This window comes from Rhododendron vialii, chromosome 8a, assembly GCF_030253575.1.
Source record: "Rhododendron vialii isolate Sample 1 chromosome 8a, ASM3025357v1".
Lineage (NCBI taxonomy): Eukaryota > Viridiplantae > Streptophyta > Magnoliopsida > Ericales > Ericaceae > Rhododendron > Rhododendron vialii.
In genome coordinates, this window is record NC_080564.1 from 15297313 (window position 1) to 15369401 (window position 72089).

Sequence of the window (72089 nt, forward strand, 5' to 3'; positions counted from 1 at the left end):
TGTTGGGCTTTGAGCATTCAAAGTTTTGGACATTCAGAGTTTTAGATTCAAGTATTCAAAGTGTTATGCTTTGAGCATTCAAAGTTCTAGTCGTTAAGTATTGAAGCATCTGGGCCTAAGGATATGAGTGAGGGGCTCGAGAACATAGATTGAACTTCGAGCTCAAGAGTACTCTGCTGTACTCTTTGACAAGGGCATCGAATTTGCTGGCCGTAACCTTGAGGAGATCTATTTGAAAGATGAGAGGGGAACGGGCTTTGTGCTGCAACACTTTGAGGATAGACCTTCGAGCTTGAGATCATGAGTACAAGGCTTGTAGATTGAGTCACTAAGGATCCTTGGATTTTTCAGACAATGAGCACATAGCTCTGGGTTCATGAAATTTCCATGAAGCGCACTGGGCTATTATGAACGTATGTAGAAGGTTTTCATCTCGGGGATGGCCACAAGGCTCACAACAGTTTTCCAAGGAAGTTGCTTCACCGATCTTGAAGTGACGAGGCTACTTACATTTAAGATGAGAGCCTAGAGCAGCCGATGATGTAAGCACTACGCAGTTGAGATATGAACACGGAACTGCAGAAGATGTGAGCGCTGAGCTATGAATACGGCAAAGCATAAGTATAGAGTAGCTCAAGATGTGAGTAGCGTGGAGCTATTAGGGACATGTGAGTGCAAAGCCATTGTAGATGTTAGCTTAGAGTCGGTTAAGATGCGAACGCTGATATGAGCATGGTGCTGATGTGAGCGTCGAGCTAAAGATTTATTGGCTATGAGTCTAGCACCACTGAAATATTGATGTACATTTGCTATTAAGCTTGTTGTGATAAGCTTGTTGGAACCAAGGTGCTAAAGTATTGGGCTTATTCGAATCAAATCACTGAGCTCGCTTGCTGAGGATAAGAACATTCTATTGAGAACAAACTCCTATTTCGCTTAGGGACGAAAATGTTTTGCTAGAACCACAATGATGTGAACATGGCCCTCACTAAGTATTCAAGGGATTTTCTGCTCGGGACTAGCTACGAGGCTCATTTCTATCTTGTTTGACTTGGTTCCATTGGTCATAGGCTCAAGGCTTGGTGTACTCAATAGTTCACACTTTTTGGTCATGATAACACACTGGAGCGATTACGAGAACTGAGAGCCTGCTTAGTAGTTCGATGTGGAAAATGTTAGTAACTACCTATAATTCACATTTGAATTATTTAAAAACAATAACTACCTACAATTCACATTTGAAAACAATCATGAGTAAGAAAACAACATGCAACGAGTGTGGAGTTTTCCATAGGCCAAAGATCCTTTTATGTTGACTGCTAGGGGCAAGACCATCATACTTTAAGAACTCTAGTTTAAATGTTGAACTATTTTGGGTGACATAATTTGCAACTTGACACGTTGAATTGAAGATTTAGAAAGAAACAAGAGCCCCTTGCTAGTGATAGCAATACCCTTGCTGGTGACAATAACACTCTTGTTTGAGAATAAGAATGTGGGCTCCCCGATTGGCGCGCTTCGAGAGTCGCCACCCAGATTTTTGAGATGGATGATCCGAGAAACCGATGGTTTGGTTTGAAAAGAAGAATTTTGGACTAGCGAAGATGTTGAGATTTTGGGGCCGGGAGCCGTGTTATGAATGAAGAAGGTTTTGTTGAAAAAATACCTCGTTCGCCCGGTAAAACCGATCTCTAATAAGCATTTGCAAAGGGGGAAACTTTAATATCTTTTGGAGGATTAAACTTTTAGAAAACAAGTACGGGAGAGGGACATGGGATTGAATATACCACTTTAGTGTGCTCATGGTGCTCATTGTACGGTAGATGACAAATGAATAATGTGCAGAGATGAAATAACAGTACAACAACAATTTGTCCCAGTCATATACAACACCGCACGGTGTAATAAAATACCTCGCACGGTGTTTTAGTACATCGTGCGGTGTACCTTTTTACCAACAGCCTACTAATATTACGTAGAACCTCGCACGGTATACTGACTACATCGCACGGTATACTGACTACATCATACGTTGTTTCTAAAAACACCGTACTGTCACACTCTCAATTTTCAACATAATAAATAGTTCATTTCAATAAATAATCTTTGCATAATATAGATATTACCCAAAAGAGAGTTCCCAAATGATCACTTACAAAACCAAGTCCCCAAGTTTTAAGATTTACAATAGTGGCACTACGGCCCAAATTCCATAGTTAGACAAAGACATTAAATTTAAAGGTTACATGATATCTAAAGTTAAAATAGTTCAAATAAATTTATGATTACATCTCTTCAAAAGATCATACAAAGGATGATGGAACCACTTCTCAATGATGGCTTTCAAAAGATATGAAGTCAAGCATGCACATGATGCACTCCGCATCAAGATCCTTGAGATGTACCTGAAATTGATGATAAGTTGAGCTAAACTAGCCCAGTAGAGAATTCTATACTCAAGCTATATGCAAATGCGATAAAACATGCAATAAGAGTGAATGATTTCCAATAAACGGACATGAGATACAAAGGGGCACCACAATGAACCAATGGACTACGACTACGACATCCTATATGTCTTAAGGATATCCCTAACCATTTGTACATCAAATTAGGGGCAACATTAAACACACGCCAATTAAAATAACTCACGACAGTTTCTCAAACCATTTTAAGACTACTCAATGGATACCACAATTTGCTTCCTCATTTCCTACCATTCATCATTAAGCCTCTTTTCATAAAAACGTTCCTTTTTGGTTGCCAAAATAATTTTGAGAAAGCTCTCGACCTTTACGAGTCAAACTCCGTTGATTCGAGCTTGAATACTGGAATCCGTTCATTTGCGCCCAAATACCGGAACCGTTGATTTGCTTAAGAATACTGGAGGATTTTTCATAAAATTCCTTTTTTCAAAACCAAATTCCTTTCTTTTCAAAAACTTCAATATAATCAATGTAGACACTTCCCAAACGGGGCATCGCCAGTGATCATTGTTTGGTTATTTGCTTCATAAACCAAGATCGTGGATATCCCCATGGCTAGGAACATCGCAACACGATAGCGGTTATCATCAAAACAGAGTCGCCACCCAATTTATAAAACTTGGAAAAATAAGTAGAGATTCTAGGTACGGGAGTTAAGAGTACAATAAGGGGAAGGTGTTAGACACCCCTCTTTGCCTAGTCGTAAGACTGGCCCATAATCGTTCAACATATGATTAGTGCTTGCTTTATTTAATTTTAAACACGAAAATCAATTTTTGCCTTTAACAGTTGATAAGGTGAGCCAAAACGATAATTGAAGCATGCATCAAAATAAACAGAAAGAATAAATTGTTCCAGGAAAATAGATCCCTCGGCCGGTGAATAGATGTAACGACCGAGGAATCCCACTGGGTCGATGTATCGGCCAAAGGATTGATCCCCCCAGCCGATGTTCTTCCTTACACCAGATTAAATGATTAGCAGAAAATTAAGACGCTACGATTATTGTATAAAGACAAGAAATAAACCAAACCATAGGCCCCTAGGTCTCACCACCTTGATCCCTCAGTTGCTTGATTGCTTCGAATTGGGGGTGATTAACTGATTTCGCTTCTTAAAAAACCTAGGGTTAAGGTTTGTACTTCGGGGTTTGATCGTCGGATTGCGGCTGCTTTCAAAAAGTTAGGGCTTTTATAGAGGGAGTATGAGAGAGTATTTGTGTAGAATTTTATGGCTAGAGATGGTGATTATCTGTGTGTTTTATTTCGGAGCCAAAGGCTCCTTTATATAGGCATGGAGGTGATTCACTCCAACCAATCGTAATGCACGATTCTAATGGGAAGTATATATGTGAAATATCTTTTTTTCATAATCTCCTTATGTAGCCCGAACGCATCAAAATTTGGCTACTAGGGTTTTGTGAACGGATCAAACGATTGACAAAACATTCCAGAATTTGGAAAATAGACGATCTGGAGGCCGAGCAAAAGATCTGGCGGCTGAAGGATAGATTGGGCGGTCGAAGAATCGATCTGGCTGCCGAGGAATCAATCTCTCAGGAAGATTTTCAAGCAACATGTTTCACGGGTGAAAGAATGAAGTTGAGGCCATGAGATCAATGTTACAGCCGAAAGATAGATTTTCCTAGGATGCTGTATTTCTGTCTGAAAGGCTATTTGGCTCTGGATTGGGTCCTCTAAGTGGCTAAAAATACTCACCAAAAGTCCACGGGTTCACGAGAAGTCAATTAGTAATTAGTGTATCCATTCATCATCAGGATGGTCCCAAGGTGGGACTTGAAATAATCGTTAGGCCAAATTGGGGTGTCTACAGATGCCCCTCTTTGACTGAATTTAGACGGATCGCGAGCTATGTTTAAGTAAGAGTCAAAGCCGTAAAACAACTTCAATTTGATCGAACCACTATTCCAAAGGTTTTAGTTATGGTCAGGCTGGGAGGCTGCCTATGTATTCCACGAGGGAAATTCAGACCAATCGTAGTTCGAGGGGCAATAAAGAAAAATAAAGGTACAAGTACCTTAAAAAGTAGGTACCGGTACCAATGAATTACAACGGGCGATTGTAGAAAATCAAGAATGAGCACAAATTTGAACTCAACGAACTAAAGCATGATTTAGGCACATAATCATCTCATAAACGCATAACAAGAGTAAGAAATCCCTACCTCGATTACCAAAGCCGAACCCAAAGAGATTGATTAAGCCCTAGAACTCCAAAGTTGAAACCTAGCAAGAAAACTCCTCTCTGAGCTAAAGCCAACGAGATACGAGCTCCAATATGCGTGAAGGTGAAAGGTTGAAGGTTGTTTTATGTGGATTTTGAGTGATTGGGTGGGATTTTGGGTGTTGGAGGAAGAGAGAGAGAGTGCCAAGAGGAAGAGAGAGATCGGGAGATTGAGAGAGTGAGATGGGTGAAATTATTCCTCTATACACACACCCACCCATACTTATATACTAGCACCCACACAAATCACACTTGCACTCCCTCAAATAGCAATTTTAACACATTAACCCCAAATCAAATAAACTCAATAAATTTCACATTTTCCTCAATTTCTAACATTTATAAAACTTTTAAATAATATTTGAAAAATACGGGTTCTTACATCTCAAGACAAGGTGTGACTCACCCCACAAACCTTATACGGGTACAATCAACATACACTAACATGCTCATTAATAGCTAAAACAACAATAGCATGATACACAACCAACATGTTAACATCTTATTGAAGATATAACATATCAAACACACTCACCTGTGAGTCGACCGAAGTATGCCAAACTACGGTTTCGGCACCTCCCGATTACTCAGCTCGTTACCTAGCCACACACTTAATTGTATTAGTAATGAGTTCAACGAACGATCAACACAAAAATATAAAGCTAATAAGAAACTAAATGTTGCCCAAAGAATGCAAGTATATCCATCTCAGAGGCCTAGAAGTATACCAAAACACACATGAAGTTCAAACACAACAAAAACCCCAAAACAATAAGACATCCCACAACCAGCCTATCTTTAAATGACTGTAGCATTTTATAGGATCAGAATTGGGCCTTGAAACTACCACCATTAGAAAGTAGACTTCCAGTACACCAATATCGATATAAAGTTTGTCCCAAATAGATTCCGGATGACAAAGTTATGACCGTTCGAAGTTGCACAATTAGAAACACAATTCTGCAGTCTTTGCAGATCAGCCAACTTCGAACCAAAAATTGTGTTTACCTATGAAATGTTAAAGTACAAACCCTACATGTTCTGAAAGGTATAAGAGTCTAGTTTTCAAATCAAAATCGGTTCGCAAACCGACACATGTGCTAAGAGATATGTCTGTGTTTTCTAAGATATGTTGATGCAGCAAATACGAAATTCAGCAGAATAGTCTGTGATCGAAAAATCATTAAAAATCGTACACTTAATATTTTTTGATGATTCTTGCGCCAAAATATCACAAACTCAACAATCTTTAAGACCCATAAGGACCCATAACCAATTAACTTGTTTAACTATAATGAATTGGATGAAAAATGCAGCTCTGAATGCTGTCCAGATTTTTAGAATTCACAGGACATCAAAGCAACTAAAGCCATATCAATTCATCTCCAAAACATGAGATATAAACCTTAGAACATGGAATTCAAGACAAAGGCATGGAATCAAGTGCAAGAACATAAGAATTATCAAAATCAAACCTCAATTCATGCAAAGAGATACAATCCTTAGCCTTTTCCCCTATTCTCCTTTTCTTTCTCCTTCTTGTCATCTCTCTCTACGTGTATAGATGAGTTCTAGGGGAAGAACACGTACTAGATCTCTGTTGATAACCTTAAAAGTAAATTATCATGTGTATGCTAGCCCATAAGCTAGTATACTCTCATTCACAAATCACACACAAGCCCCCACGCTTCTAATGTATGCAATTTAACCCCGAGACGTATAATTCAATTAAATACGTGAATTAAAATACTAAATATCTGGGATGGGTGCGACAATTGTGGTTGACTTCTCATAAGTCCGAAGAACTTTGAGTGTTTTTGTAGCCCATTAAAGAGCTTGATAAAGAGCCAGAAAAACCCAAAAGCCTAAAATCCGGTCTCCAAGGCAAATCTTTGTGCCGATCGACAGTTCAATCTTTTTCTAGTTCAATCTTTTCGATCAAAACCTCCCAATGAGATTAATCCCTTAGCACCTCAGCTAACACTTCTTTCCACCGGCCGACACTTCAATTTCCCTAGAATTCTGAAACATTTTGTATGTGTTTGATCCGAACTCAAACATTTTGTATTGATCGGCCAACTTGGTGGGCACGATCCCCTTATGCGTAAAAATACAGGGGGATGTAAGTGCAAATTTCCCTTCTTTCACTTCAAAGCACAGAGGTGTATGCACTTAAAATTTGAAGTAAGAGAGGTGTATCTTTTCGAATTGGTGATAGCACAATGGGCCTAAGTGCAAATTAACCATTAATTAATTTCAACTCCTATTAATTTCCGTACATGTAAAATAAAACCCTTGCCCTTTCCTTTCATCTGCTTTAAGTCGGTTCCGCACCAGGCAGCTTCGACAGGGATATATGTATTCAGCATGAAAATTACTACTGTCTAGACTATATGCGTCAAGGTGGTTTCTGCGCACATCCCACGTTTGGAGTTTTTCAGGTTTTGGTTTATTTGACGAATTAAACTCCGGCGACAGATTTGTTTGGCGGGGGTAGTGAGGGCTCTTCGTTTTAATTTTCCGACAACGACAGCAATTAACATGGCTGGAAGAGAAGTTCGAGAGTACACCAATCTCACTGATCCTAAAGGTATAGTTGCGTAAACATCTATCTATATTTGTGCATATAAATACATTCATACGTTCACGTACATACGAACGCGTAAATACTTATCCTTCCTTCAAGTGAGTATATTTCTATTTGTTGATAGATTTGTTTTGGAGTTGTATTTACAGATAGGAAATTGGGGAAGGGGAAGGATAAGATAGATGAAGAAGACATCACATTCCAACGCATGGTTGCCAAGGTCAGTCTTATGACTCTTTCTCTCGTTAACGTCTTGCTGCTGCTACTTCATTAGGTATTGGAAATTTAGTCCAAAGCAGTTTTTCGGAATCTAATTATGAATTTTGTGGGTTTGAAGAAACAAAAGAAATACTCTCACCCCCTTTGGATGGAAGGGTTTCGTGAGAAAAGAAAGGGAAATGTTATGGTTTCTTGTGAAATCACTCATTTGGACTGAGCATTTTGGTAAGAAATGGAGAGAAGAGTACAATTCTTTTTTTTTTTTGATTTCCATTCTCACCATCCAAAAGGGCTATCATTTACAAAGAGAGTTCAACATGGTGAAAGGAGCTCACTTGTAGCAGAAAATTGTAGGGGAAGAAAATGGGGAAATGTTCCACTTCGAGGGGGTAGGATCTCCAATTAGAAGAGAACTGGAGCTCATTGCTTTTTTTTGGAGGCCTCTTCTTCATCCAATGTCGTCCTTCATAGATACACAAACAATGATTAGATAAATACCTACTTACCCATAACCCTGCAACACGGGGAACTAACCTACCCCATTAACTAACCCCACCATCCAGTACCTAAATAATTTATAGTTCTTGATATACCAAATACAATAATTACATGAATGAAATAAAGCACGTGACTATAGTACTATTTCTATTCCCTTCCGATAAACCCCTGCCCTCAAGGTTGATATAGAGAAGCACTATATCTATGTGTTGTCGATTGAGTCAGACAAGTGTTATCATTGTTGACGGCTTGGCGCTAGGTACCCCAACGTAGTTAAGTAGCCTGCATCAACCACATAACTTTTACCTAATTTATTTCAGGGAAAGCAGTCAGTAAAAGGCTAATAGCTATTTGCAACTTCTATAGATGAAACTTAACGTTCCAATAGTGACTTGGAGGTGGGTGCGGAAACGCATGTGCAGAATTTTGTGAGCCCTGTTCACTAGCCTCCTAACCGGCATTTACAAATGTAAAAAATTCTTGTCAAATGAACACGCAAAGATCACGTTCGGCAGAAGATTGACTTTTTGACCATGATCTGCTGTTTGGTTTGCCACTTCTGCCCGTGTATCAATGTGGCACCTATACAATCCTACATATTTTTTTTTGATAGGCTACAGTCCTACATTATTACACATGAATTAGGAGAACATGAATAACTTTCTTCTTTGTAACACATATTGGTTAATGTAAAATCATAGGCAATAGCTTCTTGTAAATGAGATTGAAGTGTGTGAACCTTAAATGAGGGGTAGTATCTGCCCTTGTAGACCATTTCAGGAGGGGTAATATGTTCAGTTTTGGTGGTCGGATTATGAATGGTGCAAGATTTACAAGTCCAAGTCTCATTTGGGAGAAGTATCGGTGTATGGTGTCTGTCGAATGCTGAAACCTATCTGTGGCTTTTCTTTTAATCGGAATTTTCCCACAAATGTATAAGAAGTTGGCCAACGACTCTTTGATGGATAACGTCGTTGGATCCCATTGAAGTAGGTTTCTATCAACTAAGTCAGTAACCAATGCCCTAAATGTGGGCACAGCCATAAACAATTGATTTAGCATAGTATCTGGATTGCCGTTTCGTATTAAAAATAGTGTATACAGTATACTCATGGCATGTGAACGAAGTTTGTGATGTGGCCATCTCGTAATGTTGTTCAAATGCTGATATGCGACTAGTTATAGAAGTCATCATTGTCACTGGAAGGTCTATAAGGTGGGGGGCCCTGCAACAAAGTAAGGGTGCTCGATCGTATTACGAGGGTCGGAAGTAGATCTAATAGGCAAATGGATAACTACTATCCGGAGTAGACTTAGGCATTTACTTATAGATATACCAATCAATCTATGGCAAGGGAATGAATCACATCACTTCTACATACAAAGTTTAGTAAATATCGAAATCAGTCACATTACATAGGAACATTGGCATTGCACTAAATAAAAAATATATTCATGTTGCATTTGAGCATTCTAGTTAGTAGTTACTAGTACTTCATTTCGTTCCAATCAACCAAATTTACAAGAGAGATTGTTGAACAAAATGAAAGCATGTTAACTATCTACTATTTCTACTCCCTTCTTATTAACCTTGCCCTCAAGGTTGATATAAATAGCACTATATCAAAGTCGTCCTCTATTGAAACCAGATAAGAGAGATCGTCGTTGTCGGTATGGCACTAGCTACCCTAGCATAGTTAAGTAGCTGGCATTTTCCACATAATTTTTACCTGATTTATTTAAGTAAAGAATTCAGTAACAGCCTATTTGCAACTTCTATAGATGAAACTTAACGTTCCAATAGTTACTTAGGGGCAGGTGCGGAAACTGGAATCCTTGATTTGTTAGCGCGTGCAGAATTTTGTGAGTCCTGGTCACTAGCCTCCTAACCGGCACTCACAAATGTGAAATTCTTGTCAAATGAACAAGTAAAACTAAACCAAACCAAACTGAGCCTTATGTCTCAATCACTTGGGGTCGGCTACATGAATCCTTTTCCTCCATTGAGCTCTGTCAAGAGCCACTTGTTCACACAAACCCATTATACTCATATCTTTGCACACAATGACATCTAATGTCAATTTAGGTCTACCCCTCCCCGTAGCATTGCTACCCAAAGCTATCTTATCCGCTCTCTTAACTACTGCATCCCCTAGTCTACGGGACATGCCCAAACCACCTTAGCCTATTTTCCCTCAACTTCTCCTCTATAGGTGCTACACCTACCATCTCACGAACCGTTTCAAATGAACACGTGGAGATCATGTTCTGCAAAAGTTTGACTTTTCGACCACAATTTGCTGTTTGGTTTTGCCGCTTCGCCCATGCATCAATGTGGGTTCCATCTATGGCACCTATGCAGTTCTGCATAATTACACATAAAGTAGGAGAACCTGAATAACTTTCTCCTTTGTAACACATTGGTTAATATAAAATCATTGGCAGTATCTTCTTGTCAATAAAACGGAGAAGTGTGTAAACCTTTAATGAGGGGTAGTATCTGCCATTGTTGACAATTTCAAGAGGGGTAATATGTTCATTTTTGGTGGTCAGATTATTATCAGTGCAAGTTTTGCAAGTGCAGGTCTCATTTGGTAGAAGTTTCGTGTATTGTCTATACTCTGTCGAATATTGGAACCTACCTGTGGCTTTTCTTTTCTTCGAATTTTCCCCACAAATGTATAAGAAGATGGCCAACAACTCTTCTACAGATAGTTTTCTATCAACTAGGTCAGTTACCAATGCCCTTAACGTGGGCGCCAATTGATTTAGTATGGTGTGTCGATTGCCCTTTTTGTAAAAATAGTGTATACTTATGGCCTGTGAACGAAGCTTTGTGCTGTGGCCGTTTCATAATTTTGTTGTTCAAATGCTGATACACGAATAGTCATAGAAGTCATCATTGTCACTGGAAGGTCCTGAATGTGGGGCCCAATGTGACAAAATAAGGGTGCGAAGGAGTGCGCAACCATTGTACGAGGATGGGAAGTAGATCTAACCGGCAAAAGGATTACTACTATCCGAACTAGACTCACCAAGGCATTTACCTATCTATCTATGACAAGGAGAGCAACCAGTTCACTTCTACGAAAAAGGGTTGGTAAATAGTGTAATCAATCACATGTCATAGGAACATTGGCATGGCACCAAAAAAAAAAATATGAACACAGACACGCGCGCACACACATATTATACCTCTTCAGGTCAGGGATCCAGCATTTTTCTTACGGTCCGGATCTCGTGCGAAAGTCCATTTTCCCGATCAAATTTCGATGATCCGAACCATTCAATGTGTTTAAAACGTGTTTTTAAGTGTACCCGCGAGAAATCGGCAAAAAATATGTCTGGAAAGGGCTTGATCTATGCAGTTTTTCATAAAAACGCATTTTATGAAAAACTGTTCAGATCAAGCCCTTCCTGGTCATATTTTTTGCCGATTTCCGGTAGGTATCCTTAAAAACACGTTTTAAACACATTGAATGGTTCAAATCATTGAAATTCGATCGGGAACAATGAGGTCTGGACTGTAAGAAAATCCATGATCCTTGACTTGAAATTTTATATATATATATGTGTGTGTGTGTGTGTGTGTGTGTGTGTGTGTGTGTGTGATGCATTTGAGCATACTGGTTAGTATTTACTAGTACTCTCTTTCCTTCCAATCAACCAATTTTACAAGCTGCGATCACCTTTTAATTTAACCGTCCTCATCATTTAGATGCTTGGGTTGCATTTAATTCTCCGATGTTCCTATATTTGTTTTTTATTTACTCATTCAAAGAGTAGAGTTCATTATAGGAATTAAAATTAGATTCCCAGATGCATTAACAGGTTTGGACCTTTATATGGGTGCAAATAAAATGGAGAAGGGATTTGTTTGATGTCTCATTAGGCCTCCCATTCTAACACCCCAACCAGCACTGTTGTGAGTTGGTCGGTTCCAACTCAACACTATGTGAGCATCTCAGTCCCTTGTGTCACTGAGTGAATGTGAGAAGGCTTTTACTACTAAATTAAAAAAATCATCTAATTTTATGTAAGTGGACCTCCATATTAAATAAAACTATAGCACGACACACGTGTCCATATAACAGAGACAGGTACAAAGCTCCATCAACAGAAATAGAGAGATTAAAGGAATGGAGTAGAGGTCCTTTGAATGACTAGTCACTGATTCTGCTTGGTTTTGGTTCCCTTAGTGTGCAAGTCATGCGTTTAACTGTTCTCTTAGTGTGCAAGTCATGCTTTTAACTGTTTTAAGTAACAAGTCCGTGCATCGAAGGCCATTTTAGCCAACTTGATAGAATCCTCAGTTCCAGTGCTATTTGACTTTGTTTTACAAAGGCTGCTTGGCCTAGCCACATCACGCGACCTTGGTCCCTGCCTTGAATCAGACATTCTTTGCTCCATTCCAAAATCCTCTTCAGGGTTGGGAGCTCCTTGGGTGGAAAGCTCGGGCAAATGTTCCAGTGGCAAAAGCTGGCAGCAAACAGTTCAGCTAGCTCAAAATGGTCATGGCCTTTGTTGATGAATTGCTTGGCATTGTGGTGTGCCTAGAAGTTGTGGAGAAGAAGTAAATAGACCAAACAAGTCGATGGAAAATGGATTTGCTTAGGGTAAGAGGTATCATATAGTAACCTAAAGGTAATATTGCCAAACATCATCAGAACCTATGACGTTCAAATTGATTGGGTCCCAGCCCAATCTTGTGTTGTTTAATTGCAACGGAATCCATATAGACTATAGTCACTTTTCAAGCGGGTGAAATTGCCCTTCAGATTCTTTTCACCGTAATTGTGTCCTGCCCTCTTCCTCATCTCCTCATTAAATGTTAATGACTGCATTGTAGTAAAACTTCTTTCCCTCCGGGTCATAGATCCACTTCCTTCCTGACCTCCTCCAGCATGATGAATATATTATGTGGGTTTCCTTGTACTTATGTCGTATGTAATGCAAATCAAATGATTGCATATGGTTCTTGAACCATTGGAGTATTGACAGTATGGTTTTGAACCTTTTGATAGCTAGGCCTATCTATCAAATTGAAGATTGTAATGGCTTTTGATAGAGAACTCAGCTTGACACTGGAGGATCCCCATTGTTTTCTAATCGATTTTAATAGCTTAGCCATATGAGGCCATTATTAGTTTCATGAACCATTCTCAAAACATATATTAATATTGGTCAGTGGCGATGAGTGTGTGGTGATATTGATACAGCTGTCCACATGAAAACAAAAACATGTATACATTCAAGATATATTTGTACATTCTTTGAGTAAGAAGAAGACGAGGGTTATTAGTTTACATGTACAATAAACAGAAGTTAGCATTGCGCTTTAGTCAATAAACGCCAGGGGTAAGGCAGGGCGGTTCTCCGGATGTGGCCCAAATCACAAGGGAAAAAGTGAAGTATACCCTCCTTGATACTCCGTCCATTCCATAATTCCATGCCATTTTAAGTTCTCAAAGAGATCTTTTGAATGTGAATGGACAATGGTTGAAAAAACTTCAAACTATATTTCTGGAAATTCATGTTTTTTAGTTTTAGATAGATGGCATGGAATCCCAGGCAGAACAAAAACTATGGGACGGAGGGAGTAAGTTTCGCATGTGCGGTAATATCTAAATATTAGTGAAGGAATAGAGTATGAAACCACTTGCCTTGGCCTCTTAGTCCTTGTATCGCCTTAGTTCCGTGATTCCTTTAGCTAAAAAGCTGCATGAGCAGTCTAGAAGATCATGAATTCAATAACAGATGTGGGATTTATGTTTGTGCAAGAGCCAAGTCATCCAATATGAATATGTAGTAAAAAAGGATTCTTTAAAGTTGAATGAATTCATTCCAAAAAACACCGGATGTCTGCCTTTGTGATGCTGGAGGTCTGGAATGGAGATCTAGAGAGCAAGTTGACCAAGACATCAATGTCCTCTTCTAAGGACCAGACATTTGCAAACCGATTCTGGGTTGAGGAGGTCTTGACCTGAACTCTGAACTGATGTATCTCAGTTCAATACCCAATTTAAGTCCAAATGCTCTGACCTAATTTCAAGTGTTTTCCCTCTCAGGCCCTCGTTATAGTTTTTTTATTGGGGTCTCGAGAGATGAGGATGGAAGAAAAGAATACATGTTAACAACTTAACATGGAGGATGTTGTCCTCACCTTACTTCAACTGTTATTTGAATCTCTTTTAACTTATTCTTCCTCTTCTTGTTCCTTCTCCGCTCTCTCTCGGTCTCAATGGTCAATCACATGCAGGGAATGAGCACTGATATTTCACACAGGAAACTCCTAAGACATAAGGTGTCAATTACAGACGGGGTGATGTGTTTAGATGCGAAGTTGTGAACTAATATCCCCACTAAGGTTCAAGTTATGGTAACGTCAAACTCACCCACTAGACATGATTAATCAAAGTTACAGGCCACAAAGGGTTTTGCAAGCACTTATTTTTCCTTTGTAAAATTTGGCCACCCAAATGCCGTCATGACATTTTAACGTCCTTCCCCCCTAAATTGCCCTTTAATCGTGTTGGGCACACTGGGCCCATTGGACATTAGCTTTCCATGCCGTACATTGAAATTCGATTAAAACTTGCGTCAACTCTTGAACTACAGCTTATCTAGCATGCTGTTGCACATTTAAAGCATGTTATCACGATTCACAAACGGTGGGTGCTACACGTACCTTAGTGGATTTTGTGTTTCAACAAATAAATATCAACGCTGATAATGTATTCAAATTATCATAGATGAGCTCGCTTTCAATGTGGTTGGCCAAGTTCAAACTGGCTGTTGGGCACATACATTGGCTGACAAGATCCTAGACTTAACCTCATTATGAGCTAAATATCCTTTCTTTCTTCGACCCAAAAGCCTAATTCTGTTGTTTCATTTATGGATTTACGGTACCATGGACCATTGTATTGTCCTTGCAAGCAAAGGCAGTTCTTGTCGCCTATCATCATGCGACAAGACCTACTAAAATGTTTTCTTCTGTGTATGTTGTTTTTGAACTTCCATGTATTTTAATTTATAGCGCCCGTCTCCTTATTCCATCACTGTTGTACTTGTTCAAGAGATGAAAGGTTCAATGGGTTCCATTAACTGATAAGGTAGTGTATTTGATACTAGGCTAACCTACTTGTTTCCTTGTTATTTTGATGTGAAAATGGTGGAGTTTCCTGATGACATGCCCCGACAGGGATATTGGCTCCTTCTGGGTGGTTGATTTACACAGATGCAAGAGGTTGCAGGAGAACGTGGAGGCTACCTTCATGGACGAGGCGGTATAAAGATCTTCCCATGACTTCTTGTACTTGTTTGTTTCGTTACGTAGATAAACATGGAGATACTTTAATATGGTTCCTATGGTGGGTTGAGTTTGAACATGCAGCATTGGACAGTGATGATCTGCTCTATCTGAAAGAGCAAATGGAGGCCGAGGAGGATGCAGAACGCCTTCTGCGACGCACTGAGAAACGTGCATTTGCTGCTTTTAAAATATCCTTTTGCTTGTATTAATCGTAAAATTTGTGAGTGCATGATTCATGTGAAGAATGGAGATAGGGCTGAAGCATGGAAATGCCAAAAGTGCTGTTGCTGCATTGAAGGACACGTCATACACATGTTGGAGATGGCTAGACATGTGTCAGACAAGCCATGTTGTGGTGTCCTAATTTTAATTATTCTATCCGGACACTTAAAAGACACCGGAAGCTGTAGACACCCCAATTTGGACCATCTATGATTTATAATGCAGTATTCTGACCTAAAGAAAGCTCTGGATTAAACTATCCACTCTTGCCCTTCAAAAAAAAAAAAAAAAACTATCCACTCTTTATAATCCAAAGAATATTTTTTCAGAAAAACCTATAGTGAACAAAGGGGTCACACATGATATTTGACCTTTGCCAAACATCGTGCAGGCAAAGTGCATAGTGGTGTATGCAAACATCACACAATTCTAACCTACCGTATGTAAAGACAAACTACACAAGGTGGTCACTTTCACTCACCAGAACACAGAAGGGGCAGCATATCCTTGGTCTGTCTCTCAGCTGAGACCTCTGAACCTATGGGGAACATCCCATTTGCCTGAAAATTGACCCCTTGACCATTGGTTAGGGGTTGAACTTAGAGAGAGATATTCTTGGTCCTAGAAAAGGCTTTTGTATAGAGAACTCTTAAGAATTCTTAACAGTTCAAACACTTAATCACCATACGCTCATCCTTGCTTGGAGCTCGGAAAATAAGTTGTTGATTCAAAACAAAGAGAAGGTAAAAAATGGCTTAGGCCCTTAAAAATTGGTATTTGAGGGGAGCTTTTAGGTAGAAACAGTTTTCCATGCAGTTTTTCTTAGCCTGGATAGCCTTTGAAACCAGAAGGAAAATAAAACGTGGAGGTTGAGTAGAAATTAGACCCTTCGTACGCAAGTTTGCATATGCGAGGTCTTAATTGGCATACACGTACTTCAACTTAGATATTATCAAGTAGCCTTGGATAGCCTCTGTTTCTGCTCTGGTTTACATTTATCTTCTATTTCCTTATTGATGTCATTTAAGCACCAATAGGCAATATGGTCCTTTATGTCTTAACATTTGTATAGTATAAACAAGAAAACTGTGTATGCAAGGTTGATACTTGCATAAACAATGTCTAACCTTGCGCACACACATTGATCCTAGCATACGCTAAGTTGTGAAACAGTTTCTGTTCTCTGTTTATGCAGTTGTCTTGTTCATTTATTGTTTACTTTTCATGTTTATTGATCCTGTTCTAGAGAATATACAAACATAGACTCGACGTATGCAAGCTTGAGACTTGCGCACACAACATTGATAGTTGTGTAAGCAAGGTAGGTTCTGTCACAGTTTATGTTATCTCTTTGTTCTGCTATTCTGTTCATTTACAGCCTAATTTCCATTATGTTCCTGTTTAGTATCAGAAAAGCATGCTTAATTGATTATCGCTTTCGAATCCCCTTTGTATATCCCCTCTCTCCCTAGTTGTTTGGTTAAAGAATAAAATTTAATTTCCTAAGGCCCGTTCAATTACCAGGAAAGTTAGCAGGAAAAATATGGGACCTATGTCTCCAACTTTTCTAGTGGGTTTAGTTTTTCCTCAAATCCTGTCTTGTAATAAATACAAGATTTTGCAAGAATCTTATTTTTACACTAGTTTCCTACCCAAGTAAACTACTGTTTTTCAACTTCCACGCTAACTTCTTTTATACCAAATAAACACATAAAGCAAAATGCATTTCTTTTTCCTTTAGTGCACTAAAATTTTCTCTGAAAAAATTTGCTGCACCAATTTCTTGACGAATGAACAGAGCCTAAGTGATTTTTAGAGGCTAACCGTAAGGTTGGGCGAGATGGGTGTCGAACAGTTTCCTATCTGGTAACATAGAACTAAGAAATCTTGGTAACAACATACTAGTAGTCTGTGCTTGATTCTGATTAATCGGATGTAGCCTTGAAAACGAGTTGCCATGTCAGAAATATTCTGGGAAATTGGCTGGTCCCGTGTCCGTGTCTGAGTCATTTCGTGTATTCATTCTGATTCGTTTCTTGTATTCGTTTTTTTAAGGAGATGAACATCTATCCATCCAATTTGGATTTCCCAATATTTTTCTTTAACATATTGGTGACATCATTGTTTCCTCTCCCTCTCCCTCCCTCCCTCCATTCCTTAAGCCTTCGTGTAAACGGTTTCCGCTTCTGCATGCCGAGTAGTTCTGCTAGTTCTTCAGAATATTGATGTTTCAGTTAATTTTGTGCTAATGCAGTCGTGGATGTTACTTCACTTCAACTGTGAATGAAGGCATCTGGTAGTTTAATTTTCCATTATCTGCAGTTTACATCCGCAGAATCCTTTTTTTTTTTCTTCTTCCTGTAAGTCTGTCCCAATTACTGAGTATGGGTACATGCATCTTCTGGTAGCTCTGCAATTTGGCTCTCTTTTCCTTTACAAATTGACACAAAGCTGCAAGTTTAGCGGATTCTTCACCTGCATCAGTTCCCTTGGCTCTACGTGTGGAGTCAAAGCCAAAGAGTGGAATAAGGTATAGTTCTCTCTCTCTCTCTCTCTCTCTCTCTCTCTCTTGTTTTTTTATTTCCTTGTTGATGGATAGATCTCTGTACTTGCATGACTTGATTTCTCCTATTTCTCAAAAACATGACACAATTGATGGGATTTGACATGATACATATGGAATCAATGAATTCAATGAGAATCTAGGAAGTATGGGTACTTCAAAAATCCTGTGGTTCTCGTACGCATAATGTTCCGGTACCTGGTATTTTGCATGGTACTTCTAAATACGTAACAGAGTTCGCAAAAAACGCACAAAATTTTTTCTCTTTAGTGTTAGTCGCCCTCCAGAAGTACGCAAGCATATATATATCCAAGCTGTACACATCAGAAAGATGAAGCTACGTTGATGAGACCTTTTTTTTGGGTTCATGCTTAGCATAATTACTGAATAAAGATTTTAGTGTGTATGTTTTTTAGTGCAATGACATTAGACTTTGATCTGTGCCTTAACTTTGATGTTAAGTTTTTATTTCGTGTTGTATTCTCAATCGCCCAAGTCATGTAATTATATTCTTTAGTTAAGTGCAATTATGTGTACCCCATCCTTATCCGTATGTGTACCATTTTTCTCTAAGGTTATCCCATATTGGCATACCTGTATCGGAACAGTACCCGCACACGTTCTTCTTAGATCAGAATGGTATTCAGAATCATATTCCACTTTTTGATTTTCAAAGGTATTGATTGAACCCGTAAGTGGGAAGCTCATCACCAGTCTGGCTGCTGATGCCAAAATCCCATATTTTGACTCATACTTCCTCTCTCCCCCTATTTTGTATGTGAGAGAGAGAGAGAGAGAGAGAGAGAGAGAGAGTTCTACCGCCTGTAACCATGAACTAGCTAAACGTCCCAACAGTACTACCACCTGTATACTGGCAAAAGCTTTCTCACTATTCATCATCTGCTTCAGCAACAAAGACTTCTCATACTACTGACACAATTAGCGTACTTTGCAGTTTTCTGAGTTTGTGATTGTAGAAGTGTGGGCAGTTTGTAGAAAACTCTGCAGTTTTTAATTGTAATTAACTGAATTTCAGACAGCAAGATTTGCTGAAGAAGGTGGTGGAAGTCAAACCCAAGCGGCACAGAGTTTCAAGCCTGTCTGATTCCCATCAGACTGCACCAAATTCAACAGCTTGTATTCTAGCAAGTCAACCGGAGTTTGAAACGAACCAGGATGAGAAGCAAGCATGCCCACCATCTCCAGTAGAGAAAAAAGCTACCCAAATGGAGAACCCTGTTAAAAGCTTACTAGCAGCATATGAGAGTTCTGAGGACGAGGACAATTGATATAAGATGCATTGATATGTGGTCTAGGAAAGTAACTGCATATATCTGTTTGTTTAGCGATAATTCAGCCATTGGTTTGTCATTGAGTCTTACCCATAGCCAGGCAAAGATCTTGGAGCTCATGTTGTTTATTGGTTAACCATATCTTAACTTCTGCATGGTGCTTGCTATTTGTTAACTGTGTTGATCACATTGCATTATGTTTACTTCAATTTTTTCTTTTTCTCCCTAGTTGTACTCAGCATTGAGATCACTCCATCTCACGACTGTGCCAATGACCTTGCTGAAATTGCATTGCTGTCTGGAACATTGGAACATGGAAAGTAACTGCATATATCTGTTTGTTTAGCGATAATTCAGCCATTGGTTTGTCATTGAGTCTTACCCATAGCCAGGCAAAGATCTTGGAGCTCATGTTGTTTATTGGTTAACCATAGCTTAACTTCTGCATGGGGCTTGCTATTTGTTAACTGTGTTGATCACATTGCATTATGTTTACTTCAATTTTTTCTTTTTCTCCCTAGTTGTACTCAGCATTGGGATCATTCCATCTCACGACTGTGCCAATGACCTTGCTGAAATTGCATTGCTGTCTGGAACGTTGGAACATTTTGTGTGTCAGCGCATGAACCGAAGCATGATATTTATTTGGAGCAATGCTACAGAAAAAAAAAAAAAAAATTGCAAAGAGACAACATTATGCCCATTATGCTAATGTGGCACTGCCTGTCGTACAACTGAGAAATTATTAATCTGTCCAATTGCCAAGGCAATAGTGTCATGTGCATTGTTGTGTTTTTTGTAGGCATAAACCCCAGCTACGCATCCGTATATTAAAAATGCAGTGAAAAAAAAATCATGCGTTGGTTCCAATCTGAGGATTACCGTCAGAGATGATAATTAAGTTTTTGACTAGATAGAGAAAAGAACTCGATCGATTCATCCTGGATCTCTAAACGAATCCTAATCCATACATACCAGTCGTAGTTCGTCAATTGCAATTGAGTTATATAGTTAGGAGTTTGATTGGGGAAACACTAAACATAAAAGAAAGAACATAAAGAAAGGGTACATAAATTTCGAAGATCAACTGGAAATAAAACACGTATTAATTTCTTCCAAATCCCAATTATCTAGTCGCCGCAATCGGCTATCTGGAAAATTGCATTTCAATCACGACAAATACTTCAGATACTGATTTACCTCTCTGCATTACTCCGTCAGCGTCGGCGATTTAACTGGGCTGATTCATGCAAAATTAGTTAGATGAATTACAAACCGCTAGATGTCCAAAGGATATACATACTATGTACACAACGTAACATACATATGCATACATCTATCTATCTATATTATATACTAAGCAAATGTGTTGGGGTCTTCCAAGCTTCCGAATCTAATTTCCTGTGTTTTCCAATTATATTAAATATGTGGAATAATCACTTGGTTGCTTGTCACACTACTGAAATACAGAAAACTAATGAACAGTAATCCGAAAAACGTGGCACCCTCTTGCTACTCTCAACATGCCAACTACTGCCCCACTATCTAAAAATTTGCCCCACATTCATGGTAGTTACCTTTTCCCTCAACCCAAATATCAAAATGTGAGGCTTCCTTTTCACATAATTTACTCTATATTTCACGCCATTGACGGCCTCGATTTTCGAGGAAAAAAGTGAACCCAAACATTAGACTACATTTGTTTGCCAACCAGAAGGGACACAAGAGAAGTGTTGCCAAAATGTGTACAACCACCATGATATAAGTCAATCTATACAGACCTAAGTGGTAAGAAATTATGAACATCATCGGTTGCCATGTTTGTACGTACATAGGCACATGTTATTTGGTGTTGTCCTTTTACATGTCTAAGGAAAATAACGGGTGAACTATCTCTTTGCAATTTTTAATTTTTCAACTTGGCAAGAGCAATATTTGCATGAATGTGTAAATTAAACACAAAAATGTAATGTTTCAATAGTTTGTATATAGTAATACTTTGGCGGAGATATTTTGGTACGAATTCTACCAACTAATTGATGAATTTCAAGTTTCCGTTTTCATCTTTAATAATGGTTACTTGATAATTGCTTTTACTCTTTTTTCCATTGTGATTGCTTTTGTCTTCCGTTACTTCATGTTTGAATTTTAATTTCTTCCTACTATTACTCCATCAAGCTGATTGATAAAATAAAATAAAAAACCCGTTGCAACATCTGCATCTGGGGTTGGGTGTTTTCTGTGTTCCCGTGCATAGAACGGGCTCAACGCTTGTATATACTATATGTATGTATATGATGATCCCTTATTTTATTAAAATGTGGACTTTCCATTTCCGAGGCATATTATGATGATCCAAACCGTTAAACTTGTTTAGAACATGTTTTTAAGAATACCCACGAGAAATCAGCTCAAAATTTGACCGGGATGTGCTTGATCCAAATATTTTTTTCATAAAGCTTTGACTGGAACTATTCTATGTAAAAAAATGTTTGGATTAAGCACTTCCTAGTTACATTTTGAGCTAATTTATCGCGAGTACCCTTAAAAATATGTTTTAAACAAGTTGAAAGATTTGGATCATCATAATATAAACTGGAAGGCTCCAAACTATGAGGTCCGCATTTAAGGTCCTTATTATTATTATTATTATTATTATGGATAGGCAACACAAGTTTATTAGAATGTCCTTATTTAAAATCTTTATTAGAAGCTCACTGTATATATGGGGTAAATTTCGTGTACAAAAATGCTATAACCACACCCAAATGTGTGATTTGGGTGTGGTCGTAGACTTATTATCTCTCATATATCCCGTACACTTTCACTCGAATTCCACTTTAGTCCTTATAGTTCTAATTTGAACAATTCTAACCTACTTAATGGATGTGTGTGTGTGTGTTGGAATGTACCTCCTCTGTTTCATTCCGTTCAAATTGTGGACAGAAACGCCAATGTGCCATCCACCTGAGGTATATATGACAGGGGTCTTTAGGATATTGCAATCTTGTGTAATTTTGTTATTGTTTGTCATTTTATTTTGTTCGTAAAATTCGTAAGGATACTCATCCTTGATTTTCGCTTTAGGTCCTTAAAAAAATTAAACCGGCCTTGTATTTTAGAGTGGGTCTCCTTCTCCTTTAACACACCTTTGTAGCTATTCGAAAGGAGCATTCATATATTTTTTTTTCACGCAGACATACTTGACACATAAAATTGAGTCCAACTTTTTATAGTAGTGTATTTTTTTTCTCATAAACACACCACAGGGAGTTGCAAGGAGATGATTTTCACGTGCATGAGAGTTATCGACTAGTTGAGGACTTCGATTGCTTCAGACTAGTTGAGGAGTAGATTTTCAATGCTAAGCGGGTACCATGTGGTGGCCGCTCGGCGCATCGATCTGAGCCGTTCAATATACTTTGGGATGGCTCGGATGTGTTGCTCGGACATCACGTCGGCCGGGTGACATGGTACCCAACTGGCACCAAAAAATTTCTCCTAGTTGAGACACGATCAAAGAATGCATTGTATGTCAAAGGACTAGAATTAGGCCTCATTCGGCTAAATAAGTCATTTGGATTTTTTTTTTTGTCCTTATTCAAATTTTTTTTTGCATTTGTTAGTTTTTCGTCGATTTTTTGAGGATTATTATTTTGTCATGACGAGAGTAATTTAAAAAGTAAAAATTACGATCAAAATCTAATTTTTTTAATAAAGATGAAAATAATTAAGCCAATAAGTCAATTTTTTCGTATTTATTTAAAAAATGGATTCAATCGTAATTTTTTACCTTTTAGATTCCCTCGTCATGACGAAGCAATAATCTTAAAAAAAATTGACGAAAAATTAACAAATGCAAAAAAAAATAAAAATCAAATGACTTATTTAACCGAATGAGCCCTTACTAGCTAGCCAAGCCAAGGGCACGTTCAATTTAATTTAGAGGCTAGGTACGTACGTAAGAGGATAGAAACGGGGATGTAGCGGGCAGAAGGTGCATGTGTTGAAGATGAATGAAGAGGCAACACATATCTTCATTACGTGTCGTAATTCCTGTACTCCTCCTCCCAAGTGTCCACAAACACTTCCAAATCCCAATTTTGTCTAATTTCGAATATGCATGCATTCAAAACTAAAGCTAACCTAGCCAGCTACCGCACCCCTTCACCATCTTCCTGATCTCTCTCTTATCCTTTCCCCCGCCCCCCCACATATATCTACCGACCTGCCTCCTCTTCCCTATTTCTTCATTTCATTTGCTCTTATCTTCACACTTACAGAAAAACCAAAAGAAGAAGAACCAAAACTTAATTATAATTTAGCAGCTGCAACCGATACTAGCTTTATTTAATTTATTATAGGGAATCGGCATCAGCAGGAAGGAAGAGAAGCGAGAGTACCTACAGGGAGAACAACTGATACCTAAACATACTGTTGTTGGTGGCCGGGCAGCTTACAGACCTTGAAAGAAATCAGGAGAGAAGTTATATAGTAAAGTTGGGTTGGTTTGTGAATTTGAGATCGAATTGGGAGCCATGCAGCCACGGAGATACGCTTTTGGGAGGGCGGAAGAGGCCACCCACCCGGACTCCATGCGAGCCGCCTTGTCCGAGTTCCTTTCCACTTTTATCTTTGTATTTGCTGGCGAAGGCTCTATCCTCGCTCTCGGTAACACTACGCTACACACACACCCCCCTAATTACCTGAAACCAAGAAAAAAGAGTACTGTAATACTAGCTAGTATTTCATGATGTCATTATTTAGATAGAATCTACGACACCAAAGAAAATATATGCTTTGTCTGGCTTGAATTTTGCGAAACTAATCACTTGCTCTTCTTAGCATATTACTGCTTGTTAATTTTGTCCCCTCTAGCATGTGTTAATAGGCACATGCATGTTATCTTCATCATTAATTATGTGGTTAATTTTGCAGATAAGATGTACAGAGATAGAGCTCTAGGGGCATCATCCCTGGTGGTGATTGCCCTAGCTCACGGCTTAGCCCTATTTGCAGCAGTGGCATCCAGCATGAACGTATCTGGTGGGCATGTCAACCCTGCCGTCACCTTTGGGGCTCTGGTGGGAGGGAGGATCTCCCTCCTCCGCGCCCTCTTCTACTGGGTCGCTCAGCTTTTGGGCGCCGTTTTTGCCTCTCTCCTCCTCAAGCTTGCCACAGACGGCATGGTAAAAGAAAGTTTGATATATATATATATAGTACTAATTAACAGTGCTAATTTTGTTGTTTTTTATTTTGTAACAGAAAGATCCTAGCTTGAAAATGGTGTCTCACATGCATTAAAATTTATGTGTTCTTTTATTCCGTCTGAGTATTGATTAAATTGGTTTTGAGTGCATGCAGAGACCGGTTGGGTTTGGGGTGGCCAGTGGAGTTGGAGAGTTGAATGCGCTGGTGATGGAGATAGTGCTGACGTTTGGGCTGGTGTACACAGTGTATGCGACTGCTATCGACCCAAAGAGGGGAAGTTTGGGGACAATTGCACCTCTGGCCATTGCCTTCATTGTTGGAGCAAATATACTGGTGGGAGGGCCTTTTGATGGAGCTTCCATGAACCCGGCAAGGGCCTTTGGGCCTGCCCTGGTGGGCTGGAGGTGGAGGAATCACTGGATCTACTGGGTTGGTCCTTTTGTCGGAGCCGGCATCGCAGGCCTCCTCTATGAGTATGCAGTCATACAACCCGAGACCCCACACCACCCTCACCACCACCAGCCTTTGGCTCCGGAAGATTACTAAATAAGAAACTGCGGCTGGTGGGCTTTACTACGTACTTAGCAGCTACCAAGCGATTGAGGGAACTACTTGGCCCATCATCTTCCTCATAATCATCATTTCCTGAGCCTCACCATCATTATCATGATCATCAACATCATCAGCCGTTGATAAGAAGATACAAAAGTTTGCCTGTTGTTTTGTTTGCTTTCTTTGTCCTTTTTTTGTGTGTGTCTCTTCGTGGGTGGTTGGGTGGATGTCTATGTTTGTCCTTTTCTCGAGATATATATGTATCTAAGACTTCGATAATAAAATGTCATTGTATGGCAATCGTAAATGAAAAATAAAACCATTTTCTTTCCTTTCTCAGTTTCAGAGTATTTTTTGACATATATATAGGTGGAAAGTGTTGAATTTGTTGAACACAAATTTCGAGTCTGTGAAAAAGACGGAAAATGGTTGAACAATAGTCAATTTTATTGATGTATGAAATTAGGATTTACAATCTCTGAGGTATTTTCTAATCAAAGAAAATAAAGTCTTCTGATTCTTTTCTTCAGTTGTTGAAACGAGGGCTTGATGTTTGATCTCGAATCAAACGTCAAAATTTTCTCCGAGATTTGTGGAGAAGTTGGGAGAAGTTCTTTGAGGTTTTGAAGTTTTGATTCGAAGAACTTCTTGGTGGATGCAAACTTGAAGAATTATGAAGGGTTTGAGAGTTTTGATCTTCAGAACTCAAGAGCTTGTATCCTTCAATGTGCAGATGAGAAAAAATATGAGAGGGAGCACCTCTATTTATAAGGATATGAGATGGAGACTCCAACTCTAACCTTCCATATTGATTTCTTCAATTGTTTTTTTATTAAATTTAAAAAGAATAATAATTATTTGATAATTACCTTTCCTTTTTATTTTAAAAAAAGGTAATTATATATAAAGAGATATATTATGGGTAGTGATAATGCCAAAACTGTTTTTGTTAGTGCCAAAACTCCAGTGCATAAATGCCTTGTACACTGTACATGGTACAAACACGTTGTGCACTAGAGTTTTGACACTAACAAAAACAATTTTGGCATTATCATTTTCCTATTTTATTATTCACCAATTAGCCTAATTTGATTAGCCGGACTTAATAAAACAATAATTATTTGATAATTACCTTTCCTTTCTTTTTATTTTAAAAAAAGGTAATTATATATAAAGAGATATATTATGGGTAGTGATAATGCCAAAACTGTTTTTGTTAGTGCCAAAACTCCAGTGCATAAATGCCTTGTACACTGTACATGGTACAAGCACGTTGTGCACTAGAGTTTTGGCACTAACAAAAACAGTTTTGGCATTATCATTTCCCTATTTTATTATTCACCAATTAGCCTAATTTGATTAGCCGGACTTGATAAAACAATAACTGTGTCATTTTGACACGTGACACCATTTGATTGGTCTATTTACATGTTTCTGATTTTTGATCACAGATACTTGGCATCATTTGATTGACCCATCCATGAAATTTTGACTCTGACTTATAGACACTTGGCGACATTTGATTGCCCAATTTGTATGCCCTAGCAACACGTGGCGATTTGTCATAGGCTAGAATTTTTACATGCTTACAGATACCCCCTCAAGACTTGCTCATGCACGAAAGTGAGTCTCGGAATGTCGACTTGACTTAATTTGATGCCGAAAATTTGTGTATTCGGCGATAAAGTTTTGCTTGACATTTGATATCAAGTTGATTTTCAAAATTTTAACTCATCGACCGAGCTAAAATTTATCAATTCACACACTGATTTTTTTTTCGTATACAGAGGCGACAAAATTTGATAAACTCAACTTATGTGTAAGTTCAGGTTTGATCCATCAAGGAATATTTTAGCCTACCAAATTGAAGTTTGATAGCCTGATTAACTTAAGCACGGACTTGTCTCGCAATAGTACGTCAGACTCTTGATCACCCAAAATGTATAATGAATTTAGGGCCCGTCCATGCATTTGCCTGCCGCCCTAATTCTTTTGTTTGGAGAACAATTAATTCGAATTAAGGAACTTGTGAATTTTGACAAGAGCTTAATTTCCTTTTGTGTGCTTGAACTGGCCCTATAAATTAAGGAGAATAATACCACCGAATCCCCACAACTGAGTGCATAATTCAAGGAGTTTCTAAGTCGACACGGTAAGCCTTCTTCCTCTGTCTTTGGCTTATTGTCTCTTTCTTTATTGTCATGAGCATGGCTTTGCTCTGCACTTTTTCAGCACATCAGTTTTGATGGGGTCTTGAGTCTTGAAGTCTTGACAAAATTTCTTTTGTCTTTTATATGAATGTCTTCTTGTTCCATATCCTGCTCTACTATAAAATTTTGCATCACCGAGTTACTTGTGAATTACAAACTAATAGCTCTTTGAGCATGATAAGGCACTATAGACCACATCACTTTTGTTTTGCACACCTTTTTGTAGCGTACGGCCCATTTATTGTTTTGCAAAATAATTGGACTTCATGACTTTTCAATGCAAAAATATGCAACTCCTTTATTTGTCTTGTTGACAGAAGCTTCAAGCCACAAAGCTTAATGGCGTAGGAGATAGCAACAATCCCAAAATTTTCCTCATGATACTAAGCAAAGAATTATTTTAGTACCAAAATTTTTCATGTGAGACCACACCCTTGCACATGCAACAGAGAGCTTTTCCTTCATCTTTTGATGATGACCAGTTCAAACTAGGCATGTACTTGTGCAACTCATAACTTTGCGAGAGCAGTAGGACAGTCTCCGACCATTGAGTTCCCCAGCCTTTGGTTTTGCAGGGTTTCGCTTGCACTGTGGGTTTTTTAGCACATGATATCACGACTTCATCCGTTTTATGATTTTCTGGGCCATTAACATTATTTTTGCCGCCTTCTATTTTGTAGGTACCAAAATCTTTGGATTGCAAGTTCTTTTGTAAACATTCAGAGTGCGACTTGGTCCCATTAGAAGGTACCAGTCCCTTTTTTTCGAAAGGACCAGAATAGAGAACATCAGGCACATGCATAGTTGTCCCATTTTAATCGCTTGTGTGTCTAGATTTTGCGCACTTGACTAAAAATTATTTTGACCTCCTAACTGTAGACACCCCAATTTGGCCTAACAATTATTTCAAGTCCCACCTTAGGGACCATCCCGATGATGATATGCATACAGTGATTGTTGATTGACTTCTCATGAACCTGTGAACTTATGGTGAGAACTTTTAGCCACTTAGAAGACCCAATCAAGAGCCATATAACCTTTTAGACAGAAATACAGTATCCTAGGAAAATTTGTCTTTCGGCCGTAACATCGATCTCACGGCATCAACATCATTTCTTCACCCGTGAAACTTGTTGCTTGAAAATCTCCTTGAGAGATTGATCTTTCAGCCGCTAGGTCCATCCTTCGGCTGCTTAATCGTTCACTCGGCCGCCAGATCTATTGTACGGCTGCCAGATCATCTATTTTCAGATTTTGGAATGTTCTGTCAATCGTTTGATCTGTTCACAAAACCCTAGTAGCCAAATCCTGATGCGTTCGGGCTACGTAAGGAGATTACCATGAAGAGTTTGTGTTGTCTTATAACTCCAATTCAATCGATCAATTTTGATTGGTTGAGGTGTGTCATCCCTATGCCTATATAAAGGAGCCATTGGGTTTCGAAATTAATATACCAACACACCCTTTCCAGCCACAAAACTCTGCATAATTACTCTCTGAAATCTCCTCTACAAAAGCCTTAACCTCTTGAAGGCAGCCGCTAATCCGACGATCAAACCCCAAAGTTCAAACCCTAACCCTAGTGTTTTCGAGAAGCAAATCAGTCTATCCCATCTAATCCGAAGCAATCAAGCCATTGATGGATCAAGTTGGTGAGGCCCAGAGGCCTCTGGTTCAATTTATTTTCTGTTTTTATGCTTAATTATAGCTTTTTGATCTTCTATTAGTCGTAAAGTCTGGTGTGAGGAAGAACATCGGCTGGGTCTTCGATCCATCGGTCGATATATCAAACCAGGAGGATCTCTCGGCCGTGACATCCATTCATCGGCCGTGAGATCTATCTCCCTGGGACAGTTTGTTTTATCTGCTTTCTGATGAATGATTTGCTTATCGTACTGGCTCACCATTAACTGTTTAAAGGCTAATAAACAAACTATGTGTTGGAATTAAATAGTGCATGTACTAATCTTATGTTGAATAACTATGGGCCAGTCTCACGATTGCGCAGAAAGGGGTGCCTAACACCTTCCCCTCATTGTACCTTTGGCTCCCATACCCAGAATCTCTATCTATTTTTTCCTAATTAATTTTTATAAACTAGGTGGCGACTCTGTTTTGATGATAACCGCTATCGTATGATGATGTTCCTAGCCATGAGAATATCCACGATCTTGGTTTATGAAGCAAGCAACCAAACAAGCAATGATCAATCTGTATGGCGATGCCCCGCATTCGGGAGGCGTCTACAATTTTTGGTGACTCTGCTGGGGAATTGAGAGCCATAACTAGAAAGTTCGACATAAGACTAACACATGCTTTATTTAATTCATTTATCATATGCGTCGAGCGGGCAACCTCGTTGAGTTCACCTAATACCCCGGCATGTCACGGGCTATGTTAGGGGTTCCAACAAACTCCACAATCACTTGTACCTAGTTGTATATGAAAAAGAAAACCGTCCAATTGTCGCCTATGATGGACTGGCAAAAGGATTAATGCCCTTTGACATCGGAGCACCCTTAAGACTACCCAAACCTTACATGTGTTAGAGAGCCATAGAACTTATCAAAATAAGATAGGAACCCACAGGTTAAGGAATTTCTCCTGCATTTTCTTCTGAAGTTCTTCCTCACACCCTGTAACATTTGTAACATCTCTTTCTGTGCAGAAGGGTTAGGATTTTCAACCCAAATCCTAACCCTGTACAACCAAGTACTGACTTTCCAAGTATTCTACTTTTCAAAAGCAGGCACAATAGGTAAAACAAAGAAGCAACCACATCCAGTTTTATACTCTTACAACACCCGAAGCCACGCCAAACAGAGGTCTTTGCAGCCGTCTCGTCTGTCACCTTCGCGTGTCAAAACACCTTCACCGCAACGGTCCCAATCACTTCCAAGGACTTCGCGGTCATCTTCTCAGCAAAGCTGATCGTCTACCAAATCCCAAGCTTCACCAAACAATCCTCCCATTCCCACCCCAGAAATGGCAGACAACGACGCAATTATTGCCGATCTTCAAGCTCAAATCGCTACTTTGCTAGCAGAGAAAGCAGCAAGAGATGCTGAAGATGAAGAAAAGTCGATAGAAAATGAGAATCCCCAAAAAGTGGTATTGGCAAAAAATCCCGAATTAACCAAGCAAGTCAAAGAGATCAGACATGCTCTGGCTCGTTCACAAGGAGACCAAATTCTGGACTTTGAGGGACTTTGCAACTTCCCAGATTCACAATTACCTGAAAGATTCAAGATGCCAAACATTGAGAAGTTTAATGGAACTGGTAACCCTACCAGCCATGTCTATCATGTTATCAACACCCTGAAGCCAATGGGTATGAATGACGAGCTCATTGCTCAACTATTCCAATGAACTCTCACAGGAAGCGCCCTTGATTGGTTCCTCACTTTGGAATTTGAGCATTACCACACTTGGCCTGAAATTGCCAATGCTTTTGTAAAGCAATATGCATACAATGTCTAAATTGAGCTGGCCACTCGAGATTTGGAGATGACCAAGTAAGAGTCAACCGAAGACTTCGTTACCTTTGTGGCTAGATGGAGAGAAAAGGCTGCCAAGATGAAGAACCGCCTTTCCGAGGAAGATCAAGTCAAAATAGTTGCCAAGAATCTGCAACCTAAGTATTTGAAACACATCTACACTCAGGCTATAACTAACTTCAAGTGCCTGCATGCTACTGGGTTACAAATTGAAGAAGGGATCAAACTGGGACTCACTGGGAAAGAAGAAGTTTTTCCATCCAAGAAAACCTTCCCAACTCGCGCATCTCATGCCTCCGTAAACACCCTTGGCCCGGCCTTGCCGTAAGACCCTTTCCAAGCCAGCCCTTCCCGAAACTCAAATTGACCTCGCCTCAACTTTAATCCTCTCTATATGACTCTCTCCCAACCTTAACCATTCTAAGCCGTCAAAGGCATTTCAAACCCTTGAACAAGCCACCTTATGGCCCAAACCATGACCCCAACAAGCAGTGCGCATACCACCAACATTCTGGGCATGAGACAGACAACTGCATGTGCCTTCACCATGACATTCAAGATCTCATTGATAGTCAAGCCATAAAACCTCCACAACCCGATGCACAAACCAAAGCACCTCACAATACTGAACCAACCTGAACATAAGCCTCTCTCACAAACCCACATACAATCTTGGCCAATACATTGTCCAAAGCACCCAAGCCAAGCCAACCTTGACCTTTCCACAGGAGAATGGGTGTTTCATGATGGAGGAAGAAGAAAACAATGAGTTCAATCAATCGAAAGTGATTGATCCCGACATATCTGACAGGAGTGACGAAGAAGAACAAGCAAAGGAAGAAGAGCTAAGGAAATGGAAAGAGCATTCCAGGGCAAAACACAATTTGAAGGACCACGACATTCCATTCGTGGAGGATGATGATTGGTTGAGTATCTGGTTTGAAAGCAAGAAGAAGGAAAATGAGAGAGTCATCATGATGAGAAGGCATGCCCGCTTCGAACCTGCCCAAATAGTGGTGCCCATCAATCGCCCAAGAATCTCAACACCTCCAGTTGTCTGGGAAACAATCAACCTTATAGAAGAAGTGGAGGAGTTCCAAATGCAGTCATGGGTCAATCCATATGAAGAGTGCGACTATAGTCAATGGGTAGAAGAAGAAGAAGATCTAGACTTCATATGCACAAATCCATACAAAACAGAAGAAGATAGCTTTGACGAAATGGAAGGAGAATATGACAATCCGCTTGATGGGATCTTTTTAGCGTCACTATTTGATCAAATGGAAGTAGTTAATGACTACGCAACCAACAGAGAAGTAACCCGGGTAGACATTTCCATCTGGGGACTACTCATGTCTCAAAGAGGTAGCCACCATGCAAACTCCAAAGAAAAATCCAGTACAAAGGCTCTGTTTGGCAAAGAAGATGGTGGAAAAGAGTATAAAGTTACAAAAGGCAAAGGAAAAGGCCCCAAAATGCTGCAGTAGCTGAGAAGTCATAACATGGCAAAGAACATTAAACATTGCTTTTTGTCTTCTAAGTCAAACGAGGACATGTTTTGGGCCCCTGTTTGGGCATTTTATTTCTGCCAAGCGAATTCCTATTTCATCTTCTAAACTATGCTTATTCAAATAATCTAATTACAATTGCTATGCACTACAGTCTCTTTGCCAAATAAGAGAAGCTTCAAGGAATCAAGTTCTTTGTGTCACCAACAAAAGGAAAGAAAGGATGAACTTTAGTTGCTTAAGAAACTAGGTTTTTGTCAAAACTTAGAAAGAAGGCACTATCTCCGTGAGAACATTTAGGGTTAGCTTACCCATCATGAAAGTACAAACGCAATAGGAGATTCGAAAAAATATCTCCGTCAAATTCCTCCCCAAAGCATGGAAAACCTCTTGTGAGAAATGCTCGTTGGGTAACCTAAGCGCCCAAGCAAAAGCAAGAGCAGAGCCTGCTAGGACAAGAAACTGCAAAAGCATAGCCTAGGCAAAAGTTAAGGCATTCAAAGAAAAGCTCGCTAGGGACTCAACCTCCATCAGGTAACGTAGGCAAAATTTAGAGCATGTAAGAAGAAAAACCAATAGTGGAAACCCAACGTCAAAGGTGGTGATTTTGGAACTACGCAAAAGGCCTGATTCCCTGATTGGGATACGTAGGCAATCTCACATTGAGATACAGCCCGAACATTTGGAGAGAAGGAAAAACATCAACAGATTTGTACTCAATGATAGGCATAGCTAACCTTGCGTATTGAGCTCGCAAAAGATGAGTATGCTTTTCTCAAGGAATTGGCAACAACAAAAGACACAAGAATTATTGTTCATCCCCTCTAACCTGAAGGTCATTAACATAATGAGCAGGATACCTTGAAAACTCTTGAGTTTGGCAATCAGACTATGGAACATGGCAAAAGCAAAAGGCAAAAAATCAAAACCAAGCATAAGAAGGAAGAGAAAAGAGGATGCCACTAAGGCCAAAACAAAATCTACCTTCCTTTGGAAAATAGAAGTAACGGCCGAAGAATTGATACATCGGCCGCAACATCAATTCCTCAGCCGAGTAATCAATTCTTCGGCCAGTATTTCATTTCACACAAATTATTGTCTATCAGCAAATATTTGTTCAAAAGCCATGTTCTGACTTTCACATGCATATCTCAAAACATTTAGGAGCACAAAAAGCGTTTCTCATTTTATGAACAAAGGCTTGATTACAAAGTCATTGATGTGGTTGCTTTCACTATACAAATACAATCTCTGCTTGTCTTTGTGCTAACTATGAATAGGAAAGGAAGGAGCTAGTCATGATGGCATCTCCGAGACAATCTCTGAGATGAAGACAAGGACTGCTCACTAGTCCCTACATCCTCCCTGCTGGCAGCAGGAGCTCGTTCAGCCTCAAGTTGCGAAGAAAAGAATATGAACACTCAGATTTGAGAAAAGACGCAAAGCAAAAGGAGTACATGGGAAAAATCGTACCTCAAGGATCCGACGGTGCTGCCTTCGAACCAAAGCCTTTGCACTTTGATAAGCATAGAGCCATTCCTGCACTATCTCAGTAGGTACCTGTGAAGTAACCAAACATTACAAGCAACTAAGCATGGGATACAATACAAAGTAGCAAAAGATAGAATGGAAAGCTAAAGATACCTGTGAAGCCCCGGCTAGCAGTGTATAAAGCTGAGTCGAACAAGGAGTAAGCGCCAAACGCATATCCTCTCCATCATCAGAATGGAAGGAGATGAAGGAAGGGGCCCGTGGCCAAACGGTAGCAACCGGAGGAGCAGCAGGCGGAGTTAAGAAGAGGCGGCAATACTCCATGTAATCACCCGCCTGAAGGAGCAAACCCGCCCAGTCTCTAATCCGAGTGTTCCTCAAGTCTTCCTTAGACATTGAGGAAGTGGATCTCATTGACAGTGGAGGTGGATGAGGGATGAACTGAAGAGCCTCAGCACGTAGGTGCCATTGGCTAGCCACCCAATCGCCCAAATACCAAGCTCGGCAAAAGGGGCCCTCAAGTAAGCTACGTGTAAGATCTAGAACTGTGGAATGCGTAAGAACGACATCTTCTGGTGCGCCACTCCAAGGGTCAAAATGCACCTGCAGCCAGGGTTAAATCAGCTACACCAGAGGAAGATGGAGACCTAAAAGACAAAAAACAAAATAGAAGTACCTGGTCGACCGTCAACTGGTCCAAAACTCGCTGCCACAGGCTCAAAACTTGCAACCGCGGCTTCTGTTGGCCCGCCAACCATCGCTCGTAGCGAGGAACACAATGCGCATCCTCATGCTTGGTGTCAGGAGGAAATTGGAGGAGATGCTTGAAAGCCCAAAGCTGAAAAATTGGATAAACAAACAGGTTCAATACTAGGAGTAACCGAAACAAGAAAGGAGAAAGGGAAAGAAGAATATACCTCGAGCACTCTGTAGTGACCACCAAGAATGAAACTCTTGTCCCGTGAACAAGCTCTAGGGTTGCCATACAAGTGGCCAAAGTGGATGCCCCCCAATCAAACTCCCAAACGGCCTCCAAATGTTACAAAGGGGCCAAGAACTACGTATGAACTGAACCATCCTTGTTGACAAATAACGTTTGCCCGAGGAGGTAGAGGAGAAAGGCCCGCGTTAGTTGCTCGATGCTCACCTGAGTAAGGATGTTAGCCTTTATGAAGGTCTTACTCAGCCAGGATACGTCAAGGTGGCCCCGTGAGTGAAGGGGAGGCATCTTGCCTAAAAACCACTCCAAAGCTCCCTCTCGCTGCTAAAGCTGAGGTTCAATCCGAAAAGGGGTCCCACCTACCCGCAAACCAGTCAGAAGGGAGAAGTCACCCGGCGTGATCATCATCTCACTAGCAGAAGGGAAGTGGAACGTGTTGGTGGTATCCCACCACCTTTCAACCAGTGAGGTCATCAACGACCAATCCATCTTCGAAAGATTGAGGCCCAAAATGAACGCCTCGAAACCAGCAGCATGTACTAACTCCCAAGCTCGCTCCGACAATGTCACAAACCATTTGTGCACTTCCTTGCCTCCACCACGAGAAAGTTAAGGGCATCAAATTATACCGTTAAAAGCATGCATTGCCTAAATAGGGGGCACGATTATCTTAACCTCTCCAAAAATAAGTTCGACCTAATCACGGATCTTTCTCATTCATACCCCTAGCTAAAATGGATTTTATCCCGAGAATAAAAATTCATTTTTGGTCATTAAACTCCGAATTAAAAAAAACCTTTTACTTTTCAGGAAGCTTACCAGAACATTGAGAACGCTCAGGTGTTGCACAGGCTCTCTGCGAACTACCTCGGTCTTTGGGCCACTAGCAGGAGGGTGGTACTGTAGAAAACAGCCAGAACCCAACCTACGCGAAGGAAGAACATAGGTAATAGCAACAAACGGACTAAGCTCCCCAGCCGCCTCCTCGTCGGAAGAAGCCATGATGGACGGTGCACAAATGGTGGAAGCCGCAATGGATGGTGGAACGTCGGTAGATGAAGATGGCGGCAATTCGGTGGAAGCCATGATGACCAAAAAGAAGAAAGCAAGCGGCAACGGCGGTCGGAGACGGCGGCAGCCAAAGAACCACAATGGTGGAAAGGAACGGCGGCGAACGGCGATGGTCACTTGAGTCAACGAGGGGAGTGGAGGAGAAGTGAGGAAGAAGGTAAAAAGATTATATGAACCGTGAGATCGATTAAACCAAACTTAAATCGATTTCCTGACTGTTGGCTTTCTCACGGCCGAGTCATCAATTACTCGGCTGATACATTGATCCTTCGGCCACTGGATCAATCTCCTGGCCCTCTAATCTATCCTCCACAGCAGCATCAGATTTTGCTCAGTACACCAACTCAAGCAATCATGGAATTCTGGGACCATGACCAACAAAACCAATGATTGAATCAGCCTTGAGGACATCCCTGAGCAAATGCAGTTTGATTAGAACTAGCCTTGGGGGCATGCCCGAGCGTGAAAGATGTCAAAGCCTACACAAGTTCTCTTTCCATATCAATAAGCTCACTAGATGCTAGTTATTTGATCATAAAGTCACTCAACAGCTCTAAGCTAACTATTTCAGCAGCTCTATGCTCGCCATCCTCGCAGCTCTATGGTCGCTCCATACATACCACCTCAAGCTCTACAAACACCATAGCCCCGTGGTCATTATCTCCATATTCGCCATCTCAGCGGCTCTACGCCCGTACTCACTATCGCTCAGCAGCTCTAAGTTTGCCTAGCAACCCCGAGTTCATATCTCAGCAGCTCTAAGTTCAGCCCTATACTCGCTATCTCAGCAGCTCCGTGCTCGCCATTATCTCAGCGGTTTCACACCCGTATTCATTGCTCAGCGGCTCCAAGCCCACTATCTCAGCGGCTCCAAGCCAATGACTCAGTGGCTCTACGCCCATTACACAGCGGCTCTACGCTCACTATCTCAACTGGCTCTACACCATAACAATTCTCAACAGGCTCTACGCCGCAACCATTAACAAGATATCATCTGTTCTCAAGCTCTATACTTGAGTGCTCAAAATTCAACATTTTGAATGCTCGAATCTCTTCAAATGCTCAACCACTGTGTACTGGATGCTCAAGTTCTACGCTTGAATGCTCAAGCTCTACGCTTGAATGCCCAACCACTGCGTACTGGATGCTTAAAGCCTGTACTTTGAATGCTAGGATTCTACCCTCCGAATGCTCGAGCTCTATGCTCTGAATGCTCAAGTCCAAAACTTGAAAGAAGCTCTATGCTTAAATCAAACACACACACACGGGCCCGTTCACAAAAGCATCAATTGCATCACCATTATCACATCGAGTCAACATCATCATATCTGTTTACATTTAACTATCATCACCACCATATACATATTCTGCATTTCATTCATGAAACGGGTCAATCTTTCAATCAACCGGCTCTATGCCTCAATTTTATTGATCAGTCCAGCGCCTTGATCCTTTGGCTCTACGCCAAAAATTTATGATGGGAAAGCTCCGTGCACAGACCTTCAGAATGCAACCGACTCTACGCCTCAGTTCAATCACATCAAGCTTTAAGCTTTGACTCCTCAGGTATAGACCTTCAGAATGCAACCGACTCTACACCTCGGTTCAATCACGTTAAGCTCTAAGCTCTGACTCCTCAGGCATAGACCTTCAGCATGTAACTGGCTCTATGCCTCGGTTCAATCACGTCAAGCTCTAAGCTCTGACTCCTCAGGCTCTCGCCTTATGAATGCAACCGGCTCTACGCCTTAGTTCTATCACTTCAAGGTCAAAAGCTCCAACATTTCAGGCTCTCGCCTCATGACTGCAGCCGGCCCCGCGCCTCAGTTCCCTCATCTAAATGCTCCGTGCTCCAGTTACTGGCCCTGTGCCCCCATATCTAAAAAATGGCGTCTGATTCATCCCCAGTAGATGGTTTGGATTCCACCCAATTACATCTATTCCATCAAGCTCATTCGCAAGGATAGGCTACTCTATCGAGCTCCCTTCAATCAAAGTAAGGATGATTATGAAAAGCAAATGACTCACCCGCTATGTATTGATCTACCCCAAAATACTAAGGACGCTCTCCGTAAAAATTTCCTCGGCAGCCTCGCGCTCCTACAACTACTCCCGCCAAAATCCTGGCATTGCCCAGGTATGTTGCACTACCGCTTTTAATGCCCGAAGGTACGTCTTCTGTTTCTAACCCTCCAAACTTTTTATTTTTCTTTATTGCCTCTGAACTACGGTTGATCTGAATTTCCCTTGTGAAATATGTAAGCAGCCTCCTGGCCCGACCATAACTAAAACCTTTTTAAAAAAACTGTTGGAATAGTGGTTGGACCAAATTGAGTTGATTTTTACAGCTTTGACTCTTACTTAAACATGTCTCGCGATCCGTCTAAGTTCAGTCAAAGAGGGGCATCTGTAGACACCCCAATTAGTCCTAACGATTATTTCAAGTCCCACCTTGGGGACCATCCTGATGATGATATGGATACAGTGATTACTGATTGACTTCTCGTGAACCCGTGAACTTATGGTGAGAACTTTTAGTCACTTAGAGGACCCAATCCAGAGCCATATAGCCTTTCAGAAAGAAATACAATATCCTAGGAAAATCCATCTCTCTGCTGTAACATCGATCTCACGGCCTCAACATTATTTCTTCACCCGTGAAACTTGTTGCTTGAAAATCTCCTTGAGAGATTGATCTTTCAGCCGCCAGGTCCATCCTTCGGCAGCTTAATCGTTCACTTGGCCGCCAGATCATCTATTTTCCAGATTCTGGAATATTCTGTCAATTATTTGATCTGTTCATAAAATCCTAGCAGCCAAATCCCGATTCGTTCGGGCTACGTAAGGAGATTAGCATGAGGAGTTCGTGTTGCCTTATAACTCCAATTCAATCGATCGATTTTGATTGGTTGAGGTGTGTCATCCCTCTGCCTATATAAAGGAGCCCTTGGGTTCAGAAATTAATATACCAACACACCCTCTCCAGCCACAAAACTCTGCATAATTACTCTCCGAAATCTCCTCTACAAAAGCCCTAACCTCCCGAAGGCAGCCGCTAATCCGACGATCAAACCCCGAAGTTCAAACCCTAACCCTAAGGTTTTCGAGAAGCGAATCAGTCTATCCCATCTAATCTGAAGCAATCAAGCCATTGATGGATCAAGGTGGTGAGGCCCAGGGGCCTCTGGTTCAATTTATTTTCTGTTTTAATGCTTAATTATAGCTTTCTGATCTTCTGTTAGTCGTAAAGTCTGGTGTGAGGAAGAATATTGGCTGAGTCTTCGATCCATCGGTCGGTATATCAAATCAGGAGGATCTTGGCCGTGACATCCAATCACTGGCCGCGAGATCTATCTCCTTGGGACAGTTTGTTTTATCTACTTTCTGATGCATGATTTGCTTATTGTACTGGCTCACCATTAACTGTTTAAAGGCTAATAAACAAACTATGTGTTGGAATTAAATAGTGCATGTACTAATCTTATGTCGAACAACTATGGGTCAGTCTCACGATTGGGCAGCAAGGGGTGCCTAACACCTTCCCCTCATTGTACCTTTGGCTCCGATATCCAAAATCTCTATCTATTTTTTCTAGTTTTTATACACTAGGTGGCGACTCTGTTTTGATGATAACCGCTATCATGTGGTGATGTTCCTAGCCATGGGAATATCCACGATCTTGGTTTATGAAGTAAGCAACCAAACAAACAAACAATGATCAATCTGTATGGCGATGCCTCGCATTCGGGAGGTGTCTACACTAACTGTGACTAGTCAAGAATACTAGACACGTACTTGTGTAGCTAATAGTTTTGCAAATACAATAGGACAATTGGCAACTATTTTCTCTGCTTTGTCTTTGGCTTTGACTTGCTGGGTATCACTGAATGTTTGGCAAAACAAAAAAAAAAAACCCTGTTTTCTTATCATGGCATGCACTGGTCTTTTAACTTTTGGTCAATACCAATTTTGTTTCTTCCAAATTGGTCACTTTTAGGCATGAGCCTCTAACTCCTTTTGGACTGATTAAACAAAATTTAATTGAGTAGAAAGAAATCAGCGGAACCATTAAATTCAGAACAAATCCCTTTTTGTTGTCATGAAACAGAGAACTAAAAGCAATTGTAGATTTAGAACTCTTGTGTGGTAGTCTCCCGATTTTGACAACCAATTGTTGGCTCTTTATTCTCCTTTTTCAACAAAATAATTATATTGGCTCACCAAGGAAACTTGCCACTAGGTAACTTTTAGATTTTGTAAAGACTGACTTCAATTTGAGAAGAAATTTTCTTTTAGGTTTTGAAAATCCTGACGTATTGAACGGTTTGGGCCGCCGCGTTTCAAACCTTGCAGGCACTCTTGGTACTTTTGATTGTTCACCCGACATGAAATTTGCACACTACTATTTTCTTTGAACACTGCTTTGACTTTTAACAATGTTTTGAACTTCTCGTGTGTCTCTCTTTTGCAGATTTGGTGGTTTGCAGTTGCTTCTTCGAGCTTCAAGCTCCGTGGCCGCTACCTTTTTGAGTTTTAAACTCCGCAGCCATTGCCTCTTCAAGCTTTAAGACTCCGTTGCTGTTATTTCTTCGAGCTATGCTCTGCAGCTTCTTCGAGCTCTACTCTGCCGTTTCTTCGAGCTCTGCTCCGCAACATCTTCGAGCTCTGTTCCACAAAGAGATGGCATTATTCAACGATGGCATGATAGATGGTTATCAAATTTTATCCATCGGTTATAAAGGCGATGGGCCAGCAACACGAGTCGACATATGGGTTCATGATCCGGCAATTGGGGCTCTTGCACAAGATTGGAATCTTTCTCCTGATTCACGCCACCTCTCAACATGGTATAATAAATCAACTCGAGAATTATTTGATCATGAGAAGTCTATTGTTGTCTCTACCGACGCACTATTACTATGATCCTATCTACACAAGAAGGACGACAGTCCCGAGCGCTTCCTTTTGTTAGGCAATCGAATCATTGACGGAGATGCTAAATAGGGAAACTCGACTCCTAAATTTGGGGAAATTCGTTTCATCGACGGATATTGGGAGTGGTTAGAAGATGTGCTCGCACGGAAGAAAGACATGCTAACTACTGCGAAGATATATGACGCCGTCTTTGCATCTTTATTCATTTATGATCACAACACAAACTTTATTCGCTCACTTTGTGAGCTTTGGTGTCCCTGAACAAATAGTCTTCACATACCAATTGGAGAAGTGTCTATTTCCCTATGCATGGGACCTACGTCTTATTGGGGGTCTTTCAATTGACGGAATCTTCTATGACGAGGTTGTGCCTTCTGCCAGAGAACTCATTGTGTTGACGAAAGGGATGTGCCACTTCTTCCTCCAAGTTGCAAGTACTCATTTTTGGCGTACCGCAAAATTTGTTGTGCAAGCGAGACTTCAAATGTTACTATCCATGACTGGGTAAAGTTCTGGTTTAAAGAGGAACCCCGTTACAAACAGTCGCCTACTAGAGTTCAAAAGAAAAGGTTGGGCAAGCCCAGGACATCCAGCAATCCAACTGGCTTTATTGGAGAGAAAAAGCCGCGCTCTAAAAATACAGAAAAGGGCTTTTACGACTTAGGTGTGGAGAAAGACATGGAAGAAGAAACCAATTTGGCTGCTCTTCTATCTTGTTGGCTATGTGCGTTTATGTTGCCTAACAAGGAAGTGGATCAGATTCGTCCAAGCGTCTTTAAAGCAGCAAGTATGATGGCTCGAGGAGAGAAGTTTTCTTTAGCAGTACCCGTTCTTGCAAGCATATACCATGGAGATTACGTCTGCACCTAATCTAAGCAAATGTGGCGCACGTTTCTCATCCATTATGTTTATGGGTGGCTCGGCCGTTATTATGATAATTTCTTCTTGTGTGCTTCCACAAAATTTCATTTTAGTGCCTAGAGGGTGAGACTCGCCGGGGAAAAGAAGGCTATACACTTTCGTTCTCAAGAAGCTTGCGATCTTTTGAAAAGCATCACGCCATCGACTCTGTCGCTTTTAGCCTTGAGTAGACCGAAACAGGAAGTTATTACCGATGATGGAAAGTATTTAGACTCTTGGAATGATTACTTCATCAGTCTTAGATCAAGCTACTTGACTTTTCACTGTGGCAATGAACATATTGTTGAGCCATATAGTCCTCACCGATTTGCTAGACAATTTCAATTTTGTCAATACATTCTTGGAAAGCTAAAGGAAGAGCTCTCGACAGGCACTTTGGAATAGATATTCCAACCTTGGGAGTCTTGCACGAGGTTAAACACGAGGGCTGAATTTATGATTCCATCGCATTCATGTGAAGGTCCTGTCACCAAGCAATATGTTGAGTGGTGGGAAGAATATTCGAGTGACTTTTGCAAAGATAAGCTTGCACGTGAGAAGCCAAAGTCACCTTGCACATGCGAAGCCAAAGTCACCTTTTGCCGCTCCAAAAGGGAATAATGTCATTACATTACGTACAACGAAGTCAAAGTTGGCTACATAAGTTACTCCACCTCCTTCAAAATCTAAAGAAAATGAAGTGACCAAAGCAATAACCAAGGAAAGTAAGAAGGCCATAGTAGTCAAGCCAAAGACTCCTTTGAGTATTCCAGCGTCTAAACCAAAGCCTATTGTTAGCAAGGCTTCAGAACCAATGGGTGAAAACAAGAAGAGGACCACCGTAGTTCTTTCAGAAGGAAATAGTTCCAACAAAGGTGAGAGCCATTGGAAGCGTTTGAAAAGGAAAACAACAGATTCTGATTTGCGATCGAGAGAGAAAGTGACAGTTTCTGATTTAGCAAAATTGAATTTCAATGTGGATGGCATCCTTGATGATTTATCGGACACTTCAAACCATCTTGAGGTGTTGGGAAAACGAGTATGCTTTAACCACTGCCTTCTTTTGTTCTTTACTTTATTTACTTTTTGAAGAAGTTTGGAATTTTTTTCATCAAATTTCTTCATGAGTTATTTCCTTCTGCAATTGGGAAACCAGTTTGCATCAGATGAGCGTGAAGGTTCTGTTGATGGTCCAGACCCTTTTGATCTTGCATTGCGACAACAAAAGAATTATGTATTTAGGGCAAAGGAAACCCATCCTCCATCTTCTTCCAAGCCTCCTATGTTGGGTCAAGTGGTGCCGTCAACTGCTACCTTATTTGATACAGGGAGTACTATCCATTTTGCACATCTCGCGGCCGCGAAGATTTTTGATAGCCACATCAAAAGTATCTTCATAAAGACTCCCATTGAGAAGTTAACATCCTTAAGACCAAGGCTGCAAGTGATTTATGATGAGTTTTCAAAGCTTGAATTGAATTACCCCCCCCTCCAAACTCAGATAGAAATATATACACAATACCACCAACTATGTTTCCATGAAGTCGGGTTTTGCTAGTTGCATGACTTCAGAGGCGAAGGCGCAAAGATTGGCGGATGTTGATACCAAAAGAGATTAGCTGATGGAGGAGCTAGAGTTGTTGGACTTGGAGGCAAAAAAGCTCAAAGAATCAATTGAAAGGATCGATGCAAAAAGAGCTCAGAAGCAGCACGTTGTCTCAACTTTGCAAGCAGAGTGGGCTACCATAAAGGCGACTGAGGTGGTAGAGCCGATGGACATGGAAGTGGCTAACAATTTGGAGCAACTTCTGAAGTCTGAGCAAGATGAGATCCAAAATTTGACTTGGCTAGATTTGTGCTTATTCTTCTTTCCTTTGTCGTATTTCTTTTATTTAGGCTTGTTTAGTTTACTGAATGGATGTTCCATTTTTCTGCAGCAAACTATGCCTTTGCATTTATGATGTTTAGTATAAGACAATCACTTTATTATTCAAACAAAGTTTTTTTCATACTTTTAGTCATTCACAGTTTATTCTCTTGTGAACCATGAGTAGCTTAGTTGTGGTTGGATATATATATTTTTTGATGGATTGACTGAACTTAAGAAAAATTCTCAAGTTGCCTACGTACCTTTGGAAGGGATCAAGTCAAAACGTAGTTCAAAGGTAAGACAGATCTTCTTTTTTTTTTTGAATGACTGAGCTCGAAATTCAAGCTGCCTACGTACCCAAAATGGGATCAAGTCAAACGTAGTTCACATATTTATGGGCTGTGTACAGTTTTAGCTCATGCGGGCCAGGAGCAACATGCAGTTTAGGCTAATGCGTCATGGAGTAACACATGCTCTTCATGGGTAGTAGCACTTCAAGAATTTTCCGTTTATGAGGCCAACTATTAAGCCATCTCCAGCAACCAATTTGGAGGCGCCACTTGAGTAAACTTCTTGCACCATATATGGTCCATCCCACTTAGAAATGAATTTGCCACCGATTTTATGGGTGGTATTAATGGGCATTTTTACAGTAAGAACCAAGTCCCATTTCTAAAAAGAACGAAGACGAACCTTCTTGTTGAATGATTTTGACATGCGGGCTTGATAACACTCAAGATGTTGTTGTGCCTCAAGTCTCTTTTCATCAAGTGCTTCTAGTTCTTCACGGCACAAGGGAGCGTTGTCTTCATGAGTGAGACCTTCTTGAACGGCCATCCTTAAAGATCGAATTTGACGTTTGAGCGGCAAAACAGCTTCCACGCAGTACACTAGTGCGTAAGGAGTGGCTTGTGTAGGTGTTTGATATGTGGTCCGATATGCCCAAAGAGCTTCTTCCATTCTCTCAGGCCAATCCCTATTTGCTTTGGCAACCACTTTCTTCAATAAGTTCCCAAGAGTCTTGTTAAATGCTTCCGCAAGACCATTTACAGACGAGTTGTGCTTGAAGCCAAATTTCTAGCAAAGTCTGGTCATGACACTATTGTAGATTCTTTCCGTTGTTTATGATAATGCAACGCGGTACGCCATATCTAAAGATGAAGGGAGTACGGATGAAGTTGATGACATTTTCCTTCTTTACCTCTTTTAGTGCGATTGCCTCTGCCCATTTGGAGAAGTAGTAAGTTGCAGCCAAGATGTACAAGTGACCGACTTCGGCAAGGGCCCCACAACATCTAGCCCCCATGCATCAAAAAGCCATGAAGCGACAGTTGGGTGGAGTAGTTCTGGCGGTTAATGTATAAAATTGGCGTGGATTTGGCAAGCATGGCATCTCTTGGTGTACTCCATGAAATCTTTGACCATGGTTAGCCAGTAGTAGCCCATTCTTTTGATTAAAAAATGAAGTTTGAGGCCAAATTGATGAGCGCCGCATATTCCAGAATGAGCTTCTTTCAAAGCTTGCTTTGCTTCATTTTCTCCAAGGCAACGGAGGAATAACCCTTCAAAAGATCGGTGGTAGAGTGTGTCTTTATAGTAAATGAATTGAGGGGCTCGACACTTCACATCCGCTCTCCTATGTGGATCATCAGGCAGTTTCCCATGTTGCAGATAATTGAGAAGGAGTTGGTGCCAATCCTTTATTTCAATTTCAAACACTGAGACGACATTTACTTTCCTTTCGCCATTGTCCTCATCGTCAAAGATTGGAGGTATGACCCAACTTCAGCATATTGGAACGTGCGTCTCTTCGTCAGGGAAAGCAAATGTAGAAGCAAGCTTTGTAAGTGCATCTACCTGCCTATTTTCACCTCACAGTACATGCTCCAGAGTGACACCACAAAGCCATGCGATCAAGCGACGTGAGTAGTTGTTGAAAGGCATGAGTTCAGGCTTCCTCACTTTGTAGATGTCGAGGAGTTGGTTGATGATCAACATTGAATCTTTATATACCTTGAGTTGCAAATGCTGTGCTTCAACTGCCATCTCCAATCCGAGAATGAGAGCTTGGTACTGTGGGTAGCATGCCCTTTGGAAATTTTCGGATTCCAAAAATGCAAGGGCCCAGAATCGAGGAAGCACGAGCGGAGGCAGCACGTGCTCAAAAATACAGAGTCGCCACTCGGGTTTTGAAGGTTCGACACCTAAGGAACCGTATTTTGAAACGCTCGCTGCGCTGTTTGATTTGAAAATGTGAAAGCACCAGTCCGTCATAACCATATCTGGGTTCGGGAGCCAAGTTACGAGAGGGAAAGGGTTTTAAGGTACCCCTCTCGCCTAATCCGGAGATCGGTCTCTACTTAGGCATTTGTGAAAACGTTTACGATTCTGTTTGATTAATCAATTATTTAGCCAATTAGGGGCGGGGAACAGTTTAATGGGGATTAAAGCTGTAACATGTTTGTAGGATGTGAATGATAGCATGGATGAGCAGTTAGTATAGGATGAGAACAGACTGCTGTGGGAGTTTAAACAAACTGGGAAGCCCCTGTTTTGGAGTGACGTGCGCAGGAAGAAACCAGCATGCACTGAACAAGTCACCGCATGTTGTTCACCCCTGCGCGCGACACTACAATACAAGCGCTCGATAGTGAGCTCAAACCCACAATTCTTATTCTCAAACCCTTTGGGCTCTGGAAGGATCAGTACACACCCAAGACAAACCAAGCAGTTATAAGCATTTGATAAGCATTTCTAAGCAGTTTAAAGGTTGAAAGAGCCCTCCAAATTAACAAAACACCTCATAAACAATGTGGGGACAAAATGATGACCCAAAGTCAAGCTACCCATGCAAGGCCAACCACTGGTCAGAGGCACTCTGGCGCGCGAGTGTGGCGCTCCAGCGCACAATGGAGCCAGTCCGGCACGAGATTGTCGCGCCCTGGCGCAACTAGACCAGTGCTTGGTTTGCATGTTTCTGGGTTTTGGGATAGGTCCAGAATGATCCCAGGGGTACTCAATAACAGCAGAAATGTAAATTAACTACAAACTAGTAGTTTCTAACAAAGGAAAGTAGTAAACTGGTTTTTAACATGCTTAACAGTGATCTATACGTAAATATGTAAATAAACACAAAAACAGCAAGACACCAATCCCCACGAGGACCGTCGCGCGCTGATTGGGACAATCGCGCGCGTGAGTGGCTCCATCGCGCGCAGGTTCTTGCCTCGACGGTTTTTGAAACCTTGCCAGCTTTAGGACCAGGACTGGTATTGATTACCAGCCTTGGCCCTGCCAGCCCCCCTCAGGGATCAGAACAACAAGTAGAACAAAGGTAAGCTATACCTTTGGTTTTTGAGTTTGAATGGTGGTTGAGCTTTGAGGTTGAAAATAGGATTTGAAGTGTTTATTTGAGTGGTTGATGCAAAGAACAAGGTAGCTTGTTGCTTGGTTGAGGTGTGAAAATGATAGTGGGATGTTGTAACCAATAATTTTTGAACCCTTTAAAAGATTAACAAAGGGGGGTATTTATAGGGAGGGATGGTGCTAAATCTCGTTAGTGCAAGGAGAGGAGCTCAGCCAGTCCATGAGGCTGGCTGAGGTTTACTTGGTGGCTAAGCTTCCCAGCTGATAAAGGTGATGGGGATAGTTTGGACCATCGCGTAAGGGAGTCAGTCCGGCGCGCGATGGTCAATGGTCAAGCTTTGACTGTTAACCACCACCTGGCAGTTTGAACGTCGCGCGCGGGAGTCAGGCCGTCGCGCGATGGTGCGTCTCGGCGCGGGATGGTTGCGTCCTGGTGCGAGATGGTTGCGCCTTGGCGTGCGTGTATCACCTACTCACGCGTTGGTCAATGGTCAAGCTTTAACCGTTGATCTACGCGCGCAGGCTTCAAATCAGCGCGCGTCAGTAGGGTTTTTGGCTTTTTTGAAGTGGTTTAGGCTAGGTTAGGTTTAAAGGCTTTGGAAACACTCAAAGCTCAAACACGCCATCATTCCCGGGGTGTTCTTGATCCATTTCATCATTGGGGAATCAAATACCGTAAGTAAACTAATCTGGAAGCCCAGATTGGGGTGTCTACAGTAGCCCCTCTTTGACAGCACTTGAAGCACCATCGACTTGGTACAAGTAACGTCAAAGATTTCTAGACACCCCTCAAGGCAATCCAGAACAGAGCATACTGGCAAAGTAGACTTGTAAACTTAAGGAACCTGATTGGTGGAATGGATGGGCGGTCCATTGCCGAGAATGGAAGAAGAAGTGGACGAGTGAATCGCCGCTTGTTGATCGAATTTGGATAGGACAGGTTGTCGCTACAGATTTAGACGGGACAGGCCGTCGTTGCTGGGGATTAAGCTATCCTTGGCACAAAGCATTCCAACAAACACGGGTAGGTCGTGTCAGGTAGGTTGAATTCCATCTGTTGGGAATCAGAGCCAATCTCTTTATCAAAGACCATCCGAGACAGAGCAATAAGTGTAACAACTCCGATTTTCATCGAATAAAAATCTCGTTGTTATTTCAAATTACTTATTTTCTCTTGAGTGACTATATGATTTCTTGTTTATTTTCGTTATAGTTAGATTTGGTCATTTGTTAACTATCGACTAGAAACCCTACTTGAACAATTTAGTTAGTTTCTAACCAACTAGTTGATGGAACCAAACTAACCTAGTTACTAGATGAACCTTTTGAACCTCTTGAACCATTTTACCATTACCCATTGGTCAATAGAAGTTAGGGTAATCTTTGTCCATTGGACAATAGGCCTCCTATTAAAATATGTGGATTAGTACATGAATATAATACTATATATGTTTTAAACACATGTGCAAGTACATTTATTCCCTGTGGAAGCTACCCGACCAGATCCCCGTCCCCGAGAAGAGATGGTGAGGAGGGAGCTGAGGTTTAAAGGCTGACGTGTCATGGTGCTTGAGTTAGGAGAAGATTGAGAGTAACCTGAAGAGGACGATTAGCTGGTGTCAAGATTCAATACTGGCTGTTCGGATTGAAGAGGAATGACCTGTCTCCGAGAGGATCTTCGAACTCTAACTCGAGGTAACGGAACTCCTTCAGAAATAGGGATTTCACCCAGTTGACCAGCTACAGTTACTCCAGCGTTAGCCCTTGTGCTCCTAGGCTGAGGAGCAGTTGATGTAGAGGCGGCACTGGTGCTGGGGTGAGCAAGCCTCCTGTCAATGACACCTCTGTACGCGGGGTTATATCCCAGAAGTACGTTAGCGTCACGACCCCGACCAGGACTTTGTTAATATCCTCTGTTCGGATATTGCTCGGTACACGTCTGGGACGATGGTTAGCGCTTTCAGCTGCGAGATCCGAATTGAAAAACCAAAGTTAGACATATAGAAAAGCTATGAGAAAGCAGTAAATGAAGAAATTACAAAAGATAAAAGCAAGAGCATACGTGGATAGCCCCATATGTGGGGGCAATGGAGCCCCAGCACTTGGCCATCTTCCCCTAAAGGCTCGAATGCTCCAGTCACATAGAGGAAGTCGATCTCGTGGTCACGAACAGAATCTGGCAGATTGAGCACGAAGCGCTTCTCTGCCCTCCTAACTTTGAAGTAGTAAGTATTGTACTCGGGGTTTAGTACTATACTATACCACCACTGGATGTCCCAGATTCCTAAATTGGTCTCTAGAATCCCATTTAGGGCTATAGTCCCCATTATCAGTCTGAAAACATTGGTTGAAACTTGCATGGGTGTAAGACGGTACCAGCTTAAAATCTGACGAAGTAGTGGGTGGAGGGGAAAACGAACCCCACCTTCGACAATGGCTACAATTGGGATACACATCCTATCCCATGAACCGCCATCCCTGTCTGCACCTAAAGGGGCGAGTTCAAAACCTACATTCTCAGGGACGTTATATTTTTCTCTAAATGCCGCCATGGCAGCAGGGGTATCACAAAGCTTCCTAAACTTACTGGGTCTAGGAGGGTTGTCATCCGCCATGAGTATATTCAGAAAGGAAGAAAAGCTGGAAATGGGTACGAATTGAAACCCTAAAAATGACCCACAAATCTGAGAATGAGATCTCAGATGAAAACCTAAGAAGAAGAAAGGGAGTGAGAACGAGAATCTTACGAGAATACTGTGACGATTCCCTGGAATGCAATCGAATTTGCAGACGGCGGCGATGGCGGATGGCGGGATGTTTTTACCTAGTTTCTAGAGAGAGAAGGAGCGAGTTTGAAGTTTTGGGTGAGAAACCCAAAATGAGCCCTTTTTTGGGGTTTAAGGGTGAGAAACGGAGACGAAATGTCTCCTCTTACGCCGTTACAGGATAAAGTAACGGAAAGCAGAGTTCGTTCTGACGTCGTTTCATAGAACGTCAATTCGAAATTAATGATAGGCATACGATACGTGCCACGTGGAGTCGTTACCTCGAAATGGTATAATAACAAAGGCGCCAAAAGGCATCAATGACATATTGAAATTATGACTGAACGGGATCAGAAGAGTCTGGTCTAAATAAAATTATGTTTCTAAAGCATCATATATTGCCCCCGAACAATGGTAAATAGATGAAGCTGGGGAGCAATTGTAGGGAGGTATTCCCGAGCACATACATTTAGTTGCCGAACACGTGATGTTTGGGAGCACGTGGTGAATACGACCGGACTTATCGCCGGGCAGTATGAAGAACAGCGATATGGATCAACGATATGGGAAGTCCTTGGTCCATGCAATCTGTTCGGCTAAATAAAGGCCAATGACATGACAACTCACTGGTGTAAACTATCTGTTCGGCAGATAAGAGACATTCTGATTATGTTAGGACCAAGTTACATGTGAAGTAAACTGGTCCAGAAAGTCTGTTCGGCAACGAGATGGCCGAACAAAAGAAAGAACTTCAGTCAAGTATTGGAGCATAAGGAACATTCTGGAAGAGTCCAGAAACAATAGTATTCCGTTAAGGAATAAGATCCCGAGAATATAGGATCTGATAAAGATACCCAACTAGTATGGGATGTTCGGCTTGTTATGAAAAAGAGTCCTACAAGGATTAAGGTAATGAACTGATAAAGGAAACGAGAATCCTTGATATCCTGGGATTCCTATACGAGTTAGGAATCCTAGGGCAACACGGATGCTTGGCCAGCAAGCATACGCAAATCTATAAATAAGAGGTAAACCTAGAGGTAAAAGGTATGCAATACTTTGCATTCTTGCTTTCCTACTAATAATTAGGGTTTAACTGCTAGTATGTGATACTAACTTTGGCATCGGAGGGCCTTTGCCACGAGAGGCAGAGGTGCGCTCACCCCTTGTCTATTTTGCAGATTAGGGTTCCGACGACGAATTAGGGTTCCAGTGAAGAGGCACGAGAAAGCCGTTGCAATCCAGTTGATCAGAAAGCATCAATTGTTTTCATCCCCCTACACAATCCATTTTGTAAAGTAATCTGTCACCACTAACAGGAATTTTCTATTTCCAGTTGCCTTGTGAAGTGGACCCACGATGTCCATTCCCTGTGCGAATGGCCAAGGACTTGTCAATGGTACCAGGTCTTCGGCTGGCGTTCGGATCATTGGTGAGAATTTCTGACATTTCTCATAAATTTTCACGTATACCTATGCATCTTCTTGCATGTGCGGCCACCAGTAACCCTGGGTAATTGCTCGGTGGGCAATGGATCTGCCTCCAGCGTGGCTTCCACATGTTCCCTTGTGGATGTCATGAAGAAACTTCTGCACCATCTCAGGGTGTACACAAATTAAATACGGCCCTGTGAAGGATTTCCTATATAACTTCCCTTCAGGTGATAGCCAAAATCGTGCAGACTGTTTTTATCTTGTGAGCCTCTTTTCTGTCATTAGGGAGTGTCCCATCTCGTAAGAACTCCACAATTGGATCCATCCAACTTGGTCCTTGGTTCACGTCCAAGACCAATTCCACACTTCTTCCAATGCTTGGCTGAGCAAGATAATCCACTGCCATTTTTCTCTTGAACTCGGTTGGCACAGCTGCGGCCAACCAAGCCAATAAATTAGTGTGGGCATTCTGCCCAGAACTTATTTGTTCAATGTACACTTTCTCAAAAGTGTCAAGTAGATCCTTGGTGGCTTCCAGGCCGCCATTTTCTCATTTCGGGCCTCATAATCTCCAGACAACTGGTTCACCACAAGCTGTGAGTCACAGTACACTCGTATTCTTTTTACTTTCAAGGTTTTTGCACTTCTCAAGCCAACCAGGAGTGCCTCGTACTCTGCCACATTGTTCCATGCGCTGAAACCCAGTCGAACGGATAATTCTAACATTACTCCATTAGGAGGAAATAGCACAACCCCAAACCCTGATCCGGAATTAAATGCGGAACCATCAACGAATAGTTTCCATTCTATGGGATTTTGTTCGACATATGCCTTATCCTTCCTGGTGGATGGTCCGACTAGCTGCTCCTTTCTCGTAGGAGGCAGCGGAGCCACTGCAGGAGAAAATTCTGCTACAAAATCTGCCAGTATTTGCCCCTTTCTTGCAGTGCGCGACTAATAATCAATGTCATACTGACTTAATTCTACCGACCAAGTTGAAATACGCCCCGAGAAGTCTGCCTTTCGTAGCAAAGATTTCAATGGAAACTCTGTGTAAACCACAATTTTATGACTTTGGAAGTAGTGGGGCAGTTTTCTTGCTGCTGTTCTCAGTGCCAAGACTAATTTTTCAAGGGGCAGATATCTCGTTTCTACATCTAGTAATGTTTTGCTCACATAATATACGAGAATTTGCTTGGACCCCTTATTCCTTAATAACACTGCACTTACAGCATGCTCAGAAACTGCTAAATACAAAATCAAAGACTCACCCGGATCAGGAGTGGACAAGAGTGGGGCTTTTGCCAAGTACTTCTTTAGGTCTTGGAATGCCCGCTCACATTCTGCTCCCCATTCTTATCCTTCCCTTTTTTTCAGCAATTGAAAGAAAGGCCTGCACTTGTCACTGGATCGACTGATAAATCTGTTAAGGGCCGCGGCCATTCTAGTTAGTCTTTGGACCTCCTTCATGGTCTTTGGACTTTGGAGCTTTTGCAAAGCTGCTATTTGATTAGGATTTGCCTCTATCCCTTTAATGGTCACAAGATGACCCAAGAATTTCCCTGAGCTTATTCCAAACGCACACTTTGAGGCATTTAGCTTCAGCTTGTATTCCCTTAGTATCTCAAAGGCTTCCTTCAAATCAGCTATGTGGTCTGGCTTTTCCTTGCTCTTGACCACCATGTCGTTTATGTACACCTCCAAAGTCTTGCCGAGCAATTTCTTTAGCATAATTGTTGCCAACCTCTAATATGTTGCTCCGGCATTCCTTAAACCAAAAGGCATGATATTATAACAGTACAGCCCCCTTGGTGTGATAAAGGAAGTCTTCTCTTGATCGGGCCCGTACATGGCAATCTAGTGATATCCCCGATAAGCGTCAAGGAAGCTCATCCGCCCATACCCAGCTGTTGCATCCACCAATTGATCTATCCTGGGGAGGGAGAAACTGTCCTTTGGGCACGCCTTATTTAAATCCGTAAAGTCTACACAGACTTGCCACTTTCCATTTTTCTTTTTTACCACCACAGTGTTAGACAACCATTCAGGGTAGTAGACTTTTCGTATAGCTTTTGCTTCCAGCAAACGATCAACCTCCTCGATGACAGCATCTGCGTGCTGCATGGCTGATCGTCTTTTCTTTTGCATCACAGGCTTATGTCGTGGATCTACATTTAGGTGGTGACAAATTACGTTCGCATCCACCCCAGGCATTTCTTCGGGTACTCAAGCAAATACATCAACATGCTCCTTGAGGAACCCTGTCAACTCTTCCTCTTCTTTTTTGCTCAGATTTTCCCCAATTAGAAAATATCTTTCTGGATCAATCTCATTGATCTGAATTTTCTTTAACCCCTCCACAACTTTCTCGGCTAGGTTTCCTCCGACGTCCTCAATGGTCGGCTGTTCTGGAACCTCGACGGCTTGGACCATCTTTGCTTTTGGTGCTTTTTTGATTATGGAAATCAAGCACTGCTGGGCGACCCTTTGGTTTCCCCTAATCCTCTCAATGCCATTAGATCCAGGAAACCTTACCATCTGATGGTAAGTGGAGGAAATTGCTCTCATCTTATGCAACCACGTTCTTCCTATAATCGTGTTATAGGAAGATGGTACATCCACCACTAGGAAATTGGTTCGTAGTACCACTGTCCCTGCCCGAACAGGCAGCGTTACTTTGCCCAATGGCCAGACTGCTCCTGCACCGAACCCGACCAAGGGAGTCATTGACTGCTCTAAGTCTGACTGCATCAGTCCTAACTTCTTGAAAGCATTGTAGTACAACACCTCCTTGCAGCTTCCTGAATCCACCAGGATTCTTTCCATGTCATATTCCCCAATTCGTAGGGTTATGACAAAAGCATCGTTATGGGGCATCTGGACTCCTTCCAGGTCCTCATCTATGAAAACTATGCCTTCGTTGCTGAGCTCTTTGTCACGTCCTCTTTTCTTTCCCAACTGCATTACATGTTGGTCGTGCCTTAATCGCCTTTGGAGTAATCTCACCTCATTCTTCGTATAAGGTTCAATTAATCCATGTATCATATGGATTATACCCCTTGGATTTTGTTCATAATCCAACTCCATTGCTTTCTATTTTTCTTTAGGATCTTCCTATATAAACTCTTTGAGGTAACCCCAGGAAACCAAATCGTCAATGTGCTTCTTGAACATCTCACAGTCTTCGGTCATGTGACCCCAATCCTTATGGTAACTGCAGTGCTGATTCGTAGCCCGCTTTGCTTCCTTGTTTCCTCCCATGGTCGGGGGCCATTTAAAGTAAGGCTAATTCTTTATTCGATAAAGAATCCTGTAAATGGGTTCCTTCCAAACCGTATTTATCGAAAAGAAAGATTTGGGATCAGGAGCTTGTTTATCCTTGTACGGCTCTTTCTTAGCTTGCCCATAGTCTTTCCTTTCTCGATAAGTTTTGGGCTCTGGCTTATTTGCTTTCTTCACTGGCCCTTTCACCTGCTCGGCCGCCACCTTACCATTCTCCCGAAATATGTCATCTTCGCTTTTGGCGTGCTGCTCCATCCACTCCATTAATTTTGCCAATGTTTGCACTGGACTCATGTTCAGGGACTTACGCAGTTCCCCCCGAACAGGTAAACCTGTCTTGAACGTTGCTATCGCGTACTCCTCACTGCAACCTTCAATCCCGTTGAAAGTCTCCCAGTACTTCTTTGGATAGTTCCTGATTGGCTCATCCTCTCCTTGCTTCATAACGGAGAGGCTTTCAAAAGTTTTTGGGGCCCTTCTGCTTGTCAGGAACCGGGCAGTGAATTCTTCGGCCAACTGCACCCATCCTCGAATGGAGCGCAGACCTAACTTATGAAACCAAGACAAAGCTACCTTCCCTAAACTTGATGGGAACATCTTGCACATAATTGCATCATCCCCTTCGTGCATAAACATTGCCTGCTGGTAGTGCTGGATGTGTGCTACAAGATAAGCATCTGTCTCGTAGAGGACAAACGTCCCGTGCTTTACTCTGCTCGGCAGCTTAGCATCTTGTAGCTTCTTTGAAAGGGGGGAAGACGCAATATTATTGAGTGCCCTTTGTGCTACCTCCTGTGTAGTCATGGTTTCGTCCTCTAGTCCTTTTGTTTTGTTGGGTTTAGTCTTTTCCCAATCGGAATCAGGTCTCTCGTACATGTCCCTATGATGTCTCCTAGTCCCTTCCTCCTCAGGGGTAGAACTTCGGCCCCTGTTTCTGCTTCTGCTCCTCCTTGAAGAAGCCCTTCACCGTTCTGGTGTTCGGCTCTTACTCCTGTTCCTCTCTTTTCGTGGAGAAGCTATATGTCGCCTTGGGGTGGGACTTCTGCTTCTACTCCTTCTTCCTCGTGAAGAAGCTTTCCTGTATTTCACCATAGCATATCTGTCGCCCCTAGGATTTCCCCGTGAAAGTCCAGAGTACTCCGGGTGTTCTCGGATCCTTTCTAGCTCCCGGATCTCATGCTCTCATTTTTTGATCAAACGAGCATACTCCTTGATTTTTTGCCTCTTTTTATCGAGGATATCTTCGTTGTAGTGCACATTTTTTGAGTGTGCAACCGATTCATCCATTTGGTGGGATTTACTCCTTCTCGTGGATCTTGAAGCTGTCCCTCCTTCTCTGTTCTTAGAGTTGTCATGAACAGTAAGGGGGCAGCCCTTACTCGTGGTATTCCTGTGTCCGCCTTCGGGCTTTTTCGGAGCCCCGGATGGAGATTTATCTCTTCCTCCATCTAGCAGATTCTTTGGATCAAGCGGTGTTGCTGGATCTACTTCCACCATGGTCGTATTTCAAAGGGAACTCGTTCGTGTTCCCACAGACGGCGCCAATTGTAGAGGGATGAAAACAATTGATGCTCAAAATCACACCAATATGCAACGGCTATTCATGCCCCATTCACCGGAACCCTAATTTTTCGTCGAAAGCCTAATCTGCAAAACAGACAAGGGGTGAGCGCACCTTTGCCACTCGTGGCAAAGGCCCTCCGATGCCTAAGTTAGTATCACTTACTAGCAGAAAAACCCTAATTATCAGTAGGAGAATAATATGAGTGCAACGTATTGCGTACTCTTTACCTCTAGGTTTACCTCTTATTTATAGATGCATAAGTGGTTGCTGCCCAAGTATCCTTATTGCCCTAGGATTCCAATCTCGTATGGAAAACCCAGGATATCTTGGATTCTCATTCCCTTATCAGTTTATTACTTTAATCCTTTTAGAACTCGTTTCCATAAAAGGCTGAACATCTCATTCTCGTTGGGTATCTTTCTTAGATCCTACATTCTCAGAATCTCACTCTTTAACGGAATATGTCTGTTCTGGAACCTTCCAAAGTGTTCCTTGCACCTGAGGCTGCTTTCCCCAAAATTCTCCTCCTATTCGGCCTTCGCGTTGCCGAACAGACTATTTGGACCAGAAACTCCATGTGTTACTGCTCCTTTCTCTATTTCTTGGTCCAATAACTTCTCATGTTCATTTGGACCTTGACCCTGTACAGTATTCCTGGACCAATGGCTTCTCATGTCACTGGCCCATGTCCGACCACTGTCTTGCACAGCAACTACCCCAATCTTACTTATCTCATGGTCCCTCTCATCACGTGTTCGGGCCCTACCTGTACCTATTCGGGAATACCTCCCTACAGTGAATACTAGAGCTAGGCACGTCTTCTCAATTGTAGAATAGTTCAATTCATGAGGCAGCATCATTCCACTCAAGTAGTACAAGACGCCTTCTTTCCCTTCATTGTTCTCTTGGGCAAGCAAGGCCCCCAGTGAATGCTCTTGGGCTGCAACATATAAGATTAAAGATTGTCCAGGTTTAGGGGAGGTGAGAAGAAGAGGTCTCGTCAAATATGATTTAATGCTCTTGAAGGCATTATTGCATGCTTCATCCCAATCAAAAGGAGTCCCTTTCTTCATGAGGCGGCTGAATGGTTGACATCGCCCAGCCAAATTTGATATGAAGCGAAGAAGGTAAGCCAATCATCCTTGAAGACTCTTTAACTCGTGAATATTCCGAGGTTTAGGCATTTTCAAGATAGCATCAATTTTAGCTTGTTCAATCTCCATGTCGTAAGGGCGCACAATGAACCCAGGAAACTTTCCAGACTTAACCCCAAAAGCGCACTTCAAGGGATTCATCCTAAGTTGATACCTTCGCAGCTGCTCAAACACTTGCCGCAAATCATGAAGATGGTCAACTCGTTTCTTGGTCTTCACGACCAAGTCATCGACTTAACACTCCACATTTTTGTGAAGCACGTCGTCGAAGATCTTTTGCATTGCCATTTGGTATGCAGAACTTGCATTCTTCAAGCCAAAAGGCATAACTTTGTAAAAGTAGATATCTTTTGGTGTACGAAAAAGCTATGAGCTCTTCATCTTGCGGAGCCATGCAGATTTGATTATATCCAGATGAACCATCCATGAATGATAGGACCTCATGTCCAATAGTGGCATCAACCATGAGCTCAGGTATAGGGAGTGAAAAGTCATCTTTCGAACAAGCGTTGTTCAAATCGCGAAAGTCGACACACACTCGGATTTGCTCATTTTTCTTTTTCATTGGGACGATACTTAAAATCAAGTGGGGTACTTGACTTCTTGAATGAAACCAGCTTCGATGAGTTTATTGATCTCTGCTTCGATTTTGGGGACCAAGTCTGGTCGGAAGCGTCTTTGAAATTGCTTGATAGGTCGGACACCATGCTTTACTACTAGATGATGGATTGCGACTCTTGGGTCTAATCTAGGCATCTCCTTATAACTCCAAGCGAAGACGTCCATCCCTATACTCACTTTGAAGCTCAGTGTAGGCAATTTCTTCTTCAGCGGTGAGCAAAGTGCTGATGTAAGTTGGTCGTGGGTCATCTTCAGTCCTTAAATTGATCTCCTTTAGATCGTCGACAGTGGACCTCACTCCTTCTTCTAACTTTGGTGGAGCATCTTCAGCATCTTCTACTTGAATTTCATTACAAATTGCTGTGATATGGAAGGAGGAAGTGACGGACTCTTCATCGAGACAATGATCTAATTCCTTAGAAGGCACTTTGGTCAACACTATGGTTTGTCGCTTTACCCTTAGCAATGCATCATCAGTTGCCACAATGAGAGTAGTTTGGCACTTCATGCGATAGGGTATTTTACTCCTCAATTTCTAGTCATCTTCTGACAAAAGAACAGTCCTCCGTTTTGAAGCCTTCTCAATGGCACTGTTCGAAACTTCCAATCAACTTTGGATAGACTTGCACAAGACAAAAGGTGTAGAGCTCTTGCTTTGTGGCCCTAATCTGTCTTAAACGGGTCCTCTTGTGGGGCTTGATAATGTAGACACCCCAATCTGACTTCCCGATCGTTTTACTTTCTTATTCGGTTTCTTGATTCCCCGATGATGAATCAGGTCGAAACAGTCTCGAGAACTTGGAATGGCTTGAGTTTGGCATGTGAGGAACCCATCCTTAGCCCTTAAAACCTTTAATCAGAACCTGGACCTTGGTCTGAATGTCGCGCGACAATCTAGGACCCTCGCGCGATGGTTCGTCTGCCAGGTGGTGGTCAAAGTCAAAGCTTTGACCATTGACCATCGCGGGGTTGGTTGGACCCTCGCGCGATGGTCTCACTTCATCGCGCGATGGTCAACACCTGTCATTTTCACCCAGATTGCGTGGTGGTCAGGGGGCTACAGGCCTATGTGACCCCGTTTTCTCGGCTGAACAGCGTTCTGGGGGGGCTCCCTTTGCACCACCTCACCCCCCATTCTCTCATCACCTTTGCCACCCACTCCTCCACCAAGCATTTGTAACCAGCATTGTTGGCTGGTTACAATGCCTTGGTTAGCCATCCACTAACCCCTTCTTTCTATAAATACCACCCCCCCCCCATGCATCCTTGCAAAGGGTTACAAAATCTCTCTCTAAAAAAAGAAAAAGGCAAACTCAAGCACAAGCATCTCATACCATTCACTCCCACATAATCACCCTCCAAATCTCACCATCTCATCATTCAAGCCATCTCCAAGGCACTCAAGCAAAGGTATAATATCTTTCTGCTCACTGTTCGAACCCCTGAGGGGGGCTGGCAGGGTCAAGGCTGGTAATCGATACCAGTTCTGGCCCTAAAGCCAGCAGAGTTTCAAGGGCTGTTAGCTGGGAAACACTCGCGCGATGGTCCCGTATCCTCGCGCGACAATTCTGTCTGCGTGAGATTGGACCAAGTGGGGAAGGGACCCTGGTCTTTAAGTTTATTATTGTGTTTGTAGTCTTTTAAAAGTCTTTTAAGGAGCTTTAGCTCCCTGCTTTGCTGTTTGCATGTTGAAAATCATTGTTTGGCTTAGTTTATAACACCTCTTTGTTTGGAATGCTTTTGGGATGCTCCTGAACATGTCTCAGAGCCCTAAGTATGCAAAGCAATTCCTGGAAGTCCAGTCTGAACAATCGCGCGGCTGTCCCACTCTGTCGCGCGATGGTTCTCTGTCTTCCAGGGATTGCCCTTGCATGAGCAACCTGGTCTTGGCCTCTGTTTAGACACCCCCACTGTTTAGGGGTTGCATTTTCATAATATTTCCATCTGTTGGCTGTAATATTGTTTACTTTCAAGTACCCATAAACTGCTTGGTTTGCACCTGGGTGAGCACTGGTCCTTCTAGAGCCCAGAAGGGGGTGAAATTCAAACTATTGGTAAAGTGTCAATACTCGCGCGAGTATATGGTTATGTCGCGCGATGGTTCGCTTGCATGCGGATGAACTCATGCATGCAAGCTAGCTTTTCGTTTGTGCCAAAATCATACACAGCGCTGTTTTGATATATGATCAACGTTTTGAACTTCATTCCATTTATTACTTGTCATCTCACTAGCCCATGCCATATCTTATCACATCCTGCAAACATGTTACAGTTTTAATCCCCTTAAACTGTTCCCCCGCCCTAAATGGCTAAAAATTGATTAATCAAACAGAATTGCAAACAAACATCTTTCGCAAATGCCTAAGTAGAGACCGATCTCCGGATTGGGCGAGAGGGGTGCCATAAAACCCTTCCCCTCTCGTAACCTGGCTCCCAAACCCAGATATGGTTATGAGGGGCTGGTTCCTTAACTTTTTCAAATCAATCAGCGCGGCAAGTGCTTCAAAATACGGTTCCTTGGGTGTCGGACCTTCAAAACCCGAGTGGCGACTCTGTATTTTCGCGAGTGCTTGCTTCCCCACTCGCGCTCCCTCGATCTGGGCCCTCGCGTTTCGGAATCCGGAAATTCTGAAGGGCACGCTGCCCACAGTGGCGACTCTGCTGGGGATAGAACCAATATTGGTCTATGTTTAGATTTCAATACACTTGAGGAACAATCCCATAAAAGTTTGTCAAAACGGTGAGCTTCGCGCTGCCGAAGGTTGGAATGGTGATTTAACGGGACCTCGTGTCCGGCCAATCCAATCTGGGACTTTTCCGATTGTTATCTCGTGTAGTTTCTTCTAAGCATTGATTAAATAAAGTGAGCCAAATTTGAAAGGGCATTTGCGAATTTGCGATTCTATTCGATTAATCAATTTCTTTAGCATTCTCATTTGCATCGATGTGGGATAAGCCCCGTTGGATCGTTTTGGCAATCCGGCACGGTTTACCGGAGCTCGGGGACCCCGAATGACCAACAACCTTCGACGATGATGAGTCATTCTACCGTTCGACTGTTGCTCTGTGATTACGCGGGCAGTGGGAGGTATATCTTGGCTCTAGTCCGAGGAACCCGTTACAAGCCAAAACCAGCCTTTTTGCATATACAAAGCACTAGAACTCTCCAAACTAGGACAGGTACCTGCAGGGTAAGATCTACTTGCATCTAACCCCCATATATTGTCTACGTGTTACTGCTTTCCCTATCGCATGCACTATACATACATACCGTTTTGCGTAGGGGCATGTTTAGGGCGGCTTCTAGGTTGTCTCTCTGTCGAGTCTGTCTTATGTTTATTAGGACGCTGCTAGGTCCGATGAAGAGTCATGCATCTTCGCGGTGCATGTTGTTAGATTTTCAAAAATCCTAGGATCAACAAGACTTTGGGAAATCAAAACTTTCTAAGTCCTTGGCCATATCCCGATTGAAGTCTCAAACGGAAAACAAGGAACGACGAAGAGAATGCCGTGATGCTCACACCACCCTGGTTACCGTGCGCAGCACGTACACCGCTCAGGCTATGGCACTGTGTTGCCTACGCCGCCCCGGTTAAGGTGTCACGTCATTCACCCCGAGTTATTCCATGTTCAAAGTTGAAACTTCAAGAACGGAAAAGTCAGAGGCTTAGGCTATTTTTGGCATCTCTTAGTATTATTCGATTCAAACGAGGATACACTCTCGAAAAGAAATCCGAGGATTTTGGCAATGTCCGAACATCATGAGACAGACTCGTCTGTAGTCTTAGAGTCTAAGGGCGACACTGACGACGATGGCTGCATTATCACTTTAGAGTCTTTTGCTTAGAGTAAGGTTGCTGCAGGGCCCTTATCGAACCTTTTCTTACAGCAAAGCAAAGCAAAGCAGAATTCTGAACCATTGCGCCGCCAAGGAAAGTATCGAGGCAGAAAGCCAAACCCACTTGGGAACGTCTGCATCAGAATTCCGTTCAAAGGCTAGTCAGGTTGCAAGCTCAGTCAGCCACAACAGAAGACTCTCCGGGCTCCCTTTTGGCCGCTTTACGATCAGGATCACCGTCAGTTCTCCAGGAAATTGAATCTCCGGCATCGCCAGCCTCCCCGTCCTCGTCAAGCTCATCCGGGACCTCCATCATGGCAGATCATCCGCAACCACTGAGTCTCGAAACCATGTTCATGAACATCCAGAACAGCATCACCACCATGCAGCAAAGGGGTGCTCAGACCGATGCAAATCTCACTAGGCTCAATGACCTTATCAACACTCGTCTTCCGCCAGCTGCAGAAGTGGGAGGCGAGGTCGATGAGGACGACCATGCGGAACCGGTCTTTGTTGAAGACCCTAACCATGCGGGGCGGATCATAGTTCAGCCCAACCCGAGAGAGGCTCACCCGGAGGCTGCGAATCTGAATCTCGCTGTGGCAAGACCCGTTCTGGATCCTAACATGACTGCTCTTATGGCAAAGATCGTCAAGCTAGAGGAATCTGTGTCCAAGTCTGAAAAGATCAGCGCCAGGGGAATTGATTTAGATCGCCTCTGCTTGTATCCTAATGCTAAGCTCCCCAACAAGTTCAAAATGCCTGATCTCGCCAAGTTTGATGGGAGTGGTGACCCGAAGACTCATCTCTATGGCTACCATGCCGCCATGAAACTCTTGGCTGTTGAACCTGAAGCCATGTCACAGCTATTCCCTCAGACTCTCTCAGGACCCGCTTTTCACTGGTTTTTGTCGCTCGACATCGCTAAAAGGAGGACGTGGGAGGATATCGGTGCTGCGTTTATTTCGCAGTATAGTTACAACTCCCAGCTCAAAATGACAACCCGAGAGCTTGAGTCCACGAAAATGGAAGCTAAGGAATCCTTTGCGGATTTTGTCAAAAGATGGAGGACGAAGGCTGCTCAAATGACCGATCGCCCGAGTGAGAGAGATCAGCTCCGAATCATCTCTCGCAATCTTCAGCCTGATTATGCTAGGCATTTGGTTCTTGTCCAAGCTTCCTCCAACTTCGATACTTTCTTCGAATCTGGGTTGGCCATCGAGGATGCGCTACAAAGCGGGATCCTGTTAAGAGGGGAGTCTTCTAACCCTTCGAAACCAAAGCCTCGGGTCTACTCAGGAAACACCAATGCGTTGTTTGGCAGTGGGACATCTTCCAACACAGCAACTAGCGGTACTAATGCTTCCTCTTCCAATACAACCAATCGTGTCGCTGAGATTAACCAGGTGCAAGCCCCACAAAATAACCAGCCCCGTGGTCAGTCCCGCAGTTTCTCTGCGTTTGAAGCTCCACTGTCATCTGTCATGGAGAAGTTAATCCAGTCAGGGCATCTGAAGCCTCTTGACCCGACTCCTTTGCCTAAGAACCCTTCACCCAACTTCAAAGCTAACCTTTATTGTGCCTACCACCAAGGGGTTGGACATCTTACGGACTCCTGTTTCCGCCTCTGACATGCGATCTAGGATCTCATAGATGAAGGAACTCTCCATGCTCCACCTCCACCAACCCAAAAACCAAACATCCTTTCCAACTCCCTGCCAAAGCACAATGCTGCTCCCCGCATCAACCAAATATCCATCAGCTCCACTCATATCAACCCTAGCTCCACTATATTCAACCCCACTGACCATATAACCTCAACAAACCAACCCAGGCCGGTCGTGCCTATCCCTTCTCAGCCCGAAGCCGAGATTTCCTACATCCATCTTGAAGAAGGACAGTCGTCCAATCCCGATGTGCCTCTCGCACGCTTGCAGAATGGGGCGTTTGTGTTCAACGCCTCCATCAGCGAGCTGTTTCACCAGTCCATTCCTGCCGTGCAGCTCAACTCTGCTTCTTCCTTGGACAGCCCGTATTTTGATGTGACGGATCCAAACTCCTCTCCGAATTTGATAAGCCGCTTTAGGTCTGCCGTCCCTTTTCTACCGGAACAGCAGGTTGATATGCAAGCAGTAGGATGGGCTATCGCCGATAATGATGATTATGCAGCCCCCATAATCAATGAATGGACGGAGCTAGAGTTAGACGGTTTCCCCCAGAACCCCGAATATGTCCCGTTTAACCATGCTTGGTATGACGCCTGGATGGCTAATTATGAGGCAGGCATGCTTGACCCTTTGGATGGATTCTCTTTGAACATGCTTTTTCAACAGCCTGAGCCCGTTCTGCCTGAGGAGGAGTACTATTGGGATCCCGAGCCCGCGTGGCAGTTTCCATTAGAGTTCGATCTTAATCCTCCTCAAGGATATGCTTTGCCCGATCACGAGATTCAATTCATAGAAGAGGGTTTCGTTCAGGAGGAAACTCGTGTCTTGGGGGAATGCTTTCTCCCTTCTACTATTGACAGGCTAGTTGGCTCTGTAACTAACACTGAGTACGATCCTACATTCTACATCATTAGCGAGGAGCTCTCGCACCCCGCACCGCCTTATCCGACCGAGGAAGATCACGACATTATGGTTACGGACCTTGTTCCACCAGCAGACCTCTGGGATGTTGATGATGTGGTTAATATCCAAGTTGGGTCCGAGGTTTGGACTGTCAACCGCTCTCTTGCCGATGGGGGACTCTGGGACGTCCCGTTTATTGCTAACACGGAGCCTATTGGGGAGGCTATAGCTGTTAAGGAGCCAGATTTCTGGGAGTCGCTGCTGTGGAACGATTTAGCTCAAGACCTCGATCTAGGCATGGAAGCACCTGTAGCCCCACTGCCTTCTGACAAAGGAAAACGCAAATTGGGGGAGGTCCCTGCTGATCTTTGGGATGACCGTCAAGACCTTCAAGCGATACCCTCTTTAGAGAACGTTCACAACGTTACGAGGAGTGGACGAATTTTTCAGCCTTTTAATCTTCAGGCTGGGAGCTCGTCCAATTCTTCTAACAAAAGGAACGAACCTTCTGCGTTCTCAAGGTCCGCACCGTTTGAGGCACCTCCTAGCTCCCCGAATGATGACATGATTCAGAGGCAGCTAGAGCGGATTCCTGCTGCTATATCACTCTGGGGACTAATCTGTTCCTCCCGCGAGCATCGTCAAAAGTTTTGCCATACTCTCTCTCGCCTTGAGATCCAACCCGATGTCACGCCTGAAGCCATGATATCCATAATTCTCCCGCCTACTTCGAAGCACACTGTGGTCTTCACCGACAAGGATCTACCGATTGAAGGGGTTGATCACAATCGCCCCTTGCACATCACTGTAAAGTGTAAGGGACTCTGGATTCCAACTGTTTTGATCGACAACGGATCGGCGATCAATGTTTGCCCGTTGAGAGTGGCTTACCGCTTGGGACTAGCCAAGAAAGACTTTGCACCTTCCAATCTGGCTGTTAAGGCATACGACAGCACTCGTTGCGTGGTTGAGGGCACGCTCGTGCTCAAACTTGACGCTGAGGGATTTGAGATGGATGTTGAGTTCCATGTGGTCGACATCCCCGCCACCTTTAATCTTCTGCTAGGAAGGCCGTGGCTTCACCGATCTGACATCATGGCTATACCGTCTACTCTTCACCAAAAGGTTATGTTGGGACTGCCTACTGGAACTTTGACTATTTGCGGGGACTCGGGCATTCGCCCGCTTAAGGAAGATGGCACGCCTGTTTTGGGAATTGCTCACGGCGAGGAAGATGTTGATCTCGGGGGTTTCTCTTTCGACACTTCTGGTTCGGTTTTGGCTATCAACGTGGATGGGGACTTCATCATAAGCTCTGTTGCTTTAGACATCATGAGGAGGATGTCCTATCTGCCTGGTCTTGGCCTTGGCCAACAAGGGATCCCGGAGTTCCCTACCTTTCCTTCCTGCGAGGGCCGCTTTGGTCTGGGGTACTCTTCCTCTACCAATGATGCCAAAAGAAGGAAATGCACGAGAAAACCTCGATCTCTCTATGGTGAACCCGACAGCTACTTTGTACGCGAAGTGGGGAATGACGTCTACACCGGACAGCCTGAGCCTTTTATCGATTCAGTCACTGGGGATTTGCTGCCTGGGTTTGAGGTTTTCGCTGATGACACTTGGTCCTCCAGTGATGAAGAACCAGCAAGGGCGGAATTCAAAAGGAAGCTTAGTCAGCCCAAGCTAAGGACTGATTGGCTGGTGTCTTTTGATCAAGGGAGCTTGGAGCAGCTATTTTATGAGTTCTCCCAGGTGGGTTTGGCCAAGGAAGCTGAAGAGGCCGAGGTGTTCATGCTCGGTTCCGACGATCTCAAGGATCCCCTCTCCCTCATCACAGAAGCAAAGGGTAGCCTTAAAAATTGCATTTTCAAACCGCGCCTTACTTGCATTGATGATGTATCAGAGTCTGACACTGAGTCTGTTGAGTCCTCTGAGTCTAAGTCTAGCTCTGAGTCGGAGTTTGTGCCTCTTGGCCCTCCACGTCATGGCTTTTACTTTGAGTTTGATTCCCTTGTACTTGGCGACCCTGCAGGGTCTTATGAAATGAAGGAATCCTCTTCTGACTACTTGAATGATCTTTATATAAACTGTGTCGACCCCGACGATGAAGGGATAGATTTCGATGGGGACATTCCCAAGGAAATCCGTGCCCTCATCGAAAGGGAAGACGAAAGGCATGCTCAGCCGTTAAAAGAAGAAATAGTTTTAATAAACTTGAAAGACGAGAATGATCCCCGAATGGTTCAGGTGGGCTCCACTTTATCTCCAGAGGAACATCACGATTTCAAAGAGCTGCTCTCAGAATTCAGTGACATCTTCGCGTGGTCTCATCAAGACATGCCCGGCATCGACCCAGAAATAGTGGAGCATCGAATCCCCTTGCTACCAAATGCCAAACCTGTGAAGCAGAAGTTGAGGCGAATGAGGCCAGATTGGGTGCAAAGGATTAAGGAAGAGGTCACTAAGCAGATCGACGGCGGTTTTCTCATGGTTTCTCAATACCCTACGTGGGTTGCCAACATTGTTCCAGTTCCTAAGAAGAATGGGCAAATTCGAGTGTGCGTGGACTTCAGGGATTTGAACAAGGCTAGCCCCAAGGACGATTTTCCCCTGCCTCATATCGATGTACTGGTTGATAATACGGCGGGCCATGCCCTGCTTTCGTTCATGGATGGTTTCTCCGGATATAACCAGATTCTTATGGCGCCAGAAGACCGTGAGAAGACGACTTTCATCACCGAATGGGGGACTTATTGTTACTTGGTCATGCCGTTTGGTTTGAAAAATGCTGGTCCCACCTACCAGAGAGCCGCTACGACCATTCTGCACGACATGATGCACAAAGAAGTTGAGGTCTACGTGGACGACATGATTGCTAAGTCAAAAAACTCGGGAAGGGCATGTTCCTGTACTGAGGAAGTTTTTCGAGAGGCTCCGAAAGTTCCGCATGCGTCTCAATCCACAGAAATGCACCTTCGGGGTCACGGCAGGTAAGATGCTCGGTTTCATGATCACTTCGCGTGGGATTGAGGTCGATCCATCCAAGATCAAAGCGGTGCTTGAAATGAAGCCACCAGAGACTGAAAAGGGAGTGCGAAGCTTTTTGGGGAAGGTTCAGTTCATCAGCAGATTCATCGCCAAGTTAACCTTAACTTGCGAGCCGATGTTTCGTCTACTCAAGAAGGACACCCCGTTCGTATGGTCGGACAGATGTCAGGCGGCCTTCATGTCCATTCAGAACTATCTGCAAAACCCGCCTGTCTTAATGCCACCGGTGCCTGGAAAGCCCTTGATTCTATACTTATCTGTGAGTTCTACATCCATGGGATGCTTGCTAGCCCAAGAGGGTGACCAGGGAGTTGAGAAGGCCGTTTATTACTTAAGTAAGAAAATGGTTGGGTCTGAAGAGCGCTACACCGCCTTGGAAAAAACATGTTGGGCTTTGGTTTGGGCTTCTAAGAAGTTGAGACACTACATGCTGGCTTACCCAGTGAAATTGATTTTTCGAATGGATCCCCTCAAGTATCTGTTTGAGAAACCGGCTCTCACTGGTAAGTTAGCACGCTGGTTGCTCCTTCTGGCAAAATTCGACCTCGAATATGTCACGAGGAAGTCGGTAAAGGGGCGAGCCATCGCTGAGTTTTTGGCTGATCACCCTGTGGATGGACCGGAAGATGCAGATTTCGTGTTCCCAGATGAGGAGGTGCTAACAGTTGTCGAGGACGTCTGGACTCTGTACTTCGATGGGGCGGCCAATCAGAAAGGATTTGGGATCGGGGTCTTGCTAATCGCCCCCGATGGTTCTCATATTCCGCTTGCATTCAAACTTAACTTCGATGTTACAAACAACCAAGCTGAATACGAGGCCTGTATCGTGGGTATGGAGGCTGCACTCACGCTCGGCGTTGAACGACTCGAAGTCATCGGGGACTCCAATCTCGTTGTATCGCAAGCCAATGGGGACTGGAAGGTGCGTGAAGAGGGGTTGAAACCTTATCATCAGGATTTGGAGGGGCTAATTCCTCGCTTTAACAAAGTGACTTTCACCCACATCACCCGTTTGAAGAACCAGTTTGCCGATGCCCTCGCAACCTTGGCTTCCATGGTCGAACTACCCTTCGGAGTCAAACTCCGCCCAGTCTTAATTGAACAACGGGATCGCCCCGCTTATCAATATGTCAACGCCATCGATGATGTCGATGATGGCCTACCCTGGTACCATGACATATGGAATTTCGTTGAGAATGGCACGTATCCGGCTGAGGCCTCCAAGAAGGATCAGACTGCATTGCGAAGAATAGCCGCCCAGTACATCATTTGTGGGAGAAAGTTATATAGGAGGTCTCATTGCGGAATGCACAAGCTCTGTGTCAACGGGGCCGAGGCAGTCAGAATCATGGAGGAGATCCACGAGGGGGTCTGTGGCCCTCACTTGAGCGGCGTCATGCTGGCTAGGAAAATCTTGGGCCAGGGTTATTTCTGGTCTACCTTGGAATCTCAGTGTGTAGATTATGTGCGGCGATGCCACAAATGCCAAATTCATGCTAATCTAATGCATGTTCCACCCTCTAACCTATTTGGCATGGCTTCGCCTTGGCCTTTCTCTGTATGGGGTATCGACGTCATCGGCATGGTTAGACCGTCCGCATCAAATGGTCATAGGTTCATCCTCATGGCCATAGATTATTTTACCAAATGGGTGGAGGCCGAATCTTATAAAAGCCTAACGGCAGTTCAAGTCGCTCACTTCATCAGGAAAAACATCATCTACCGATATGGGGTTCCGCAAGCGTTCGTATCAGACAATGGGAGTCATTTCAAAGGTAGGGTCCTGGAGCTCTTTGAAGAATTCAAGATCCAAGTCCATCACTCAACGGTCTATCGTCCCCAAACAAACAGTGCGGTTGAAGCGGCCAACAAAAATGTCGAGACAATCATCAAGAAGTCTGCAGAGTCCGCCAGGGACTGGCACGAGCAACTACCTTTAGCTCTTTGGGGTTACCGAACGTCGATTCGAACATCAACGGGGGCAACCCCCTATTCCTTGGTCTACGGGATGGAAGCAGTTCTCCCTATAGAGCTTGAGGTGCCGTCTTTAAGGATCATGGTAGAATCGGAACTCTCGGAATCTGAATGGCTCAGTGGGAGATTTGTTGAACTCATGCTTTTCGATGAAAGGAGGCTTCGGGCCCTGTATCATGTTCAGGGGTATCAGCGGAGAATTGCCCGGGCGTTCAACAAAAAAGTGAAGTCTAGAGACTTGGTCAAAGGGGACATGGTTACGAAAGAGATTCGGGCACCAGTTTTTGACCCCCGTGGCAAGTTTCGACCCAAGCGTTCTGGACCTTACATCATCAAGACCATCCTTTCTGGGGGAGCAGCTCAGCTCATTGATCTTGACGGCAACGAATTCAGCTCTCTGGTTAACCTGGATCAACTCAAACGATACTATCCTTGAGAGAAGCTCGTTGGGCCGAAAACCACAAGGGTGGGCGGTTCCAAGCAAAAATTAGAGCAAGCCTGCTAGACCGGAAACCTGAGAAGGCGGTTTAGGCAAAAATAAATAGGCATCAATCAAAGCTCGCTAGGCTGAAAACCCGAAGTGGCAGCACTAGGCAAAATTTAGAGCGCAAAAGGAGAGTTAAAATACTCGAGTGAACCTTAGCCTGAACTACGTGCTGACCTGATTCCCTGAAAGGGGATACGTAGGCAATCTCTCTGTGAGATTCGGTCACAATCCATCAACTTGATCCACGGTTTCCCATTACCAGGGGTTGGCGCGATACTTGGTTGACACGGCGGTTCAACACTTGGATCAAAAGGGGAAAACTCTCGAACTTTCACTTTTATTCAAAATTATAACTTCTATTACACAGGCTGAGCAGTCTTAAAAAGATTAAAGCATAAAAACAGAATAAAGTGCACGAGGCCTTAACAGGCTCACGGTTTATTCTAGATCATCAGGATTCGTCAGAAGTCAATTGTTGTTTTGCCTGCTTGCGATTTCCCTTCTTAGCCATGTTTGATATCGGTGCGTAAGTTCCGTGCTGAAGTCTGGGTCAGCTCCTCCGAGTGGCCGCAGGACCCAGTCGTGCTCGTACCCTCTCAGATTCTGGGCAGTGAAAGCAGGGACTTGGAAATCTTCAGTCCCAGCTCGGTGGAGTCCTTGGCTCATTCCTAGCTGACGAAGGATGCGTCCGGGGATGTAGAATGTGAAAGCGGTCAGCCCAGCTATCACTACTCTCTCGAATCCTGCAGAACTCAGAGCCATGTCTGGAATGTTTAAAGCTTCGTGCCGCCATGTGATCTCGTTCGGCCGCATTTCTCTCATAAATGCGCACCATTGATTCACAGACATTTCCGGATAGATCATACCCCGCTGATGCATTCGGCCGGGCAGATGAGGCCAATTTGCTTCCGGCGCTGTGAGCAATCCCAATTTGTCAGATAACCAGAGCTGCATGAGTGGAAAAACAAGTGAGAAGTCACATAAAGCTTGAGAGAAAAGACAAGTAAGGAGCTTCGATATAGCCTTAGCTGAGAGATGAGGTAAAAACAGAACGTGTGAAAGCCGGAAAAAGGAGAGCTGAGTGAGAACTAAGCTAACCTGCAGTAGTAGTGGACTACCGCCGAACACGTCTGTTTGGCCTGAAGAAACCAAATCCAAACCTATGAGTGTCTCTGCCAGAACCAGTGGTACCACATTTCTCCGGGCACCCATTTGAGCGGCGACGCTCACCAGCATGGGGTTGACTTGCCCATTTGGAGATACCAGTAAATAAGCAGCCAGCACGCCAATTGCCAGGGCAAATCGACGTCGAGCATGCGCGGCTATATTCTCTACGTCCCCTTCTGGCCCATACCACTCCATTAGGCGCATGATGTTGATTTGCCCTCCAGTTAGCAAACTTTCGGCCGCCCCTCTAGTAATATCAAGACTTCACTGTAACAGCTTTGGCATGTTCTTCCTATAAGGCGGCACGACAATCACGCTCGAGGCGACTCCTTGGAGGTATGCTTGGAATTCCTCCACGGTTGGGCACAGCTCGTTAACCCCAAACCTGAACACGTGAACCTCTGGGTCCCAGAATTGTAAGGCTGCCCTCAGAAACTCTGGACGGACCCTCACATTGCGAAGGAAACGGAATGCGGCCAGCCCGTGAAACCGGAATGATAGCCAATCTCCAGCAACAAAGGCCGTAAGCCAAGGGCTAATCAAGGCCGGAAGATTATTTGCCATTCTGCTTCCTCGTGGGACTTTCAAACTGTGGGAGAAATGCCTTTCATTTGCAGGATATTGGCCTCTTTATAGGCAGAATGCATAGAGTGTCGTCCCTTCCCAGTACAAACATCCATGCCATGTGGTGTTTTCTTCTTCAAAGTGAGGGCATCTCTGCACTGCCCCCCCTCTCTGAAGTACTCTGAGCAGTTAAAGGTTGATGACGAGGCTTGGACGTCCAAAAATCTGAGATGGTCAAATAAAGGTGGCCTGGCACGGCCCAACCATCGCCCAATGGTCTCAGTCCATCGCGCGAGAGAGCACCATCCACTCCATCGCGCGACATTCTCACTCCCTCGCGCGATGGTTCAGCCTGCATTTTGACAGATTTCACCAGCTACTGTCCAATTTTGGTCGCATCCTATTCCAAGGGTACTTTTGCAACTTTTGTGGTTCCGGCAAGTCAATGTGAGCATATGCAACCATATCCAAGCATCGGGTTCGAGATATCACGTTTAACGAGGTTTTTGAACCCTCGGTGGCTCGTTTCAAGGCCAAATGTGTGTTTCGGAAGGTCGAAACTCGTTCCGGAGGGTCGTGTCCTTTTCTCTCAGGCCGTACAGGTCATGGTGACCTATTGTGACTGTCCGGAGGTGTCGGTTTCGGT

The 72089-nt window shown here is 42.9% G+C and overlaps 2 protein-coding genes across 5 annotated transcripts; both read left to right on the top strand.

Moving 5' to 3' along the window:
* Positions 1 to 6976: 6976 nt before the first annotated feature.
* On the top strand, positions 6977 to 19600 carry LOC131335984 (uncharacterized). 4 transcript variants are annotated; one of them, XM_058371574.1, is made up of 7 exons: positions 6977 to 7073; positions 7202 to 7319; positions 7466 to 7536; positions 15274 to 15322; positions 15430 to 15537; positions 18018 to 18100; positions 19170 to 19600. In XM_058371574.1, the coding sequence occupies exons 2-7, from the start codon at positions 7271 to 7273 to the stop codon at positions 19236 to 19238; spliced, it is 429 nt and encodes a 142-aa protein (XP_058227557.1). In that variant the 5' UTR covers positions 6977 to 7073; positions 7202 to 7270; the 3' UTR covers positions 19239 to 19600. The 4 variants fall into 4 exon arrangements, with proteins under 4 accessions (XP_058227557.1, XP_058227556.1, XP_058227558.1 ...); XM_058371573.1 differs by having other exon boundaries at positions 7032 to 7319; XM_058371575.1 differs by lacking the exon at positions 6977 to 7073 and having other exon boundaries at positions 7247 to 7319; positions 15238 to 15322; positions 15417 to 15537.
* Positions 19601 to 23742: 4142 nt separating this feature from the next.
* Positions 23743 to 25520, top strand: LOC131335985 (probable aquaporin TIP3-2). The gene is made up of 3 exons (XM_058371578.1): positions 23743 to 24096; positions 24364 to 24614; positions 24790 to 25520. The coding sequence occupies exons 1-3, from the start codon at positions 23964 to 23966 to the stop codon at positions 25180 to 25182; spliced, it is 777 nt and encodes a 258-aa protein (XP_058227561.1). The 5' UTR covers positions 23743 to 23963; the 3' UTR covers positions 25183 to 25520.
* Positions 25521 to 72089: the final 46569 nt, after the last annotated feature.

Excerpts from the sequence above, each read along its gene's own strand:
- LOC131335985 (XM_058371578.1), top strand. The coding sequence starts at position 23,964 with ATGCAGCCACGGAGATACGCTTTTGGGAGGGCGGAAGAGGCCACCCAC. Across the intron at positions 24,097-24,363 it reads AGGCTCTATCCTCGCTCTCG|ATAAGATGTACAGAGATAGA; the intron begins GTAACACTACGC and ends TTAATTTTGCAG. Across the intron at positions 24,615-24,789 it reads AGCTTGCCACAGACGGCATG|AGACCGGTTGGGTTTGGGGT; the intron begins GTAAAAGAAAGT and ends GAGTGCATGCAG.
- LOC131335984 (XM_058371574.1), top strand. The coding sequence starts at position 7,271 with ATGGCTGGAAGAGAAGTTCGAGAGTACACCAATCTCACTGATCCTAAA. Across the intron at positions 7,537-15,273 it reads TCCAACGCATGGTTGCCAAG|ATGCAAGAGGTTGCAGGAGA; the intron begins GTCAGTCTTATG and ends TGATTTACACAG. Across the intron at positions 15,323-15,429 it reads CTACCTTCATGGACGAGGCG|CATTGGACAGTGATGATCTG; the intron begins GTATAAAGATCT and ends TTGAACATGCAG.